The sequence below is a fragment of the Xenopus laevis genome, chromosome 5S, assembly GCF_017654675.1.
Source record: "Xenopus laevis strain J_2021 chromosome 5S, Xenopus_laevis_v10.1, whole genome shotgun sequence".
Taxonomy (NCBI): domain Eukaryota; kingdom Metazoa; phylum Chordata; class Amphibia; order Anura; family Pipidae; genus Xenopus; species Xenopus laevis.
The window spans coordinates 22,413,970-22,486,058 of NC_054380.1; the positions used below are offsets into that span (position 1 = coordinate 22,413,970).

General features: G+C 41.5%; 1 protein-coding gene and 1 long non-coding RNA gene across 2 annotated transcripts; one reads left to right on the forward strand and one right to left on the reverse strand.

Annotated features, from left to right (window-relative positions):
* Positions 1 to 20,811: 20,811 nt before the first annotated feature.
* Positions 20,812 to 32,909, reverse strand: calm2.S (calmodulin 2 (phosphorylase kinase, delta) homeolog S). Its single transcript, NM_001087395.1, is given in 6 exon segments — positions 20,812 to 21,452; positions 21,659 to 21,794; positions 23,221 to 23,327; positions 23,411 to 23,554; positions 25,351 to 25,381; positions 32,811 to 32,909. Coding segments are annotated over 6 exon segments (450 nt in total). The 5' UTR covers positions 32,814 to 32,909; the 3' UTR covers positions 20,812 to 21,423.
* A 388-nt stretch (positions 32,910 to 33,297) lies between these two features.
* LOC108717740 lies at positions 33,298 to 34,239 on the forward strand. The gene is made up of 2 exons (XR_001935893.2): positions 33,298 to 33,639; positions 34,051 to 34,239. It is a non-coding gene; the product is annotated as an uncharacterized LOC108717740 (long non-coding RNA).
* The last annotated feature ends 37,850 nt before the right edge of the window (positions 34,240 to 72,089 follow it).

Consider the following 72,089-nt stretch of genomic DNA (forward strand, 5'->3'; position numbering starts at 1 on the left):
AAATAGATGGAATAAAAGATTATAGTATTTAAAGAAAACAGAATAGGCAAATAGAGGCCTACGTTTTTTTGGTGGGCCCCTGGTGTCCCAGTCCGACACTGAATGTGGCTAAAAATGGCATATTTTATATACTGAACTTATTGCACCAGCCTAAAGTTTCAGCTTGTCAATAGCAGCAATGATCCAGGACTTCAAACTTGTCACAGGGGGTCACCATCTTGGAAAGTGTCTGTGACACTCACATGCTCAGTGGGCTCTGAGCAGCTGTTGAGAAGCTAAGCTTAGGGCTCGTCACTAATTATCCAGCAGAAAATGAGGTTGGTCTGTAATATAAGATGATGCTACAGGGCTGATTATTAAATTCTGGTGCTAATTGCACTGGTTTCTGTGCTGCCATGTAGTAATTATCTGTATTAATTAATAATCAGCCTTATATTGTAACATTTCTATTCTTTGTGTACTGTATATTGTGAGTGGGTCCCTAAGCTCAGTAAGTGACAGCAGCACAGAGCAGGTGCAGTGAATCAGCAGAACAGAAGATGGAGAGCTACTGGGGCATCTTTGGAGACACTGATCTTTACTGCTAAAGGGCTGTGATTGCCTTGGGCTGGTACAGAACCTAAAAACATAATGTACAACATTTCTAGTTACTTCTTTAGTTAAGCATTAGTTCTACTTTAAGTGCAGTCATTTCAATACAGGGGGGGAAGTATTGCAGCTCGCTGCTCGCACGGATACACGTTTAATATTAGAAAGAACATGAGATTATTTGATCAGGAACGCTAAATGTAAAAGTTCTGGTAACATCTGTCTATGAACTTGGTGCTGAGTGACCAACAGATGTTAAATTGCCCCAGTGCAGTTACCAGTAGCAACCAATGAGCAGTTTGACTAATGACTAAAATAAGCATATCAGCTCCCCAAATACCTTATATATTTAGTGTTTAGTGAAGTCACAAGACTTAATATTTTATATCCAGCCACTTTACTCAGAGATTTCAACTCCCCTCGGTTTTTACAAGAGTTACTTGTTTTCCACCCCTTACCCCCCCCCCCCACATTCTTCTGTTATTGTAAGGCATTTCCCAGTATAAATTAGAACTGGACATGAAATTAAGCATTCAGTGATGTCAGCAGGGCTTTGTGCAAGTGATGTGTTACAATTAGTCAAAGAACACATTGACTGGCCTAAAGAGAAATGGCGCAAAAGTTTGTGGACTGTTGAAAGCAAGTTTGTTCTTTTTGGGTCTGACTGTTTGTCAGACACCCCCCAAACACTGAATGAGAGTGGAGCCTGGGTCACAAGAATCATGATATGGGGATGTTTCTCATACTATGGTGTTGGGTCTATTTATTCCATTCCAGGGATCATGGATCAGTTTCAATCCAAATACTTGAATAGATCATGTTGCCTTATGCCAATGAGGAAATGCCCTTGAAATGGGGGTTTCAACAAGACAACGAGTCCAAACACACCAGTAAACCAGCAACATCTTAGTTCTACACCAACAAGATTGATGTTATGGAGTGGCCCAATACCCCAATTAAAAAAAAACTTGGGGGGGGGGGTTAAAACTGTTTGTGAAGCAAAAGCAAGAAATGCAGAAGAATTGTGGAACAGGTTGTTGGAAGTTGGTGGAGTCCATACAACACAGATGTGCAGCACAGAAACACTGATTATACAACTCAATATTAGTTCCCTCATTCAAAGGAAAGCAACAGCTTGAAACATCTTTCACTTGATACAGTCAATGAGTTGGGAAAGATGAATGCAGGGACTGCTGCCTAATATTCCCTTTTCTTCACTTTCTGTAAAGGAATAAAACACATTTGATCCATTTCGCTTCATGTTTTTATTTGGAATAGAATGTTCCCAATGCATTTGCTTGGATGGAAATAAAACCTTTCATAAGGATTTTGAGCTTTAGTTTGTTTTTTTTTTCAACATACTGCTCTTATTTTTAACACAGCTGTAATTAAAATGTGACCCTGAAGTCAGGGGCATAACATTGGTGACCCAGTGCCCCACAAAAATTAATCTGACCCACTCCCCCTTGCCTCCTGCAGCCGCAGGGTCTGCTTCCTTTCTAGTTACGCTGCTGCCTGTACTTGAGGCACAAGTATTAGTCTTGACATATATTGAAAAATACATATTGGAAGTGATGTACCCTAAAGGCATCAGAGCTGGGGACTCCAGACCCTCCCCCCGTCTATTGGGCCCCTCGTGCCCCAATCACGATGAGCTTTAATTCTTCTGCTGCTATGTCTACCCACGCTGCTCCCTGGAGTGGATTTGCCCCAGGCCTTGTGGGATAACTGTAACCAAATACAAGGGAACCCTATTCACTGAAGTACAACAGTAGTTGTAAAAAAGTAAAAACACACACTAATGAATAAATAATTATCAGTGGTTTGGCCTATCTCACTGGCACCCAGTCTTGGTTTATGGGGACTATTTATAACACTGTAATGTATGGAACAATTGATAACTTTCCTGAAAATGCTTCATTTCAATACTGTTCTAATACAGCTTTAACAACCAAAATATCCCTTGGGTAATGACTTACCCCGGCTGAGAGCCGACAATCTCATATTATTTCCTAGGGAAGGGTGGGAGTTGAGACGGGAAGTCATTGTTTATAATCTGGTTGAATTTGTGAAATTGCTATTGAGATTATGGGATTTTGTTGGCATTTCACTGTATCGATGACATTTTCCTCAATTCCCTGTGACTTCAGTGGAAGCTTCTTGAAGCTTCATCAATTGCAAGGGAATGAAATCTGCATTAAACAACTCTTATACAGCTAAATGGCAAAACCCTTGACTGTATCATATGGCATGGTTCTACTGTGCAGTCAGTGTTTCTGTGATGTCTTCCTCCATTATTCTAACGGCATAAAATGGGCCTGTTTGCTGATTAGATGGTATTGATGCTGATTATATGATATGGGTTGCTCATTGGATCATATGGGTTATTGAATATGGGTTGATAATTTGCTGATTAGCTGGTATGATTGCTCATTGGGTCGTATGGTATGCTCATTGGATAATATGTGTTGCCTATTGGATGATATGAATTTCTCATTGGATGATATTGGTTGCCTATTGGATGATATGGATTTCTCATTGTATGATATGGGTTGCTCATTGGATGATATGGTTTGCCTTTTGGATGATATGGATTTCCCATTGGATGATTTGGGTTGCTTATTGAATGATATATATTGCTCATTGGATGATATGGGTTTCTCATTGGATGATATGGGTTGCTCATTGGATGATGTGGGTTGCTGTTGGATGATTTGGATTTCCCATTGGATGATTTGGTTTGCTTATTGGATGATATAGATTGCTTACTGGATGATATGAGTTTCTAATTGAATGATATGAATTGCTCATTGGATGTCATGGGTTCCTAATTGGATTATATGGATTTCTCATTGGATACTATAGGTTGCTCATTGAATAACATGGGTTACATGGCATGCTGGTGTGCTGATTAGATGGCATGGTTGCTCATTAGAGTAAATTGGTTGCTCATTGGGTGATATGGGGTGCTTATTACATTGCATGTGTTGTTGATTTGCTAATTGGATGATATGGGTTGTTACAGTGGGGCAACATACACAATGTAATAGTACAGCCATAAGCGTAAATGACCCAACAGTGACAGTATACCATACAGTTTTGCATACACCCTGTATACATTCAGATTAAGCAGCCTTTGCTGAAGCATCTGGCCCAAAGCTAAACTTGTTCTCACAATGAAATGAATGATTGTGTGCACCAGATGCAACATTATAGCCAGTTCCCTCTGGAGATACATAATGAACTGTCCAGTGAATGTCACAGGTCAGCATATCGCACATGGCTGATGGTGGTATGATACCATTTGAGTACATTTCAAATGATCAAGACCTTCTTCCCCATACTCCCATGTAGCTTGGGTGTATTTTCTATTGGCAGTCACATTAAATCTTGGCTCTGGTGGTCTCAGCACAGGATACCCAGTGGCACAATAGGTTGGGTATTAGTGTAAAATGGAGAACAGGTCCAACACTTTCTGGCTGATAATGTACTTGTGTTCTTTAACTCTACATTCCTGCCTCTTGACTATGATATAGTGGGTTGGATGCATTTTGGCAAATGAAAACAAAAATGATATACCGGTACTTACAGATACAAAACAACTGAATGATAAAATAAAATCCATGAAACACACAAAATTGATTGAATGTAATAAAAGGAGAGATGCCAAATGAGTGAAATATAACACAATGTATAATTGCTATAAATTGCTGTAATCAAAGCCTTTCCCATGAAGTGCCACTAAAGACGACACACTTAATAGCCCATGATGAAGTTAATTGGTTTTTGTTTTTCGTAGGAGGAATTATTGAGCATCAGCATCTTTACTGTTTATTGTTCAGCATTAATCACCTTGTTTAACGGGTTGAGTAGATTTTGCTGATATTCAATGTGCCTCCACTCAGTCTTGAGACGGAGAAATGTTGAATAATATTCACCAAGATATGTTTAGGGGCACAATTTGCTTTTTATTTGCTGGAAACTCAGCTTTTTGATGTAGAAGAGTGCCATTGGGTGATTTACAATAAAGACACCCCCTTCAGTTCTGACTGGTGGCATAATGGCTCGTACTACACATACCGGTTAATATATTATTATAATTATAGAATTATATCATAAACGTATCTCTTAGCACAGGCTATAAGAAAATATAGGGTACAATAAAAGGATAGGTAATTGCATTCAGGCTTCTAGGAGCTAGTTATTATCCCACTGGGTCCAGGGGCAATGGGTCACAAAGTCTCGATCAGGTCTAGTAACCCATAGCAACCAATCAGCAGATAGCATATATTGGTCAACATTCTTATTACCCTCACAGGACATAGAAATAAGAACAAATGCAAAATACTAATAATTATTTATTCACCTTTCCATATCTTCAATTCACTAACCCAAAGCGATAAAATCGAAATGATCAAAGAGTATTTAGAATTCTTACTTGCATTCACGAGGCTCTGAAGGAGGTGGAACGACATTATATTTGCTTGGGTCCGTGTGTAGATCCTGCAAACACAAGTCTGTATTACACTCAAAACAGATCCAACCCTTTCTTGAATGTATCTAATGTATCTGCCAGTACAACCACATCAGGGAGACAATACCTACCCATGTTTTATCTGAAAAGATGTCATGCTAAATAAGGCACCAGAAAGTTTTTTTTTTAGATATTTGGATGCCTTGTTTTATATTGCCAGTAATTAAACATATGATACATAGGGCTCATATCTCTCTTGAAAGAGTAACTCTTTTGTTGGAAGAAACCATAATGGCACCATCAACAATGACCAGACAGGCTTGCCCCATGTGTGAAGGTTACAGCTGTTCTATATAGCTTTTCTATTATTATCTAACAATAAAACCGCAGCACCCAGGGGACACACATAGGGGCTGGGACAGACCACAGCAGCTAACTGGGTATTAAAATGACTCCAGGCAATGCCATCCATCCAACCCACCATAATTGCCACTATTCACCACTCTTGCCCTATTGTTCCCCACTCATTTTGTTTCCCTTGCCCTTATCCTGTGCATTAGTCTATTTACTTCCCTTCCCATTAACCTCTAGTTACTCCCTTGTCTTCTGCTTCCAATTTCTTTTTTGTCTCCCAAATGAAGAGACTTTTACTATGTTTTTCTTCCCCACATCCCATATCTTCTACCACTTCTATTGTCCCCATTATATATGCTCTTCCCTTCGAGTATGAACAGCTTGAGTTTACACCAACTTTTCAGCTTAATTAGCCTCCACCAGGCAAATTCCAGTGAGGATTAATATTATTATTATTATTAATATTTTTAGAGTGCTGTAAAATAAAGGTGTTTATACACAGAACATACAGAGTTACATAAATAGCAACCAGTAACCAATACAAAAGGTGAAGAAGGCCCTGTGCAAAAAAAGCTTACAATCTAAAAGGGGGAGGGATTGAGACACAGGGTGCAGGAGTGAGCAAAGATCAGAAACAAGCAGGTGAGAGATGTGGCATAAGGTATTGCTTTTGGTAGCTAAACAGAATGAGGGTAAGCTTCACTAAATAAGTGTGTTTTAAGAGATCATTTGAAAGCAGAAAGGTTGGGATAAAGTCAGATAAACCATGGAAAAGACTTCCAGAGGAGGGGTGCAGCCCTTGCAAAGTCTTGAATGGGAGCATGTGAGGAGGGAATGAGAGAAGAGTTGAGGAGCAGGTCAGTAGAGGAGTAGGAAGCAGTTGGATGAGTACCTAGTACAGTTCAGAAATGTAGGGTGGGCAAGAGTTATGGACTACTTTGAAAGTCAGGGTCTTTAGTTTGAATTTTATTCTGAAAGGTAGCAGAAGCCAGTGCAGGGATTTGCATAGTGGCATGGAGGAGGAGCGGTTGCTGATGTGTATAAGCCTGGCGGCAGTGTTCATTATGGATTGGAGAGGTGACAGTCTCTGGTGGGGAAGGCCAATTAATAGAGAGACGTGATATGATGAGAGAGTGAATTTTTGCAGCATCTTGGGTGATATGATCGTATTTTGTATATGTTCCTTAGGTGAAAGTGACATGATTTAATAAGTGACTGGATATGAGGAGTAAAGGACAGGGCTGAATTGAGGATAACCCCAAGGCACCGGGCCTGGGGAGATGGGGTGACAGTGGAATTGTTAACTATGGCAGATACTTCTGGGATGTTACGGGTGTTAGTTGGGGGAAAGAGAACCATTTTCGATATAGAGAAGTTTAATTTATGGTAGTGATGTGATATCCAAGTAGAGATAGCAGACAGGCAGGAGGAGACTCGAGTTAAAAAGCTCTGGGTTGAGAACAGGAGAGGACAGATCTGAGTAACGTCAGCATAGAGGTGGGATTGGAAAACATACAAGTTGATTAGTTTGCTCATGGAGGAAGTATGAAGAAGAATAAGGGGGTGCAGGACAAAGCCCTGAAGAACCCCAACAGAAAGAGGTAGGGGAGAAGATGTTATACCATTGTAAGAGACACTGAAGGAACGATTTGTGAGGTAAGAAGAGAACCAGGAAAAGGCAACACAGTGAACAAAATGATCTTTAACTTGTGCCTTATGTGCATTTCTCCTCATCCAGCATCACAGGCAAACAGTCTCAATTTGGTTAATATGATAAAAGAGATAATCAACAGCACTGATTTCCCCACAGCACGCAACTGCCAGTTTCATAACTCAGTAAAATCGCCCAGTGGAGGCACAAGTGTTACAGAGAGATTTGCTGGGGCTCTGCAATATGTGCCTGATATTTGCAGCTCACCCTGGAGGTGACATTAAATACATCTGTCTTTTATTTACTAACTGTACAGAGAAATAGGACACATAAATCCCTCTGCAAGGAAAGGTGACCAAGGGTTCCTCACTAATATAAAAGCAGCTGACAGCCCATCTTTAACCAGAGAAGAAATGCCAATGGTGACATCAATATATAATCAATATCATCAATATATAATGTATGGAGGGAGCAGTAGCACAACATTGCAAACAAATCTTGTACAGATAATTCATCTCTTTATACTGTATATGTATTATATATAACATGTGTATATACAAATATATTTTATGTTTCTCTCTCTCTCTCTCTCTCTCTCTCTCTCTCTCTCTCTCTCTCTCTCTCTCTCTCTATCTCTCTCTCTCTAAAGATCGACTATACAGGATTAGGTTGTCTTTCTTGCAGAAAATCCTGTATATCATAGGCTCCTGGGGCTGGGGTCTCCTGAAAGGGAGGAAACATAAATTACTTTTTTCTTTATCCTCCTGCACAATTCTTATTCCCTCCCTCGTCCTGCACATCTCTAAGTACCTCCCTCCTTCTCTGCATCTCTTAGTCCCTCCCTCCTCCTATGCATCTCTTAGTCCCTCCCTCCTCCTGCACATCTCTTAGTCCCTCCCTCTTTCTGCACATCATTTAGTCCCTCCCTCCTCCTGAGCATCTTAGTTCCTCCCTCCTCCTGTACATCTCTTAGTCCCTCCCTCCTCTCTCGCATCTTAGTCCCACCCTCCTCCTGAACATCTCTTTGTCTCTCCCTCCTTCTCTGCATCTCTTAGTCCCTCCCTCCTCCTATGCATCTCTTAGTCCCTCCCTCCTCCTGGACATCTCTTAGTCCCTCCCTCTTTCTGTGCATCATTTAGTCCCTCCCTACTCCTGTGCATCTCTTACTCCCTCCCTCCTCCTGTGCATCTCTTTTAAGGCCCCCATACATGGGCCGATAAAAGCTGCCGACAGACCAAGTCGGCAACTTATTTGCCCATGCGTAGAGCCCTCCAACGGGCTTTCCCGGTCGATATATGGCTAATAGTTGGCCAGATGCCGATCGGGCAGGGTGACAAATTCATTCGGATCGCAGCAGCATCTTTTCGTTCCCGCAATCCATTCTGATCCGATATGCCCACATTGATTCTAAAGCTATTTGCTGATTGGTTGCAATACCATTTATTATTAGGGATGTAGCGAACGTCGGAAAAAAAGTTCGCGAACATATTCGCGAACTTGCGCAAAAATGCGAGCGGTTCGCGAACGGTTCGCGAACCCCATAGACTTCAATGGGAAGGCGAACTTTAACATCTAGAAAAGACATTTCTGGCCAGAAAAATGATTTTAAAGTTGTTTAAAGGGTGCAACGACCTGGACAGTGGCATGCCAGAGGGGGATCAAGGGCAAAAATGTATCTGAAAAATCTGCCTGTGTGTGCTTGGAAGAGATAGTGTAGGGGGAGAGCTGTTAGTGATTTCAGGGACAGATGATAGTAAGTTTGCTGGCTAGTAATCTGCTTGATACTGCTCTGTATTGGAGGGACAGAAGTCTGCAGGGATTTGAGGGACATTTTAGCTTAGGTAGCTTTGCTGGCTAGTAATCTACTGTTCTCTTTAAACAACTGCCATACGTTGACCTTGTAGGCATTGTTTGCCCAGTTTTTTTGGACGCAGCCACTGAAGCACAGTTGCCATAAAAAATATGCCATATAAATGCTGAAAATAGTAATTTTTCGCCATACGTTGACCTTGTAGACATTGTTTGCCCAGTTTTTTTGGTTGCAGCCACTGAAGCACAGTTGCCAGAAAAAATATGCCATATAAATGCTGAAAATAGTCATTTTTTGCCATACGTTGACCTTGTAGACATTGTTTGCCCAGTTTTTTTGGTCGCAGCCACTGAAGCACAGTTGCCAGAAAAAATATGCCATATAAATGCTGAAAATAGTCATTTTTTGCCATATACGTTGAGTCAACGTATGGCAAAAAATGACTATTTTCAGCATTTATATGGCATATTTTTTCTGGCCTCTGTGCTTCAGTGGCTGCGGCCAAAAAAACTGGGCAAACAATGCCTACAAGGTCAACGTCGTTGACCTTGTAGGCATTGTTTGCCCAGTTTTTTTGGCCGCAGCCACTGAAGCACAGAGGCCAGAAAAAATATGCCATATAAATGCTGAAAATAGTCATTTTTTTGGTCGCAGCCACTGAAGCACAGTTGCCAGAAAAATTATGCCATATAAATGCTGAAAATATGCATTTTTTTGGTTGCAGCCACTGAAGCACAGAGGCCAGAAAAATTATGCCATATAAATGCTGAAAATATAAATTTTTTGGTTGCAGCCACTGAAGCACAGAGGCCAGAAAAATTATGCCATATAAATGCAGAAAATATGCATTTTTTTGGTCGCAGCCACTGAAGCACAGTTGCCAGAAAAATTATGCCATATAAATGCTGAAAATATAAATTTTTTTGGTTGCAGCCACTGAAGCACAGAGGCCAGAAAAATTATGCCATATAAATGCTGAAAATATGCATTTTTTTGGTCGCAGCCACTGAAGCACAGTTGCCAGAAAAATTATGCCATATAAATGCTGAAAATATGCATTTTTTTGGTTGCAGCCACTGAAGCACAGAGGCCAGAAAAATTATGCCATATAAATGCAGAAAATATGCATTTTTTTGGACGCAGCCACTGAAGCACAGTTGCCAGAAAAAATATGCCATATAAATGCTGAAAATAGTCATTTTTTGCCATATACGTTGAGTCAACGTATGGCAAAAAATGACTATTTTCAGCATTTATATGGCATATTTTTTCTGGCCTCTGTGCTTCAGTGGCTGCGGCCAAAAAAACTGGGCAAATAATGCCTACAAGGTCAACGTATACACTACTACAGCGGTGGATACGGATTACGTAAAATATATTATGGCTGCTTGAAAAAAGTCACTCCGGTGTTTTTTCTGGAGACGGTAATATTATGGATATTTAGACAGAATGTGAACAAGGTCACACAGCTAGATGGCGGGTTGAAGAAAACAGTGTGCAAATAATGCCTACAGGGCAAATAATGCCTAAAAGGTCAACTTATACACTACTACAGCGGTAGTAAAATAAAAAAAAGTAAAATAAAAAAAAATGAATATTAAAAAAAAAAAATTAAAGTTGGTGCTGCTGAACTACTAGGAGCAGCAGATTAGCACACCAGTCCCACTCCCCAACACTGCTAGACTAATAGCACTGGGCTCTTATAGTAGTAGTAGTAGTAGTAGTAAAACAACAAAAAAATAAATAAAAGCAGTCCTTACAAGGACTACTGTTATTGCAGCAGTCAGCAGATGAGATCAGAAGCAGGACAGCTGCCCACTGCAGCTACATACAGAGCACTGCAGTAGAAGGTAGATTACTAGCCAGCAAAGCTACCTAAGCTTAAATGTCCCTCAAACCCCTGCAGACTTCTGTCCCTCCAATAACAGAGCAGTATCAAAACGATTACTAGCCAGCAAACTTTCAACTGTCCCTGAAATCACTAACAGGCAGCAGCTCTCTCCCTACACTATCTCTTCAGCACACACAGGCAGAGTGAAAAAACGCTGCAGGGCTTCGGTTTTTATAGGGAAGGGGAGTGGTCCAGGGGAGAGCTTCCTGATTGGCTGCCATGTACCTGCTGGTCTGGGGTGAGAGGGCAAAAAAAAGCGCCAACAATGGCGAACCCAAAATGGCGAACGTCGCGCGACGTTCGCGAACTTCCGGCGAGCGCGAACACCCGATGTTCGCGCGAACAAGTTCGCCGGCGAACAGTTCGCGACATCTCTATTTATTATATGTGCTAATAAATTAGGCCCGTAGGTTTTTAGCTGGATATTTCTCAAACTAAAGGACCAGCCAGTGGAGGTATCTAATAAACATTAATATGTACAATCAAGCCTACAAATACCTTTGAATATAGGAAGTACGGAGGGCCAGGCTCCTTAGAACTTACAATCTGGAAGGGGTGACACTGGGTGTAAAAGTAATGTTTTGCAGACACCTGTCACCCTGTCTGTAGTTCCAATGCTAATGCTGGGGGACGTCTGGTTGTTGGGATCAGCATATGAGCCCTAAGTGAAAAACTCAAAGAACCGTCTGCTTTAGAGTCGTATCCTCCCTAAAACTTAATTCAATGAACTTCCCTATCCTGGGGTAAATACTGCACATTTATGGACAATGAACAGGCTGCAGAGGGAGGACCAGGGACAGTTCTAATCAAACTGAAAACCATGGCATCCCCTTCCATCATCCCTTACCTTTCCATTAGGGAGCATGGGAGTGCCCATAGCAGGAGGTGTAACTGCATCTGAACCACCAATTAGTAATTGTCTTGCTTTGGGTGATCTACTGGCCCTCTAAAAAACAGTCCTGTTAAAATATTCAATGGTGACCATGACCAAGCAATGCTGCTTCACACTCCATAACAGAGCTGTCAATGTGGGAATCAAGCAATATAAAAATTTGATGTCTCTTTGGCCACTATTATTCCGGTAGTTGAAGAGGACAGAGTAAATGAGTCATCTGGCTATTTTCCACAGCTCAAAGAACTATTTTCTCTTTGCACTGCTGTGTTGAATGCTTTATGGACTGCTTAATGACACTGCCCGCTCACGCCCTGGATTGAGATTTGCACGCAACTGACATGGAGATGCAAGTCTGTCTTGCCGAGCATACCAATCCAACAAGTTGCTCTTAGCTCGTGATTTCTTGCCCTGAAAAATCTCTTATCAGGTCCTCCTTTAGCCACTGTTGGCATAATATAGAGCAGCCACCAATATGGTTTGGTCACACGTGGATTTCCAAATAATGCTGGTTACTACAGATGGAGGTAATAGAGGTCACATGGCACACCACAGCAAAACATGTCATAGCCTTTATCTCAAGAGAAATAAGTCTGAAAATTATCTTTGCACATAAATAAGACATGATGGACCCTCTGAGCCAAAAGTCTAGATAAAGTTACCTCCAACTGTACATAGAAGTTAGGACCTAGGTCATTTTAGGAATCCAACATGCAACCATATCAGTAAATGCTCAGCCTGGTTTTAATCAATCCCCTGTGATATCATTACAGTTTCTGATGTACAGTTTTAGATGTACCCCTAAATCATATACTAACTGGGTTCAGGTGATAATGGGTGCATAAAACTGTTTATTAGGGAGCCAGTGCCCCTGAAGAACAATGAAAAAGACTGATTTGGCCCAATAAATGTTCCTTTTATTCTATTATTCTGCTCTATGGATGCTCGCCTGGGCTTTTTTTTTTGCGATTGAGAATTCAAGATGTTGCATAGCATGTGATGGGCCGAGTGGTCCCTTGGGTGGAGCGGAGTCATTATGTTTTCCAAGTCTCCTTTGCACAGAGATGATGTGTGTATCACTGTGGAACAACAATATGACACCAAGACAACTGTATGAAATGTGTGAGAGTATGTGGCCAGACAATTTCAGCAGGATGAAACATGGGTGGCTTGATTAGACCAGAAATCATGTATTTTTGCATCAATCATTTCCTCAAATGTTTCATAAAATGTTGTAATTTGTTACAAAGCTGCCAAAAAATGAATAAGAATTATTATAATAATGGGCTGAGACTACAGAGGTTGCTGAGCTTGTGACTGCTGCCAAAGCCTTGGACATCAGGTTGTCAACTGGATGCAGTCTTAGAAGATGAGTAAAAAGAAAATGGGCTGAGAAGGACCCAACAGCACCCATAGAAATTGTTGGCTGCACCCAAGTGAATATGATACAAGGATCCAAATAATCAACCAAAAGTTTTATTTATTGCCAGAACAAGATTCAATCACTTACAACAGACTACCCGCCATTCAGGAGCTTAGTGATATGGGTAGTTAAAGGACGGATGACAAACTAGCAGCAAGCTGGGGTCCCATATTTGGTGAAAACCACAGGATTTAGACAGGACATTCCCAAATCATGGATCCCTAAGGGGCGGTGCTTGACCATATTTGGGGCATGTTTATTAGTCAGGATGGATTTGGCCACTTTTTTATTATGCTGCAATGGTTTTAGTGAGGGCATTTGTTGTACTGGCAGGTACAATGCAAGACAAGTGTATACATGTAGGGGCACATTTACTAAGCTCGAGTGAACGATTCGAAGTAAAAAAAACTTTGAATTTCGAAGTATTTTTTTGGGTACTTCGACCATCGAATAGGCTACTACGACCTTCGACTACGACTTCGACTCAAACTAAAAATCGTTTGACTATTCGACCATTCGATAGTCGAAGTACTTCGACTACATACTTCGTTAGTTTAAATCTGCCGAGGTACAATGTTAGCCTATGGGGACCTTCCCCATTACTTTTCTAAGGTTTTTTTGATCAAAGGAAAATCCTTCAATCGATGGATTAAAATCCTTCGAATCGTTCGATTCGAAGGATTTCATCGTTCGATCAAGCGATTTTTCCTTCGATCGTTCCATCGTAGGATTTGCGGTAAATTATTAACCCTCGATATTCGACTCTTAGTAAATGTGCCCCATCATATGTGATGTTAATCCAGGGACTGTCCTATTGCTTTATTAGAGTTAGGAAGGGTTTTCTCATCTACTAAGGCATCATGGGGCACCCGCACGGTGTATGTGTTCCTCTGGATCACCTTGAAGCTACGAAGGAGTTATATGAGCCATCGAACCATTGAATAGGGCTTGAGCTAATCATAATTTTTGCCTATTTTAATCATGAAAAATCTACGGTTTTTCTTATTTCTTGAGTTTAACAGTACAAAGAGGGAAAATTGAAGCTCCTCCATGTTTGGTCCTTGCCAGGTAAATTATAGGTAGATTCGCAGAAATCCATTATCTGTACAAGCTAATTATCTCTCTAGCAAGGAACAAACATGGAGGATCTCCAGTTCCCTGAGAGATAGAAAAGTCTTAAATATACTTCTGGGAGGCTGGAAGCTGTAGGTATATTCCCAGAAATCCATTACTCAGGGGGATTATATCTCCCTAGCAAGGACCAAACATGGAGGAGCTTCAGTTCTCTCAAAGATAGACAAGTCTTACATATACTCCCGGAAGGCTGGAAGCTGTAGGTAGATTCCCAGTTTCCCAGAAATCCATTACTCAGGGGTATTATCTGTACTCAAGCTAATTATCTCTCTAGCAAGGACCAAACACAGAGGAGCTTCAGTTCCCCGAGTTATAGACAAGTCTTACATATACTCCCGGGAGGCTGGAAGTTTTCACTCCCCAATGTAAAATATACTGTATTTGTTAGGCTATTAAACTTTACTGTATGTATTTTTCTCCATCCAGAATTAGGAATAGAGTTAGAAAAATAGAGGCCCTGGGGCGAGAAAAGTTGCCTGGGATTCCAAATTCAAGAAATAAAAAACATGCATAAACCATTAATGTTCATCCAGCCTGCTGCCTCCCAGCTGATACTGATCTTTATCTTGAGTGTGCAGAGCTGTAGGTGTGTTTCCAGATGGCCAGGTAGCAAAAAGCTAATATACAGAGTAAATATTTGTCTGACTCTTCCTATATTAGCTCTTGGCAGCCTCCACTTAAATTCAATTGTCTGTCCATATGTTCTCAGACGCCAACCATTTAGTGAATTGAATTGTATCACGGAATATATCACAAGGAATATGGGGCCATTTACTCCGTACGGGGTAATAGTACAGTTTCATTGACGAATGTGAGATGAAGCCGAACCGCCTAATTACCACTAAATAATGTAAATATACAGTGGTGTGAAAAACTATTTGCCCCCTTCCTGATTTCTTATTCTTTTGCATGTTTGTCACACAAAATGTTTCTGATCATCAAACACATTTAACTATTAGTCAAAGATAACACAAGTATACACAAAATGCAGTTTTTAAATGAGGGTTTTTATTATTTAGGGAGAAAAGAAATCCAAACCTGTGTGAAAAAGTAATTGCCCCCTGAACCTAATAACTGGTTGGCCCACCCTTAGCAGCAATAACTGCAATCAAGCGTTTGCGATAACTTGCAACGAGTCTTTTACAGCGCTCTGGAGAAATTTTGGCCCACTCATCTTTGCAGAATTGTTGTAATTCAGCTTTATTTGAGGGTTTTCTAGCATGAACCGCCTTTTTAAGGTCATGCCACAACATCTCAATAGGATTCAGGTCAGGACTTTGACTAGGCCACTCCAAAGTCTTCATTTTGTTTTTCTTCAGCCATTCAGAGGTGGATTTGCTGGTGTGTTTTGGGTCATTGTCCTGCTGCAGCACCCAAGATCGCTTCAGCTTGAGTTGACGAACAGATGGCCGGACATTCTCCTTCAGGATTTTTTGGTAGACAGTAGAATTCATGGTTCCATCTATCACAGCAAGTCTTCCAGGTCCTGAAGCAGCAAAACAACCCCAGACCATCACACTACCACCACCATATTTTACTGTTGGTATGATGTTCTTTTTCTCAAATGCTGTGTTACTTTTACGCCAGATGTAACGGGACGCGCACCTTCCAAAAAGTTCAACTTTTGTCTCGTCGGTCCACAAGGTATTTTCCCAAAAGTCTTGGCAATCATTGAGATGTTTTTTAGCAAAATTGAGACGAGCCTTAATGTTCTTTTTGCTTAAAAGTGGTTTGCGCCTTGGAAATCTGCCATGCAGGCTGTTTTTGCCCAGTCTCTTTCTTATGATGGAGTCGTGAACACTGACCTTAATTGAGGCAAGTGAGGCCTGCAGTTCTTTAGATGTTGTCCTGGGGTCTTTTGTGGCCTCTCGGATGAGTTGTCTCTGCGCTCTTGGGGTCATTTTGGTAGGCCGGCCACTCCTGGGAAGGTTCACCACTGTTCCATGTTTTTGCCATTTGTGGATAATGGCTCTCACTGTGGTTCGCTGGAGTCCCAAAGCTTTAGAAATGGCTTTATAACCTTTGAAATTGAACTCAGGTGTGATAAACCACAGTTAAGTTATTTTTTAACAAGGGGGGCAATCACTTTTTCACACAGGCCCATGTAGATTTGGAGTTTTTTTCTCTCCCTTAATAACGTAAACCTTCATTTAAAAACTGCATTTTGTGTTCAATTATGTTATCTTTGACTAATAGTTAACGGTTTTTGATGAACAGAAACATTTAAGTGTGACAAACATGCAAAAGAATAAGAAATCAGGAAGGGGGCAAATAGTTTTTCACACCACTGTAGCTCATCGCTTGAATATTTGGGAATATTTTATAAATAAATATCTCACCCGAGTATGTTTACTCCTTTTTGTCTCGGAGCACATTCTGAATGCTGCCCACTGCCGACATTGGGGTAAATTTATCAAAGGGTGATGTTTGAGATCGCTAGCGTGAAATACCGTCAAATCTCCATGAATTTCTATGGGACTGTGGAGATCTCTAACTTCATTGTTTGATAAATATACCCTGATTTCTGTTTAAGATGGTAACAAAGGGCGAATACTTTAAATCCCTGCGGCAAGTTGCTCTTCTAACCAGACCGGATAGTCGAGGCTTCTTGCAGCTCACTGGCTGGTGGCAACATTTGCTTTCTCCAAGCTGGGGATGAGTGAAACCCCCATTGTTAGCTCTCAGTTGTCATGCTTATAATATTATCATGGTTATAACAGAACTGACAGCCTGAAGATCACTGTGTCGCTACGGGTGAGGTCACACTGGGAGATTCGGGCGACTAATCGCCTCTTCTTTGGGGCGACTAATGTCCCCAAACTGCTTTCCCCTGCCTTCCGCCCACTAGAATGAAAAATAGCCAGCGGCATGGCACTAGCAGCGCTTCGTTTTTCCGAGTCATCCGAAGTTGCCTCATGAGGAAACTTCGGAAAACGAATCGCTGCGAGTGCCGTGCCGCCGGCTATTTACATTCTAGTAAATTGGGGGAGATTAGTCGCCACGAAGAAGAGGAGCCAGGCGACTAATCTCCCCGAATCTGAGCGTCTGCCCTGACCCTAAAAGGGCACAAGGACTAATTATTTCCCACCACAATGTATTTTAAATTCCCATATGGATGGGAGTTCCGTCCATCAGTTGGGGGGCAACTGGGAGAATGAAAGAACTTGGTCTTGATCACATTTTATTGAGTTCAGGATCTGTTTTTCATGCCAACAAAACCATATAAAGGTCTCTAGCCAGTGTCCTGAGCAGGAGCCCATCCAAGCAAGCAAAGAGGATAGAGCTTCAGTCCAGGCCTTAGAAACTGATCAGTCAACAATAAAGGTTCCTAATGTCCAAGAGAAGTTTCAAGGCATAAATCAAAAATCCCTGTCCATCTGAGGTGAGTATATATGGAGATTTCCTAGGCAATCTCCAATGTACCAGAAGAAGGAGTCCAACTCAAAGCAGAGGAGTGTGAAACCCTCACTGAGCAAGCTTGTCTAAGGCAACATTGTGATGGGCTGGTCTGAAGTTGTTTCCAACTTGAAGGACATCGCACAGGGGAGCACGGAGATGCAAGCAAGTAGTGATAATGACTCTCAGCAGCCTCTTCTGTGCCTGGGATGCAAGTGGCAGTAAAGACCTCCAAGAACATCTTGGTTGTACTTGCATTGAACACTAACAGCAGGAGTAGGGGGCCCAAATGGCATTTTATGATGGAAGAAACAGTTCTGAGAAGTCATAATGCGATTTATATACTGGAGAGAGTTTATATTGGGGTTGCTGAAGGTCACAGTGATTTTAGGCTGATTACTGGGAATCACTGCTGTTCTATGTGGGGTACTCATTTTACACTGGAGATTGTCCATTCACATCACCGTTATATGCTGAGAAGCAAAGTGTCTTTATATGGTGGGGGTCATTATACCATATATGTTGGATACTGTACAGAAGAGATATGCTTCTTACTTGAACGACACATTTGCAGCTTGTGGGACAAATACTTATTTCAGTTGCTTCTAGCAGGGTCATTTGCACAATATATATGTTTGGCTTCCAGCAGTTTCACATACACAGTGTAAATGGTCTCCCCAAAATATGAGATTTGTGCCCTGCAATATATCTGCCCATTTGTCTCTGCCCCAAACATAGATATATATATATATATATATACACATACAAGGTAGATATGTTTCTAGCTATACAATATAGTTAGGCCCATAATTCGGTACATCACCACAATGAATTTTAAATGAAACAACTCAGACGCAGTTGAACTGCAGACTTTCAGTCTTTGTTTCAGTGGGTTGAACAAAAAGATTGCATAAAAATATGAGGAACTAAAGCCTTTTTTTAAAACAATCACTTCATTTCAGGGGCTCAAAAGTAATTGGAACATTGACTCAAAGGCTATTTCATGGTGTGGGCAATTCCTTTGTTATGTCTATCAATGAAGCAGATAAAAAGCCCTGGAGTTGCTTGTATGTGAACATGCGGTCAAAGGAGCTCTCCATGCAGGTGAAACAAGCCATCCTTAAGCTGCAAAAACAGAAAAAACCCGTCGGAGAAATTGCTACAATATTAGGAGTGGCAAAATCTACAGTTTGGTACATCCTGAGAAAGAAAGCACTGGTCAACTCAGCAACGCAAAAAGACCTGGACGTCCACGAAAGACAACAGTGGTGTATGATCTCAGAATCATTTCCATGGTGAAGAGAAACCCCTTCACAAGAGCCAAACAAGTGAACAACACTCTCCAGGAGGTAGAGTATTGATATCCAAGTCTACCACAAAGAGAAGACTGCATGAAAGTAAATACAGAGGGTGCACTGCAAGATGCAAGCCACTCATAAGCATCAAGAATAGAAAGGCTGTGTGGACTTTATTAAAAAACATTTAAAAAAGCCAACACAGTTCTGGAAAAACATTCTTTGGACAGATGAAACCAAGATCAACCTCTACCAGAATGATGGCAAGAAAAAAAGTATGGAGAAACTGTGGAACAACTCATGATCCAAAGCATACCACATAATGTATAAAACATTTGGGAGGCAGTGTGATGCCTTGGGCGTGCATGGCTGCCAGTGGCACTGGGACACTAGTTTTTATCCATCATGTGACACAGGACAGAAGCAGCCAATGAATTCTGAGGTGTTCAGAGACACTGTCTGCTCAAATCCAGCTAAATGCAGTCAAATTCAAATTTCATAATGACCCAAAATATAGAGCCAAAGCAACCCAGGAGTTTATTAAAGCAAAGAAGTGGAATATTCTTGAATGGCCAAGTCAGTCACTTGATCTGAACACAATTGAGCTGCATTTCACTTGAAGACTAAACTTCGGACAGAAAGGCCCACAAAGAGCAACTGAAGCCGCTGCAGTTAAAGGCCTGGCAGAGCATTAAAAGGAGGAAACCCAGAATCTGGTGATGACCATGAGTTCAAGACTTCAAGCCGTCATTGCCAGCAAAGGGTTTTCAACCAAGTATTACAAATGAACATTTTATTTCAGTTTTTTTTTCTTTTTTAATATGTCTAATTACTTTCGAGCCCCTGAAATAAAGTGATTGTGTTTAGTTCCTCAAATTTGTATGCAATCTTTTTGTTCAACCCACTGAAGTAAAGCTGAAAGTCTGCAGTTAAACTGCATCCAAGTTGCTTCATTTGAAAATTCATTGTGGTAATGTACAGAACCAAAATTAGAAAAAAAGTTGTCTTTGTCCAAAGATTTATGGGCCTAACTGTATGTGCAATTGCTTAGAAAAAGAATCACTTACGTATGCAGTGGTCGGCTTTTTTTTTTTTTTTTTAAATCGTGCATAGAATGCGTACTTGCGTCCATAGTCTTAACCCCTGGTTACAGAGTTGGGATAATACCCATTCTTACTACAATTTTTGCTTGAAAGTGCTCCTTCTGCGGGATTCAACCATCCTGGGTCCCAGTTTCCTGACAGCTACATACTTTTTCCCTTGCCACCTAAAGGTGGCAGAAAAATTAGTGGCCAGTGTATGGGCCCCCAACAGGCTTCCCTGATCTTCCAATGTGGCAGATGGAAGACAGGCTTAAAATAGCCGTCAGTTCGAGGACCACATCAGTCCATTGACAGAGTCCTCGATCCCACTGCTTGCATCCCTGGCCTTGTGATCCGATCATTGAGCCAAGTTCTACAATCGGACCAGTAAACTATGGAATGTTCCAATATCGTATCAGAAGTTAAATAATCTACAGAGATCACCCACTCGAGGTGGTCATATCAGTGCAAGGCTGGCTCATTTAACATCCTCAACAAAGGAGCAGATCTACTTATGTTGGCTTGAGGCTTTACATCTCAGCACAGTTCATTGCTTAAGTTTAGACCTCCTCCATGAGCAAGAACACTTTCAGTTGGGTCAATAGCAACAGTCTCACGCCTCTATGTACTCAATGCTCATTGATTTAAAGGGTCCCTGCAAATCCTTTTTCTTGGTATAAATTTATGCTGGAGGGGGGGGGGAGAAAATTCCCCATTCTTTTTTAGTTCTCAGAATGAAACCGTTCTCAGAATGAAACCTGGGGTGGGGAAAAAAAAAAAAAAATGAAACCACACTGCCCAAAATTAAAACAGAGGAAGCCATAATAAATTGTCTTTTTTTATTGGAAAACAAATATACAACTTGGAATGGATTTGAGGCAAATTGTGCCATAAGCAGGTTTAAGGAAGGAAGTGGCTAAACAAAAACAAATGGGGAAAAAAAAAAAAAAAAAAAGTACACTTTTTTTTTACTGGCAGAGAAACTCTGTATTGTGGTGATGTTTTGCAAAGCTCTCACCAGTGAATGTGAATGTTCCGTACACAGGTTTGGAAATGGATGGAGGGGGGGAGGGGAGGCGCTGGGAAGGGGTGAAGAAAAAAAAAAAAAAAATAATAAATTGTGTACGAGACAAGTACCTGGATATACCAGTTTTGCATTAGTGCACCATAAGTTCCATATTGTTAATGATCTGTAGTTTTAGAGTTGTTTACTCCACATTCCAACAAGCAGACTAGATACTCGATTTAAAAAAACAAAAATAAACCAAATAAGGAGGGGAAAAAATGACAAGATGGGAAACATGGATGAAATTCTAAATTACTAAACATGCATTTTTTTTGACAGTAAGGGAACATTTTACAGATAAGTTACAAACAAAGAAAGGCAGATAAACATCTTTGTACAAGAGATTTAAACACATTCTGTACACTCTTCACTTTGCTGTCATCATTTGTACAAACTCTGAAAGACAAAAAGAAATGGCATTATGAGACAAGGCACCTCAAGAGTAGCCCCCTCTCCCCACAACTCAAGTCACCACTTTCCTGTAAGTGCCGGACACTTCTACATTTAATGGGCAGCAATAGTGGCCGAAACACTCGCTAAAGCCATTTTACCAATTGTCCTATCAAAGCTTGGAAAGCTACAGCTTAAACAGATAAAATTACCTTCATAGTTTACTTGGCCATCTCCATCAATATCTGCTTCCCTTATCATTTCATCAACTTCTTCATCTGTTAACTTCTCCCCAAGGTTTGTCATCACATGACGTAATTCAGCAGCACTGATATAGCCATTGCCATCCTAGATCAGAAGAGATCACACACAATAAGGCAATAAGCAATAGAATTCGGATTATCAGACCATTATAGTGGAACACACAGCCCGCAGGCCACCAGAATGGGTTCTGTATAGATTTGTCCCTAATTGCCCACGTGCAATAGTAAACAATTCCTGCCCACAAACAGAAGAGCTAGCAATGCCAGAAACTTTCAAATATCATGTCTTATTGGAGCAGGGCTTAAAGTGGACCTGTCAACCAGACACAAAAATCTGTTTAATTTTCAAAGAAAACATGAAATCCAATTTCTATTTTTTATTAAAGCATTCATAGCTGCAGTAAGCTCATTTAAACAGCTCAGCTGTCAATCAAATATTGTCTGCCCCTCCTCTATGCCTTAGGCATAGAGGCGGGGCAGACAATTACTTTCACTTTCCATTCAGCACTTCCTAGATGTCACTGCTCTCCCCACATTCCCCTGTTCTCTTCACCATTTAATTGTGTAGTCAGTGCATGAGGATGGACATCAGGTCCCCCATTCTGGTGCACAAACAAGATTCTGAGATGATGCAAGGCTAGTCTTAATAACAGTGTCCACAAAATGGCTGATGCCTGCTTGCTATAATTATGATTACCAGACTGAAGGAAAGACTATTCAAATAATATATATTGTGTAATTATAGTTCATTTTACTTGACTAATGTGATAAAAATAAGATTCTGAATATTTTTTTTGGGTGATGGGTCCCCTTTAAGTGAAAAGAGCAGTTCCTTGAATTGATGCAAGGAGTCAGGAAACAAAACTGTATCTCCATCTGTGTGCAGTCACATATCTAACCGAATCCATGTCAGCGAAATGGCTCTAGATTGGGGTGTCCTAGCATGTGCTGCATGGCCCATTGTAAAGTCAACTATCCTAGTCTGTGGCTCCTGAGCTGGAACTAGTTTGGCTATTTTAGAAGTTAGGGACATGTAGCAGTAATTAATGGATAACTGGTAGCTATAAGCCAGCAGTACTCACTGGATATAGCAAAGAGAAAAGGGGGTTATGTTGTGGTGGCACAAAAACAGATGAGCAACCAAATATCTGGCCCACATCTTATTGTAGAACTATGAATTTTGTGTGCGTGTAAAACTGAATTGTGCACTCACTCTGAAGGAACTACCAAAACCATAGACCAGTGATCCCCAACAAGTGGCAACATGTTACCCCATGGATTTTAGTCCCAGTGGCCTCAAAGCAGGTGCTAATTTTTGTATTCCAGGCAAATTTTAGTTGCATAAAAGCCAGATGTACTAACAAACAGACTGCCAGTCCACATAGAGGCTGACAAATAGCCAATCACAATCCTATTTATGCTCCCAAACTCTGTTTACATTTAAATGCTGCAGGGGACCCCTGCCATAGACTGACAAGCTTTCTACAAGTAGAAATAGATTAGTAGATTACCTTGTCAAAAACACGGAATGCTTCTCTGATTTCTTCTTCGCTGTCTGTGTCTTTCATTTTTCTAGCCATCATAGTCAGAAATTCAGGAAAGTCAATTGTTCCATTGCCTGCAGAGGAAACAACAGCTTCATCATCTGGAGAAAGATTCAGAAGGAATAAAGAAAAGAGAGAAGAAAGGCAGCCCATTTACCATCAGCATCTACTTCATTGATCATGTCCTGCAATTCTGCTTCTGTTGGGTTTTGTCCAAGCGACCGCATAACAGTGCCAAGTTCCTTTGTGGTGATGGTACCATCCCCATCCTTGTCGAATAATGAGAATGCTTCTTTGAACTCTAAAAGGACAAGTTTTAGAATATCAAGCTGTGCAGAGAAGATTAATGTACACCAGAGTTATCATTTATTGTTTTAAGACTTCTTACCCCCACCCCTAAGCTTCTGCAGGTATTAGCGGTTCAGCTTGCAGTCTTTCCTAAGTTACCATTGCCTCCCTGCAGGCTGTTCACAGGCTTATCTCCCACAGCTGGCAGGTGAGGCCTACAAGGTCAAGAGAGTTGAATATTGCGGGTGCAACCAGCACCCACAAATGGGACTGCCCATTGTACGGAAAACTGCATTTGTTCCCTGTTCCAATCACAATTGTGCCGTAACATCTGAAGGTATACGGACCCTCAATTAAATTACTGCAATATCTGGACTACGAGATATACAAATATCACAAATCTAATGATTCCACTCAAATATCTAAACCAAAAGCTGAACACGAGAAGGGCAACAACCAAGATGCATTTGAAACCAGTGCTATTCCCATATCCAAAAGTTTAGAACATCCAGTTCCAGCACAGTCAAATAATGCCAAAAGTTGTGTGCCATTTATCATAATCGAGCTGATTGATCAAAGAGATCCTTGGCCGACTCCTATGGAAGCAGTGAGCGTGAACACATGGGAGCTTGAACACATTCCTACTATATGCAGCGTTACAGAGCCAAGCAAATGTGCCTCATTCACATGGCTAAAATAATCATTTTATAGAGATAGAAAGAAATATTCACAGGACTAGTTAGGCCACAAAGAAAATTGCATTCCTTTTCCAATTAAAACCCAAAGCTAATCATGTTATACATACTAGGCATGCATTAAAGCTACTCTGCAACCACACTGGTCTATCTGGTTTAGATACAAGATAGTGAGGCCATTTGATATTGGTCATGTAGAGAGGCAAATAAGCTGCTTTGGCATATCAATGTCTAAATCAGGAGTTCAAACTCCTTTTCCCCTTTTCTACCATAAAAACAGCAACAAGAGGGTTATTGTGCAGGTCTGACATGACCAAACAAATAGGCAGCAGACATGGGAGTTTAAGAAGGGGTCACCATATTTGCTAAAAGTGGCAATTTAAGCAGCACTGGTCTGTCTTTAAATTAGGGGTTTTAATAGGAATATTTTAATTAAAATAAGGAAACATACAAGCTAAAACAATATATTTTCTATAAACCAACATTCACTGGCCCTTAATGGTAAGAGTCCTAGGCAGGGAGGAAAGAAAAGCCTTTGAGTTTTTGTACGGTAAACTTAAAGGGCATGTAAAGGTAAAAAAAATAAAATCCCATTTTTACTTTCTTTAATGAAAAAGAAACCCATCTCCAATATACTTTAATTAAAAAATGTGTAATGTTTTTATAAGAAACTTGACTGTTTGCAGTGAAATTCTCCTTTCATTTACTGCTGTGGATAGGAATTGTCAGATGGTCCCTAACTGCTGAGCAGGGAAACAATCATACTTATGAACAGCAGGGGGAGCCCCCACCCTACTTCCCAGCCATGCAGAACTCAAGCAGTTTTGTTTATGAAGATCCCTAAGCAGCCCAGACCACACTGAGCATGTGCACAGTCTTAGTCTTGCAAAGATGTTTAACAAAGTTACAAGATGGTGACCCCCTGTAGCCAACTTTGAAAGCATAAATTATTTGTTTGATTAGGCTTGTGGTGCAGTAAGTTCATGTTTATATTTAGTATACAAAATACAGCACTTCTAGCCTTATTCTATTTTAGACTTTACATGCCCTTTAACAACCCACGGAGTGACTGATTGCTCAAGTACTTGGCTTCAATTAAAGCGTCAAACCTTACCTGCAATCTGCTCTTCTGTCAGTTGGTCAGCCTAAAAGGGAAAAGAAAAAACAAAAATCAGGTAAGTGATCAAAAACAAATTTCTTTACATACACAGTTTTAGTGAACATTTATCAGGACTAAGCATTTCATTTACAGGACTTGGTGACAAAACTTTTTTCACCCGAGTCTATGGGCATCATTTTCACGTCAAACATGTCGCTTCTCACTAGTGGTTAACACAAAAAAACCCCACAACATAAAATTTTTCTCTGCAGAGAAAGTCCATATCCAACATGGATCCTTTGTAGACTAAAAACTGGACATGTAATAATGCAAGAAATAAAAGTATGAAACAGTTGGACCCTGTAGTCCCAGGCAAACAATCAGAACATAACTGGGGCCTACAGAGAATGGTCAAGAGACCTGCATGATGGGAGTCCTTGCCCAATAAAATTTTCTAAGCAGCCAAATTTTAATACACAGGCTATTCTGCTGCCTACTCAACCTGCTTTTATCAGTCTGTGTGTCAACAGCTTAAATTCTCAATATCATCGTGTTGCTCTTTGCAACCCATGCCTTACAAGACTGATGCCACAGACTGGACAATAGAAGTCTTCTAATACATGACATGATAGACCTGTGAAGACATTGCATGTTACCCAAGCTGCCAATGGAGGATAAGAAGAATAAAGATTCTTGCTCGAATGCCAGGGTTTCAGGTGATGTGCCACTTGATGCATTAGATTAGACAAATACACTTTAAGAGAATATCACCAAGAGCCATTTAGCTTTTGGAAAAGTAAATGAAGTGAGCACATGTTGTATGCAACTGCCACCAAGAACTGCAGGTCAGCTTTCCCAGTGATGTGGGCGCACTGTAGGAGGAACTACCCATATCTATTTATTACTGCAAATGCCAAGACTTAAGGAAAAGTGGTTCATACTCCAGCAAAAGGGAAGGAAGTCTTAGTATTTGCACATAAAACCAGAAGCTTTGCCACGTGTCTGGAGTAATCAATATTTGTCTGGGACTATCTCCAAGAAATTCCTCTCAGATTCTGAAAATAAGTTTTTCAAAAAGGTGTATAGACCATAGACTCAGATAACATTTACTGAATCAAACTCAAAACAGGATCCAAGTGCAGTAAAATATAAGCACGCAAACCCAATGTAACACACTGCCAAGCATGAAACTATTTGAATGAGACACTTGTAAGTGACCAAATGGTGAAGAAACTTGGCTCAAGACTTTCAGAGAAGGTTTTAAAGCAGAAGCAGGGCCAGCAGATCATGAAAAGACTGATAGACCTGCCCATAGACCGTTTTTTTGCACTATATTATGCCAGCATAGCCCATCACGGCCTTTACGTGGAGTCCTAAGCAATCACTAGAAATGGCTAGCGGCCAAAGTTTTTCTAGGCGGCAAAAATGTCTTAAAACACAAGTAATGGCTCATCTGGTAGCTACACAGGACACAGCTCGTCATTTCTCAAACACTAACACTCAATTACTATTTTTATCCATCTTCTGAAATTCAAGGGGTCTATTGAGTCACTCTGCTCCAAGGCCTTGCTTATTTAAAGCAGCAAGAAAACTGGTCAATGACTGGTGCCTTTGTAGCAACATAATTTTCCAACAATTTATCCAAAAGTTCGACTTTGAATGGACTAATCTCTAATATGCCTACAAGATTACATTTAATTCTTTATGTTAAGAATCAAGCAGGTTGCTTCATTGCTGTATTAATACATTTGAGTGGATGTATGGTGATGGAGCCATCTGCAACTGCCATGGAAATTTGAGATTGACATCTCCTGGAGGCAAGTAATATAGCACAAGACTGCTATAGTACCAGCCTATACTGCTGTGCTGTAGGGTCAGACTAAAAGTTTAGAACTGCTTTCTGTGACTACCGGTATTTTGGGCACAAAAATGGCATCAGTCTTGATGATGTTTCTAAAATGCTCCCATGATAGTATATATAAATCTGTAGGAAAAGCATCAGCTGACTGAGGGAAAAGTTCAATGAAAAGATGCAGAATCCAACCAGAAGTGTTATTTAATACTAAATAAAACCTCTGTCATTTCCTGCACAGAAAGCAAGCGAAGGAGGATCTGCTTATTTCATGCACTCCATTAAACGGCTTCGTTTCAGACATGTGATCCTATGATCCTGGTTAAGGGCCATTAAATGGGTTATCCGACTAGAAGATTCCAGTTCCAGTGCAACATACAGGAAGACGCTACACTAGATCCGCTTATGTTTCCAACAGAATTTGATTTCTCAGTTAGCATCCTCAGAATAGAATACAGGCAAAACGTGAAATATATAACCAGTACTCCATTTAGAAAGCTGAAGAAATTTGAAGGTAAACTGTAAATAGTGAAACACTAGGCTGCTGCTGAAAAGCACACAAAACCATAAATTAGAATGGAACTTATGTCATACTAAAAGTTTAAGAGAAGCTACCCCATCCCCTTAAGCTCCTAGTCTCCCACAGAAGACTTAAATTTCAGTGCCTTCATCACTGTAACATTACCAATAGCAGTTGTTAACCAGTCCTAGAACAGCTCAGTTGATAGTCAGTATTGCACGGGGCCCTCCTACAAAGGCAAGAATTGCATACAGAAAGAAAGAACACACACCTAGAATCTGGTGGACATAGAAGAGAGAAAATAAAGAGCAAAGAATGGGGATATCACAATAAAGGAGAAAGCAGAAGGGGAGAAGAAAGTATGAGGAGCAAAAAGAGAAGGCAGAGAGGGATTGAGAGAAAATGAACAAGAGAAATAAAAAGTGAATAATTTGGTGCAGGATTAAGAGAACTTGAGAAGTATAAAAAAAAAAAACACCCCAAGAGTTAAAAAGAACAAAAGAATAGAAGATGATGTATGTGGGGCACAGAAAGGTAGAGAGTGAGTGAATGGTGGTCAGGAGGGAAGATACTTGGAATACTGAAGGACAAGGCAAGCTGTACTTATCGAGTACGCCAATTTGTTAGCTAAACCCTAATGTTGATTATGGGCAGCCCCAAGGGAACACGTGATGCCAGTCTTGTACCCATAGGAGTAAACTTTGGCTGTTTTCCAGTAAAGAGGAGCACTGGCTCAGGGTTCAAGGTGGGGTACCTAACAAGCGGTCACCCCCTGTGCCAGTCGAAAAGCACCTCCATTAGAAAGGTTTCCCTTTATATATAAAGCTGGCCATGGCACAGGGCAATAAAACTTGCAGCTTATAGGGCTGCTTCAACAGCCTACCTGGCAAATATCTGAACAGGTCTGAAAATCCCTTCAGGCAAGGACCACATTGCAACACTGGTATGGTCCACCCATGATGGAATTGCATCTTTCTACATTAGGATCAGATTGTTGGCTCCTAGGCCAACGACTAGATCAATCTGATTTGGTTGCACAAGTGGCTCCATTCATGTATGGCCACCTTTAACTAGAAAATATATCTGGGGCATGGCTCAATCCTCTTAGCGGGATCTGCAATATTGCCTTGTTCTGCACAATACCCCAGGGAACAGCAAGCAATCTTTTAGGGTCAGGAGCTCAGGTTAACCTCCCTGTTAGGAAATCCACTAAAGAGGAGCCCAAAGAGATTAAATCTGCCCATAGAAATAGGCTACGAACGACAATACAAGGAAGGACTACTAAAAAAAAAAAACACCACATTATTCCTAATTCAGATTAAGCAACAAGGTTACATGTGGAGCAGCCAAACAGCATTCTTCTATCCTCATGGCCAATGGTCAGAATAATCCAACCTGCCACGTGTGGGGGGAGGAGCAATTCCTCACAAACCGCTGGACACACCCACAAGGTGTTCTGACCAATAAAATTCAAACTTCAGACAGACTGCAAATGTTCTGTCTGACCTATAGTTGCGCTACAATTAAGGGGTTGCTCACCTTCAAATTAACTTCTAATATGATGTAGAGAGTGATATTCTGAGAAAAAAGGCAAAATTGTTTTCATTTTTTATTTGAGGGTTTTGAGCTACTTAGTTTTTTAATCAGCAGCTCTCCAGTTTGCAATTTCAGCAAACTGGTTGCTAGGGTCCAAATTACCCTATCAACTATGCTCGGATATGAATAAGACTGGAATATTAATAGGAGAGGCCTAAATAGAAAGATTAATAATACGTAGCAATAAGAAAACATTTGCAGCCTTACAGAGCAATTGTTTTTAGATAGGGTCAGTTACCCCCCCCCCCCCCCATTTGAAAAGCTGGAGTCAGAAGAAGGCAAATAAAACAAAAAAAAAAAAAATATAAAAATAAATAATGAAGGCAATTTAAAAGTTGCTTAAAATTGGCCATTCTATTAAAATTTAATGTAAAGGTGAACAACACCTTTAAAGCTTGACAACATGGAGCAAAGAGGGTCAACTTCGGAGGGGTTCTTGTTGGGTCTAACATGCTCCTCTTAGACTAGCCCTGCTTAAACCCAAGCTAGACATATGTTAGGTTATCAATATAGCACATGGTGCTCCTAAAAAAGCCTTGACCTTAGCTGTTCATGCTTTTAAAAACTTCAGTTTTTTCTTTCAAGGGGGTGAACCACCGCTACCTTCAAATTGAGCCCCCCCCTTAACCCTAAGATGAAGGTCACTAGCCAATACCAGAGTCCACCTCATAGTACAGTCTGCCCCTGCTAATATAACTGCACATCAGAACATACACATAATGAGAGAATTCCACCCATTCTAACTGAGCACATTCAAAGTAATGCCATGTAGATTATTGGGGTCTAATGCAATTCTGGGTTCATAATCCGCATCTCTAGTCAAGACAAAAGATCAAAAGACAGATAAACAATTCATGGTGCACCAGCAGCCGAGGCAGCAAAGTGGCTCATCTTCACTTCCCGCCACCCTGGCTACTGGGCCCGCGTACAGCATCCAGCCAACCCACCAGTTTATTAGTTGGATACCAAAAAGTATTGGCCAGTTAATAAGCCAAGTTTTAATTCTGCAGATGTTCCATGATCCAGTCACAAAAACACCTTAGTTACACACACTAATCAAATATAATTAAAAAATAAAAATCTGCATATCTGCATTAAGAAACCGAATTAATGCCAGATACAAAAGCAAAAATTATTCTAAACCCTAAAGAGACAGAACTTTCTCTTCAGCTGCCATGTACTGTATGTGCAACCATCAAAGGTTACTTCAGGTGAATGAAGAGCATCCCAAGCCAGAACTTGAACCAGTTCTCACAACCTTAAGTATTCATGCCAATGGCCAAAACCAGAACTGACCCAACTTTGTCAATATACTTGGAGAATGCAGCAGATTTCTAACTGGCCACTTTGGAGACCACTGCTCATATGGGCAGATGTTCACGGCCAACCGGAGCTTTTGGCTACCAGTACATTCCAGTGTTTCAGGCCCATGTCAGATTTAGACAAACTGGGATTGTTGGCAAAGAACCTACTTGGTGTTGTGGACTGTACAGTAAACCGGGCACATTAACTAATGAAAAGTTGGAGCACCAAGCTTTGCCTTCATGTGCTACAATGATCTGAGAGATATGCATCATACAAAAGCTTAGCATGACACAAAGGGCTCTCGAGTTGGACATTTCCTACCGGAAAATGCAGCATAATGCAATGGGACCCACCCTGAAAGCAGGAGGAGACAAACTGCTGCCACCAATAATGGGTGGGGGGACCCAACACACACTTCCTACATTCACTTGTCAGCGCTTCGTGGCCTCTCCCAGTTTAATTATTACCAGAGGCGAGGCTACAGGGGAGCAGGGCGTAGGTGCTCTCCAACAGATAACACTGCTCCTGTTGTCACTCATTACTCTTAATTATAGCCATGCAATCACACGGAAAAAAAAAAAAAAAACCATGAAGGATCAATGAGGCAGAGTCACATGGGATCAGTAGACTGCAATTTCCATTCAGGGGAGGTGCTGCTGAACTGCAACCCCCATGGCTAACGTACCAGTGAACTTATTAAGGCGGCAGGGAGTTGCCTTTCAGCACTAACTGGAAGAGTCATGGCGAAAAGCCCTAAAATAAAAGGGACACCAGTCAGTTGTCAGTTGCTTAACAGCGAGAGTCTCAAGCACGGCAGAGGGAAGGAGAATCGACAGCCACGTCCCTCACCCCAGGCAATTATTTGTGAAGTGCAGGCGGGACCGACCTAGTTTCCCCAACATGGTTATGTTCCTTATCCACGCAACAAGCTTGTCGGGGGTGTGGGAAGCTGAACCCTGCAGCAATGCAGCCTTCGCACCACCAATACGACGTCGGAACACACTTTGGCATTGCCAGCAGTTCATTAGCAAGCGGTATCTGCCATGTACCATGTACAGAGTCATACAGGGATTCCCCAAAGGGTTCCTGCCTCTTACTTACATATAACTCACATATTTGGCCACATAAAAGCAACCAGTACGTACATGTTCTATAGACACACTGTCCGCTATGGTAAAGACATCAGCATTTGGCCAATAACTGGGGGATTCCGACATTTCCCTATACGTGAAATTACACAACTGTTATCGTGCCCCTATCTATTCTAGCACATTTCTGAGAGAGGAGGGGCATCGGCATCCCGACGAGCCCTTGTGAAGAAGGGAAATCAAACAGGGCAAACCTGCACCTGTCATTATTGTAACCGCCAACCTGCGGCTAACTGCCAGTCTGCTCAAAGGGCTCAAGCCTTACTCTTAACTACAGAACTACTATGGCTAGTCATCCCCCAGATTCTATAAGATATGTGGCACCCCCTCCCCCCAAGTGTCCAACAAAGAATTGCGGGTGCTGACAGCAGAAGGAGGACCCCAGAGCGCTGACATGAAGGATGGAAAGATCCCACTAAAGACAAGGAGGCAATTACATGGAACTATGGCCAAATACAACTGTCCTAGAGATCCCAGCATCGTCCAATCACATTTCCACTAGAGCGAAAACGTCTCGGTCCAGCGACAAGTTGCATCCATGGTAAAAGGGAGCGGGCACCCAGAACTACAGAATTTGGGGGGGGGTTACATAAGTCAAGAAAAAACAGGTCCAGCTTAACTACAACTCCCATCATGTCCTGGCAGGCGGCTGGGAGGCGCAGGTTACAAATAAGAGATGATGTACGTTCCCTATTTGTGAAGTGCAACGAGACAGCTGCCCCTATTGTAAAAACCAGCCCCCCCCCCCATTACAGAGAAATGCGCCGCTACAGAACACTTCATATAACATAGTAAATTAGGTTAAAAAAAGACACACGTCCATCAAGATCAGCTGTATGCTATATAATCATAGGAAAAGCCTAGAGGAAGCCTAATAAAGCCGCCCTGTCAGCCCTGAGGGCAGCGCATTTAGCCGCAAATCGGCGCGCACTTCCCATTCATTGAGGAGCAAAGTGCGCAGCAGCCCCGCGGAGCAAGAAAGGCGCGCAGCTGTCAAAAGGCTCCGTCCGACCGTCTCCGCAGCTGTTAGCGAGCTAAGCCGCCCTTTACTCACCATTTCGGAATAGTTGCCTTAGTTTAATCGAGAAGCTCCGACCAGACGCGCACAGTCTCTCCCAGCGCAACCTAAACCCTCACAGGCTCGGCTCGGACTAATTTCTAACCGCCGCCGCCGCTCTTCATAAACGCCTCCCTCCACCCGGTATTCCTCCGCTGGACGAGGTGGCCACGCCCCCGTAAAGTGAGCAATGGCGCGGCGGTTGCGCTCGGCTCTTTCTACGCCCCCTTTCTGCCGGTTTGATGGGTACTAGCACGCGCAGGAGCCGCGGTATGGGTTAAAGGGATTCGAGGTGACCGGAGCTCACGTAGAATGGTTATTTCAAGCTCGTAACGGTGCTTTCCGTGGTTGTGCGTTCTGTAGAGGGGAACTACTTTATCTCAGCGGATGGCTAAATGGGCTGGAATTGGAGGTAGTGCTGTTAAAGCAAGCGGCGTGGTGATTGGCTGCTCCGTACCTGCAATGCGTCACTCGGGCATGCACAGTGTGGTTCGCAGCGCCCCATGCGCACTAGTCGCGGAGGAGAAGCGCAGCGGAGGAGGGCGGGGCTACTGTCAGAGAGACTGAAATAGTGACGTTAACTCTGTGCGGACTGGGCAGTGAATAGACGCTGCGGTTCCGTAGGAGACTGTATGGAGGGCAGAGGTTTCTGGGAGGTGTAGCTAGCATGGATGCTTTTTGCGTGGAGCGATTAGTGATGACTCCGCGTGGCTGCTGCATGCTGGGTAGGACTGCGGTGCAGGGCTGGGGTCCAAGGTTCAATTCCAGCTGTCAGCATGGAGTTAGTGTTTACATGGCTTCCCTCCAGGCACCCGAAAACAAACAGGTCAATGGTTTCTCATTACTGTGGCCCTAGGGGCCTTTGGGGCAGAGAGTGAGGTATAATCTCTGTAATCCCTGGCGCTGTAGCCCTGCCAATCAATCGTATGCCTGGTGGGGCTTTCTGGGAAGTATCTGCCAATGCTGAGAGATTCTGCATGTTACTAGTCATGTGGGCCATTACTACTAGCTTACTACCTCTCAGCTACTTCTGCATGTTACTAGTCATATGAGCCATTACTACTAATTTACTACTTCTCAGACAATTCTGCATGTTACTAGTCATATGAGCCATTACTACTAACTTACTACCTCTCAGCCAATTCTGCATGTTACTAGCGATACAGTGGATACTGAGCCATTACTAGCAATAGCAATTTCTACTTCTCAGCTGACTGTCGTGATTTCTCATTTCTAGGGGAAGAAATTAAGGCACTACTGTTGCTGATTTACTACTTTGGTTTCTGGACATCCCAAGGCACATGGGGCTGTGGATTAAGAAAATTGATGCCAGACTTATAATAAACATGCTTCGGGTGGGGCTGTTAATGCACTTAACTTATGTTTGTGTAATAAATGCAAGATAATGTTTCTTGTCTGAATTTCAGGGAGCTCTGCATTTTGTGTTCTACCTTGGGAAACTAATAGAACATGCAGTGTGCATCATATGCCTATGGACACAATGGATAAAATGAGGCACAGACCATAGTTAGCTGGCTGTTGCAGTGGAATAATAGCGAGAGATAATCTGGAGAGATGGTGCCTATAGTAACAGTGGGATAATAGTCTCTGGGAAGGGAGTGTGACTGTGGGATAGCAGGTATAGTAGAGAGAGAGATGGTGCCTATAGTAACAGTGGATAATAGTCTCTGGGAAGGGAGTGTGACTGTGGGATAGCAGGTATAGTAGGGAGAGATGGTGCCTATAGTAACAGTGAGATAATAGTCTCTGGGAAGGGAGTGTGACTGTGGGATAGCAGGTATAGTAGAGAGAGATGGTGCCTATAGTAACAGTGGATAATAGTCTCTGGGAAGGGAGTGTGACTGTGGGATAGCAGGTATAGTAGGGAGAGATGGTGCCTATAGTAACAGTGGGATAATAGTCTCTGTGAAGTGAGTGTGACTGGGATAGCAGGTATAGCAGGGAGAGATGGTGCTAGTAGTGTGAAATTGCAACAAAAGGTTTACAAGGTGACAGTACTACTTTATATCTGTGTTTCCAAGCATGCAGCCTCTCTGATGTTGTTGAAGTTCTACTCCCAGCACATGCTGCACCTAGAGCTCCTTTGGCCCTAAGTATAATGCCGAGTATCATAGAATAACAGTGGATTTATTTATGTACTATCAATTTTTAAAATTAGGATTATTTGGATAAAATGGAGTCTATGGGAGACGGCCTTTCTGTAATTCGGAGCTTTCTGTATAACAAGTTACACTTCATACCTTAAGCTGTCTAGAAAATAATGTAAACACATAAACCCAATAGGCTGGATTCCTGGATAACGAGTTTCCAGATAACGGATCCCATATCTACAGTATATAGTCCCTGCTTATATTTGTAACAGCGATGTTGGGCATATCTGTTTATCTGATATATCTACCAGTCAGATGCTTCCTGATTATAATATTTTTAAGTTAAGCAACATATACATTTGTAAAAACTTCCTCTACATGAAAAGGTGAGATGCTTCTAGTAGAAATTTCCTCACCTTTTGGTGCAACAGCTAATGGAAACTTCTTGCTAATATGCTCCTTGTAGAATAGATTGCACAAGCCGTGCATTAACTGCATTGTCTTCTCTCTTCCAAGTCACATTTAACACAAGAGTAGCATCCCCTGACATTTGCTGCAGATGTAGATAATGCACCGCAGACCTGCAGGAATGAGATCACCAAGGTATAATTGATGTTTTACTGACTTCCGTACACAATGTATTTTTAGTTGTTTCGCTTTGCCGTTTGCAGTTATGAGTTAGGAACATTGACACCTAAGCTCAAAATAAGTCTCTTATGACTTCCCCAAGCTCAGAGAACCTTCTTCATAATGGAAATGGAAATGAGCTGTAATGCTGATTCAAAAGTCAAGTTACGTTTCTAAACGGTCAATAAAATGAACTGAATGTTCTATAGAAATAGTGGCCCTTTTCTGGCTGCTCATGGAGGCTGCAATGATTATGAAACCCTTATCCTCCAACACTGTCATACTATTACTGAATGTGGTTATCCGGAAATCCACCATCCAGAAAGCTCAGAATTACAGTAAAGCCATCTCCCATAGACTCCATTTTATCCAAATAATCCAAATTTTATTGTAATAATAAAACAGTAGCTTGTACTTGATCCCAACTAAGATATAATTAATCCTTATTGGAGGCAAAATATGACTATTAAGTTTATTTAATGTTTACATGATTTCTTTTTCGTAAACTTAAGGTATGGAGATAAAAAATGACGGAATGATCCGTTATCTGAAAACCCCCAGGTCCTAAGCATTCTGCACAACAGGTCCCATACCTATCAAAGCTCTGCTGTAAGTCTGAAGGCATACAGTCTGAAGGCTCCGGCTGTTGTCCTCCTGTGTAATTTACAGGCTGAAAGAAGCAGTTCTGCTCAAATCCCCTGCTCCATTGATTTGAATTCGATCAGCCCGTGTGCGCTCACACACAGTGGAGCTGAAGCTGAGGTCAGCCCGGATATGACTCCTTTCACATATTTGGGCTGACCATAGCTGGAGCCTTCAACCTATGTGCCCATGGCTTAATGCTGGTCTTACATTAAAATATCTGCCACCATTAAACTAGCGGATCGTTCCCTGACAGGGTTGGACCAGCAGCGTAACAACTCCGGCCCGGGCCCCCCTGCAAAAAATCTATGGAGGGGCCTGGCGCTGACTGAAGGGAGCAGCTTCTGACCGCTCTCCTCTCACGAAAAATCATTGAAGGGGCCGGGCAGGAAGGGAGCAGCCTCTGCCAACTCAAATCCCTCCCCCGGCGAAAAATCGTTAAAGGGGCCGGAGGGAAGGGAGCAGCTTCCTCCTGCTCAAAACCCTTCCCCGGCATAAATTGCTGAAGGGACCGGGCGTGAAGGGAGTAGCTTCTGCCGGCTCTACGCACTGGCGAAAAATCATTAATGGGGCCGGGCCCAACTACAGGGAGCAGCTTCCCTGGCTCTCACCTCCCGTCTACTAACAACTCCTGATCCCCCCTCACAAAATCTTTAAAGGGGCCCGGCGCCGACTGTAGGGAGTAGCTTCCCAGCTCTCCCCTCCCACCCGTTTAAGTGTATTCGCGCCTGACCGCAAGCTATAGAGAAAGCTGACCCCAAGGTCCGGGTTCCCCTGCGGGGTCTGCTTCCTCTATAGTTACGCCACTTGGTTGGACTGTGCTGGCAGGACACCTGGGAAAAGCCTGATGGATCTGTGGGCACCCGCTGACCCAGACCCAATTCCCCAGCTACAATATTGTTGCTCCCCCAATTGCAATAAAGTTAGTTTTGGGTAGTGTGAGGGGCTGGCAGTAGGTAGATGAGTGGGCGAGTGGGTGGCGGTGGCTCCTGAGTTAGTGACCCTGGTCGGCATTGTGTATCCCAGTCGGATGCTGTCCACTATGCCTACATTGAGGTTGGTGATATCAGGTTGATCCGGTTGTTTGGCCCTCTGGCCAATGACAGAAATGCATGACAAGGGCCGTTTCACCAAATCGATGCACTCTTCCCCCGATGATATTTTTAAACTTCCCAACATCTGGCCTATTTTCAGCAAGATATTGGTTAGGCAGACTCCGTTGGAGGGCCCTGTGCATGGGCAGATTAATTGCCGTCTGTCTGAAGGGGCCAAATTAGCTTTTTAAATGTACCCATGTATGTCCACCTTTAGTACCTGTATGTTGACATAATATATTTGATGGCAAAGCTAAGGGGAATATTAGGCTTGGATTTTCAGGCCTGTGAGCTGATTGGTTTATACAGTATGAGATCGACCCATGGGCCCAATAGTCAACTGACTTCAGGGGACAACTGGAAGAATAAAAGCACTACTCGCACATTCCCTTTATGGCACAGGACTTTGGAAAATGAAATCATCAAATTTCTAAAAAAAAACGAATTAACTTCCTGAAACTAGAATCAAATCAATGCAGATTGTACAGTTTAATCTGGTTTCTTCATCGTGCCCAAAGCAACTGCTAATGACACATGCAGGGAAACAATCCCGTTCTTATCATTTGCCTTGGAATTGTTACTCTGGAAACAACGGGACTCAATAATCTGAGCAAGAAAACAAACTGTTTTGTTTCAAATCACACACTTAAAGGAGACATTTTGTGTAAAAATTAAGAATATACCAGTGTGTTATACTCATTTAGATATAGAAGAATTGTGCTTAACAAAAGTAGTGTTTTAGGCTGATTTATTGAATATTTCTGCAAAAACCCTGATAATCCCTTCCTTCTCTTCCACTTCCTGCTCCCTGAATTCCCAGGCTGTGCAGAGGAGCCAGTGGCTCTCAGTTCACTGCATTGTAGGACAGGAACCAATCAGCAGCTAGCAGGACCTGATAGGGAACTGAAGCCTGTTTGTGCTTGTGTGACTGCATACATTAATAATAATAATTTTTAGCACCATGTAAAAGCAACACCATACATTACTTATAATTGCCTACAAAATTAAGGTTTTTCATTTATTCTATATGTCTCCTTTAAGACCAACTTTTGTGCCCGATGACCTTCTGAACACTTTGTTTCTGAAGTCTTCTACATGATCCAATAGTTTGGACAAGTGTATTGGCCTGGTTATGATGGGAAGAGCTTTGGAGGTCAAATGGAATGACTTCTGATCTATTTCAGTCACTCCTGTTATATAGTGTAAATGTGATGGGGACATTGGTGTGTATAGGGGCCATTAGTCAAGTAGGATGCACTTTGGGTTTTATTTCTACTGTGATCAGATTGAGCATGTTTATGACTGTCTACAACAGGGGAAGTGTGGTGTTACATTGCCCACCAGCAATGTAACTTTCTCACCTCACCTGTAAGATGCTATGAGAAGATATAGATTTGCACCAATAAATCAGGTTAAGGGGTGGTTCACCTTTAAGTTAACTTAAATTATGTTATAGAATGACCAGTTCTAAGCAAATTTTCAGTTTTTCTTTTTTACAGTTTTTGAATTATTTGCCACCTTCTGACTCTTTCTAGCTTTCAAGTGGGGGTCACTGACCCCATCTGAAAAACAAATGCTCTGATAGTTATCGCTGCATTTTATCACTACTACTTCTATGCAGACCTCTCCTATTCATATTCCAGTCTCTTATTCAAATCAGTGCATGGTTGCTAGGCGAATTTGGACATGAGCAACCAGATGGCTGGCACTGCAAACTGGAGAGAGCTGCTGAATTAAAAGCTAAATAACTCAAAAACCACAAATAATAAAAAATGAAAACCAATGGCAAATTGCCTCAGAATGTTACTATCTACATTATACTAAAAGTTAATTTGAAGGTGAACAACCCCTTGAAGCAGGTTTGCATTTGGTGCTGTGACCAGGGCCTAATTTAGATAGCGGGCATCCCTAGGCTTGCTGCTGTTCGTCGCCTCTGTCCCCTCCCTTTTATTCACGCAAATCATCATCATCGGGACCAGAGCAATAGGGACTGGCGCACTGGAAATTGAAGCGACTATCATATCTCCTGTGAATTCTAAGTGTGGATCTGTTTGGGTGTAATGCAACCCCTTAAAATCCGGCCCGGGCCTTGGTGTCCTTTCCACAAATCCGGGCCTGGCTGAGACAGTTTATACTACAACTTGTCTTGGATCAGTGCTTGTATCAAGCAGATCTCTGCACTTGGAGCCTAACTACCAGATGATGTGGCCCTAAGACTTTGTGGGCCCCATAAGAACAAACAATACTATAGAAGGTAACTAGATTGGATGAACATATGTACAGTATGTGCCACGTAGGGACACACAAGCGCACACCCCACACTCACACACACTCTATTCTTTTCATAATTTCACCCTACATCTGAGCACTAGAATATCTCAGATCCTTATAAATAAATGATGGGAGCAATAGAGTACATGTATCCCCAGGTTATTAGGTGAATGGAATATGTTAGCACTTCAACCTCACCGTTCATCTGCTCCCATCATTAGTATCTGAAGCCCTAGAGGTTGCGGAGTTGAGTTACAGATAAAAAAAAAAAGCTGCATAAATAATTTGTTTGGAAGAGTCATATTAGTGCAAAAGACACCTTTCCCTATTTAGGAAAATGACTCCCACTTTGCTATCAATTACCCTTCTCCCCCTATTCCTGCAGAGCTCAGGCGCCAATCAATAGACACAAATACATTGTGCATAGAATAGACAATCCTGCCCTGGACAACTCACAAAATAATGTTATTTATGGACACGTGTTCAGAATCTAAGTGGGGTTTTAGGGTGTAGCATCAGCCCCCATACTTTATTTGCCCCTTGACTTGCTGAGGCCTGAAGGGCTATTGTAAGGGGTATTAAATACTTTATGAATAGAGAGCAGGTGCAACGCTGTCAAGGGGATCAGTTAACAAATGTGACCCCTGGTTAAAGTCACAGGACATGTCTTTTTTACTCCATGTCTACTAGACCTAAACCACCTGAAGGTTTGTAATGGCTGGTCTAAGGTTTCCCAGCGATACACAGGGTGCTGCAGCAGCTTGAGTCCTATTGGTTATTATGGTCAGCCTAATAGGGCTTCTTTACTAAAGCTGTCCATACATTGATACATGAGCTGATTTGATGGGGTCACCGAAAAAGCAGATGGGTATGTTGTATGGTGGGCCAAAGCAGCTTGATCTTATCATTTGGCCCCAGGATTGCTTATTTAGGGGTTCTATGGAGGTCCATTGGGGGGAGGACTGCATCAACAAACCAAGAAGTACTCCGTTTAGATGTCAGTTACGTGAAGGAAATCGGGAGACTCTGCAGTTCACTCCCTCTGCATGTTTTATTAATCTGTTCTCCTTCCGATAAATCGCAAAGTAGTTTGGCAGAGCGAAAATTGGAACTGGGAAACCCACGGACTGACTGATTACACGCTAATTTAAAGCATACATATGTGAGTGCAATTTGTATTTTATGAAATATTTATTAAAGAAGTTTTTACACAATATTAGCACATCTTTTTAGAGCCAAGTGATGTCCTGCAACTGGGGAGCAACTACATATTTATGCTTGTGAATCATTTAAACGTTTGTGAGTATTCACTCTCTACACATATGAAGTGATCACGCTTTCTAAAAGAAACGGTTAAAGGGCAAGCGAACCCTGCGGTGAAGGGAACAGAGCACACCCCGTTAATCGCACGAAAAAGGTGTAATTTAACACAAAAAATACTACACTATATATATTTTCTATATTATTTTTTTTGTCCATCCCTGAGCTTTTAGAGCTGGTTTACCCACAACTTAAAGACTATCAGATGCCTGATATAATTTCAGCTACACGGACAGGCCAACTGGCAGGCGCCATAAATGGGCCAATAAACTGCAGACAACCGCGGCAAAGGCAAAATCTGGCCCGTATGATCATCACGGTAACACAAGGTTCAAAAATGTATGTAGAAGTGCAATCAATGGAAAGCTATACTGAAATTCCACCTACTTGTATTCATCCATTTTAGTGCTGGGCACAATTTTGGTACTTCTGTATACTTTATACAAAATGCCGGGCATTCTGGTGCAAGGGAGCCCTCTACTTGAACATACTTGACTTCCTATTGCAACTATAGGTGTGGCACCCATACACAATGGAAGGACTTGTAAGCACACACCTATGTCACACCCATGTGCCATACAAAAGACAGGAACAGCCCACACATTCTGCCATTGGCACTTTAGCTTTTACTATTAGTAGTTTATGTGAAAAATCAATCTTCTGGAAGGATTACATGCATTTAATGTGCCCCCTCTTGCACAGTACACCCATCTATAGTATATTTACTAAGTGATGCAAATTTTTGCACCTCTGGTGTCTGGCATAACATTTAACTGCTGATTATAGGTAGTGCAATTACTCGCTATATAAATAAAGGATGGCAATTTTAATTCTGTATTCCCTGTATGCAAACTCCGAAGATGATTTCTATTCTAGTCAACTAATCTGTAGCATGAACTGAATACCTGTGGCTCATTGTTAATTTAATCCCCCTTGTGGCAATCCACCAAGGGCTGAGCATACACACACCCATAACCCACAGGGTGCTTTCCTTATTGTCAGGGTGGGGACTAAGGGCATTTTCATACTTACCAACTGCTCTAGAAGTTCTAGAAGCTTACTACAAAGGGTAGTGATTATGATCCCTTTTTTCCCATGTTGGGGTCTTGCTACTAGCAGCAGGACCCCCCTCTGGCCTGACTTGTTACAGTAGTTGATGCAGAAAGAACCAGTATGGATACCTCGCAGGACTGACAGTTTGGCTCCCTGAATCCTCCTTGTTTGTCAGTGTCCTGCAGAGCTGCCTGTGCTCTACCTTCTCGTCAGCAGTGATATATGCCTGCGATCTGTCTCCTGAGAGATGGTATGCGGAGCTACAGGACCCCAGAGAAATCTCTCTGCACAGGCATCTCCAACTTTCAAGAGATTGTCAGCTCTCTTATCCAATTAAATGTGACAGAAGGATTTAACCAAGTGTGCTCCAGTGGGGCCGGCAAAATTCCCCTGGCCACTGAGGTGTTAACCTTGGTTCTGCATGAGCAAGTAACGGAGCATGTTTTGTCAACAACGTGTGCTGAGTGGATGAAATAATAATAAAAAATCATGTATAATTAATTAAAAATTAATAATAATAATTTATAATAAAAAAATGCACAATGGCATAAAATCTGATAAATTGGTTAAATGTCTGAAATTATATTCATAGCAGTGGGAACATCTCCCAATGGGATTTTCAAGTTTTGAAGGGCCACTAACACTACTATAGTGCCATATTTTTATAGTCAGTACATAAACTTGCTCCTATGCCCAGGCCAATAGGCCTCGCTTTCTGACTGCTGCCTTTGTTAAAAGGGGTTGTTCCTGTTTGAATGAACTACAGGTATGGGATCTGTTATCTGGAAACCACTTATCCAGAAAGCTCCAAATTATGGAAAGGCTGCCTCCCATAGACTCCATTATAATTAAATAATCCAAGTAATAATCCAAATTTTTAAAAATGATTTCCTTTTCTCTGTAATAATAAAACAGTAGCTTGTGCTGGATCCCAACTAAGATATATTTAATCCTATTTAATCCTTATTGGAAGCAAAACCAGCCTTTTGGGTTTATTTAATGTTTTAATCATTTTCGAGTAGACTTAAGGTTTAAAGATCCAAATTACAGAAAGAACCGTTATCCAGGAAAACCCCAGGTCCCGAACATTCTGAATAACAGGTCCTGTATGTTGTAGAGAGTGATATTCTGAGACAATTTGCAACTGGTTTTCATTTTTTATTATTTGTGGTTTTTGAGTTATTTAGCTTTTTATTCAGAAGCTCTCCATTTTACAATTCCAGCCATCTGGTTGCTAGGGTACAAATTACCCTAGCAACCATGCACCGATTTGAATTAGAGACTGGAATATGAACAAGAGAGACCTGAAAAGTAGCAATAACAATACATTTGTAACCTTACAGAGCATTCTTTTTTTTAGATGGGGTCAGTGACCCCCCATTAGAAAGCTGGAAAGAACCAGAAGAAAAAAAAAGAAAAAATTAATAAATGAAAACCAGTTGAAAAGTTACTTAAAGGGATCCTGTCATCGGAAAACATGTTTTTTTCCAAAACACATCAGTTAATAGTGCTACTCCAGCAGAATGCTGCACTGAAATCCATTTCTCAAAAGAGCAAACAGATTTTTTTATAACCAATTTTGAAATCTGACATGGGGCTAGACATTTTGTCAATTTCCCAGCTGCCCCCAGTCATGTGACTTGTGCCTGCACTTTAGGAGAGAAATGCTTTCTGGCTTTCCTTCTCAATATAACTGAATGGGTTATTACTATTGAGTGTTGTTCTTAGATCTACCAGGCAGCTGTTATCTTGTGTTAGGGAGCTGTTATCTGGTTACCTTCCCATTGTTCTTTTGTTTGGCTGCTGGGGGGAAAAGGGAGGGGGGGGTGATATCACTCCAACCTGCAGTAAAGAGTGAATGAAGTTTATCAGAGCACAAGTCAGATGACTTGGGGCATCTGGGAAATTGACAATATGTCTAGCCCCATGTCAGATTTCAAAATTGAATATAAAAAAATCTGTATGCTCTTTTGAGAAATGGATTTCAGTGCAGAATTCTGCTGGAGCAGCACTATTAACTGATGTGTTTTGAAAGAAATTTTTTTTCCCATGACAGTATCCCTTTAAATTTGGCCATTCTGTAACATACTAAAAGTTAACTTTAAGGTGAACCAACCGTTTAAGGGTTTAGAAGAAAGACAAACAACTTCTGAGCAGTCAGTTTAAGAACAATGGGGAGCATGATACTGCAAATTAAGCCAGTAACGCCTTCATCTAAAGGAAAACAATGTCTAAAAGGGCAGAGACACACGTGAAGATTCGGGGAGATTAGTCGCCTGGTGACAAAACCTCATAAGGAAATTTCGGACGACTTCGAAAAACGAAGCGATCCAAGTGCCATCCCGCAGGTGATTTAGGTTCTAGCCACTCATAGAAATAACAAAGTGCTTGGGGGACAGGTTGCTGGATACAATTACATACAGTTTGTGTAATGGACTGACATACCACTTGAGACAATAGGGTCATTATTGTAATGCACAGGATTGAAAAGCACTTCACCTTTAAGTTTACTCTTAGTAGGTTATAGAACTGCTGATTCTTAGCAACTTTTCAATTGGTTTTCATTATTTATTTCTTACAGTTTTTTAATTAATTAAAAAAAAAAAATCTTCGGATTCTTTCCACCTTTTCAAAGGGGGGTCACTACCAGGGGTGAACCCCACGGGGGGGCCTCTAGATGCTTGTGCCGATGCAAAGGCACACCGAAAATTGGGTCCTGATGTGGGGGGCACTGCACTGGCTGCACCCGGACTGACCCTCATAAGTTACATTACTGGTCACTGACCCCAGCAATCAAAAATGATTGCTCTGCGAAGCTATAAATATATTGTTATTGTTACTTTGTATTACTTATCTTTCTTTCCAAACCCTTTCATATCCCATATTCCAGTCTCTCATTCAAACCACTGCCTTGGTTGCTAGGGTAATTTGGACCCTGCCAACCAGATACCTGCTGAAATTCCAAGCTGGAAAATTGCTGAACAAAAAAGATAATTCATTCAAAAACCACAGAAAATAAAAAGTGAAGATCAATTGCAAACTTTCTCAGGATGTCAATGTCTACATCATAGTAAGGCAAGCAACTCATTTAAGGGTGCATGGAATTGCACAAACAGGGTGGGACTGGGCTGGCGGGACACTTAGGACACAAAGCACTTGTGCCGGGAGCAATAGCCACGCTTTGCACCCTGTGCTGGAGGTAAAATCAGCAGAAGGTGCAGAGTGCATCCCTTTTAACCCGAGAGGCAGTTGAATTTACAAGCTCTTGGTACTCCCAGGCATGTGCATCTGAATAACTTGCAACCTGCAAGGGGTTCTATGGGAAGCTTAAATGCAACCTACTACCTGCCCTCTCTGAATGCAGTGCTGCCCACAAAGGTGAAAGAGGAACTGAGGGCAAGGCAGTGCTTGTAGAACTGACATACTGGGGCTCACAAGTGGAGGACAAGGACTCACTGCTTGTAGGACTGACATACTGAGGCTCACAAGTGGAGGACAAGGACTCACTGCTTGTAGGACTGACATACTGAGGCTCAGAAATGGAGGACAAGGACTCACTGCTTGTAGGACTGACATACTGAGGCTCACAAGTGGAGGACAAGGACTCACTGCTTGTAGGCCTGACATACTGGAGCTCACTAGTGGAGGACAAGGACTCACTGCTTGTAGAACTCACATACTGGGGCTCACCAGTGGAGGACAAGGATTCACTGCTTGTAGGCCTGACACACTGGGGCTCACAAGTGGAGGACAAGGATTCACTGCTTGTAGGACTGACATACTGGGGCTCACATGTGGAGGACAAGGACTCACTGCTTATAGAACTCACATACTGGGGCTCATAAGTGGAGGACAAGGACTCACTGCTTGTAGGACTGACATACTGAGGCTCACAAGTGGAGGACAAGGACCCACTGCTTGTAGAACTCACATCCTGGGGCTCACAAGTGGAGGACAAGGACTCACTGCTTGTAGGACTGACATACTGGGGCTCACAAGTGGAGGACAAGGACCCACTGCTTGTAGAACTCACATCCTGGGGCTCACAAGTGGAGGACAAGGACTCGCTGCTTGTAGGCCTGACATACTGGGGCTCACAAGTGGAGGACAAGGATTCACTGCTTGTAGGACTGACATACTGGGGCTCACAAATGGAGGACAAGGACTCACTGCTTGTAGAACTCACATACTGGGGCTCATAAGTGGAGGACAAGACTCACTGCTTGTAGGACTGACATACTGAGGCTCACAACTGGAGGACAAGGACCCACTGCTTGTAGAACTCACATCCTGGGGCTCACAAGTGGAGGACAAGGACTCGCTGCTTGTAGGCCTGACATACTGGGGCTCACAAGTGGAGGACAAGGATTCACTGCTTGTAGGCCTGACACACTGGGGCTCACAAGTGGAGGACAAGGATTCACTGCTTGTAGGACTGACATACTGGGGCTCACATGTGGAGGACAAGGACTCACTGCTTATAGAACTCACATACTGGGGCTCATAAGTGGAGGACAAGGACTCACTGCTTGTAGGACTGACATACTGAGGCTCACAAGTGGAGGACAAGGACCCACTGCTTGTAGAACTCACATCCTGGGGCTCACAAGTGGAGGACAAGGACTCACTGCTTGTAGGACTGACATACTGGGGCTCACAAGTGGAGGACAAGGACCCACTGCTTGTAGAACTCACATCCTGGGGCTCACAAGTGGAGGACAAGGACTCGCTGCTTGTAGGCCTGACATACTGGGGCTCACAAGTGGAGGACAAGGATTCACTGCTTGTAGGACTGACATACTGGGGCTCACAAATGGAGGACAAGGACTCACTGCTTGTAGAACTCACATACTGGGGCTCATAAGTGGAGGACAAGACTCACTGCTTGTAGGACTGACATACTGAGGCTCACAAGTGGAGGACAAGGACCCACTGCTTGTAGAACTCACATCCTGGGGCTCACAAGTGGAGGACAAGGACTCACTGCTTGTAGGACTGACATACTGGGGCTCACAAGTGGAGGACAAGGATTCACTGCTTGTAGGACTGACATACTGGGGCTCACATGTGGAGTACAAGGACTCACTGCTTGTAGAACTCACATACTGGGGCTCATAAGTGGAGGACAAGGACTCACTGCTTGTAGGACTGACATACTGAGGCTCACAAGTGGAGGACAAGGACCCACTGCTTGTAGAACTCACATCCTGGGGCTCACAAGTGGAGGACAAGGACTCGCTGCTTGTAGGCCTGACATACTGGGGCTCACAAGTGGAAGACAAGAATGACTGCTTGTAGGACTCACATCCTGGGGCTCACAAGTGGAGGACGAGGACTCACTGCTTGTAGGACATTGCTATAGGCAACTTACACAGAGTTTGTTGGACTAATGTGGGAGGCAATGTAGACATTTCTTGTGGATCCAACCAGAAAAACCTGAACCAACACCAAACTGCTTCGAGGATAGACAAACTGCAACAAGTGCCACAAGCCATGTGTTATCCCAGCAGTATGCATTGCCCTCCTGCACTTTGTACCCCATAAAGATAACGCAGGAGGTCAGGTAGCTACAGGCAATTTCATTGTTGGTGTGAGTCAGTTCTACTGATAGCATTGATACTCTTCCAGTTGAGCAGATATAGGCGAGTAGTGAGACTCATAGCATAGTATCCCCGGTAAGAATTGCCACAATGACCAGCAGCATCTAATGGAACTCATATAACGGAGCTTTGACCTCCAAAATTAATACCACAGCGACCCCTGCATAAACATGAACAGTGACACCCAGTAAATCATTATTTTTTGACACCCAGAATTTAATGGCCTATTGACTTTCAGGTCTAGCATTTAATGACAGTGACCCCCAGATTATAATGGCACTGTAATCACCAGCTCATAATAAATAAAATAGCCCAGCAACTCCCAGCAAACCCTGGCATGTATTAAAGGGGCTGGTTCTTTTTCGCATGTTATAGAATGGTGAATTCTTAGCAACTTTTCATTTTGTCATTATTATAGTTTGTTTTTTTTTAAATATTTCTTCTTCTTCTGACTCTTTCAAATGGGAGTCACTGACCTCATCTAAAAAATAAATGCTGTGTAAGGCTACAAATATATTGTTATTGCTACTTTTTATTGCTCATCTTGCTATTCAGGCCTCTCCTATATATATTACGTTTTCTTATACAGATCAAAGCATGGTTGCTAGGGTAATTTGTACCCTAGCAACCAGATAGCTGAAATTTCAAACTGGAGGGCTGCTGAATAAAGAGCTAAATAACCCAAAAACCACAAATAATAAAACATTTTCTCAAATAAAATATTGTCTCAGAATATCACTCTCTACATCATACTTACAGTTAATTTAAAGACGAACAACCCTTTAAAGATATGTCCTCCTAACATCCAATCAGGTGTGCCTTCTGAACCCTATTTCTTGTGTTTGCAGTGTATCTCAGGCTGGTTCCAAGCAAAGGCTAAACCATCTCTCCCTCTGCCTTACTTAAAGCTTTCAATGGCCCACAGCTTCCTCTGCAACAAAATGAAACTCCATAAATCAAACCTTCAAGGACTACGGTAAAAATTGTGGCCTGCACAATGTTTGTACAGCTTTACAAGCTTACAAATGACCCTCTATTCATGTACATTTATAGGCTGCAGGGAAAGAAATTAATTTCACAGGTGTCCTTGTGCGGGAAAATACGTAATTGATACATTACACTAAAGAAAAAAGGGACTTCCCACTTTGTGGCACATTGATCTTTAACCATAGCAGTAGCAATATGTCGGAAATTCTATTGAGGTTCAGCAAGAATCAAATGCATACCTGCCAACTGTACTGTTTTTCACAGGACAGTCCTGATTTTAACAGCTCAACCCGCAGTCCCGGATTGTTACTGAAATGTCCCGACATTCTCTTTCATCTCCTGTAAAAAACATTTTTCTAACTTAATTAGAAAAGGATGCAATGTTTCTGACTTAATTGGCTTTTGGCAGAGAGCCCAGAATACGTGGCAGGTGCACTTAGATACTTTTGTAACAATTTAAGATAAGCAAAGAAAGAATTGTAACAATTTAAGGTTAGCAGTTCTTTTGGGAGAACTGTGACTTGCAGTTTACAGGGTAATTCAACTTTATTAGCAAAATTGTAATATCACATAAAAACAACAGAAATATGTTCAAACTTTCCTAACCTGCCAAATTTTGTAAAATGAACATAATAATTAGGGGATGTGGCCACAAAAATGGGCGTGGTCACACTATTTTCGCCGCACAGAATCTTTTTGTCCCTCTCTCAATTTACAAAATGTTGGGAGGTATGAATGTTGCATATTTCAGAAAATACACAAAGGGGTCGTTTCCCTTAGCATTTAGTATGATGTAGACATTGATATCATGCAACAATTTGCAATTAGTCTTCATTTTTTTGTTGTTTTTTTTCGTTATTTAGCTTTGTGTTCAGCAGCTTTCCAGTTGGGTATGTCAGCAGCTGGTCGCTAGGTTCTTATTTACTCTAGCAACCAGGCAGTGTTTTGAAAAACAGACTGGAGTATGAATTGGTGAGGGGCAACTTCGGAAATCGAAGTGCCGCGAGTGTATTAGCGCAGGCGATTTTTCATTCAAGCATACGGAAGGCAGAAGGAAGGCAGTTCGGGGAGATTGTCGCCATGCAGAAGAGGCGATTAGTCGCCAGGTGACTGAATCTCCCCGAATCTGCTCGTCTGCCCCAACCCGAAACTGTCAATGCAGAATCTGCAGCTTTATCTAATGGACTTTGCTTCGCTTACCCGGCACTTTAGAAGTGAAGGTAAACATGGAACCTGACAGCAGATAAAAAGAGCTTGGATTATCTAATCTCCATGTTCGGCCCCATTTACAGCCTCATAAACTGTGCAAACTTGGACTTTCCTTTACAACCAGGCTATTTTAATTTGCAGTGCCCAGCCATTGTTACCTGCTCTAGTCTAATAGGAGCCCTAATGCCAGGGAAAAGAGAATAAGGTGGCCATGCACACACCAACGGGAATGATATTCTATCCATGATATTTGCAGTTTATTCTGCTGAAAGCTGAGGCACTAAGGTGCTGTAAAGGCCCAGTATAGTTAAAATCAGACTAATTTCTGTTTCTGTCACTTCTAATGCATGCGGAATGTGTTCATTTGGGAAGAGTAAAGTCAACTCCTTCAAGTTAAACTCATTCAGGGACCTTCCCCAGAAAAACTTGTTCTCCCTTCCTTTGTAATGACTTGCACAAACATATACGCACACATACACATATATTAACATGCATAGAGTAAACATTCTGTGTATAAACATTCACTTACATACACATAAGGGCAGAGACACACGTGGAGATTCTTCACCTCTTCTTTGGGCGACTAATCTCCCCGAACTGGTACTCGGAGCGATTCATTTTCCGAACTCGCCCGAAGTTCCTTGTGAGCCCTGGATGCGTTGTCAGTCCAAGAAGACATCCAGCCCTTTCTAAAAGTCATTAAAGGGACTGTTCACCAATATGGTTGTTAATTTTTCACCTTATGTCTTTCTAAAGCAGCTCTGGTAAGGGGGTCAGCGACTCTGTAAATGATCTAAATTGATTCAGTTGAGCAGAATCCCTGAGTTACATTAAAGGCTGTTAAGGTGGTCATAGAGGCACCAATAATATCGTACGCAACAAAGTTTCGTATGAAATTCAGTGCATCTATTGCGGAAGACGAGTCAACCGATATCGGCAGAAGACTTGGATATCGGCAGTTCATTGATTGGGCTGGCTGGAAAATTTTGAAGGCACCCGAACATCAGTCATTGTTAGTGCTGAATCGTCAGATACAGGTACAATTCTATTGTTTCTATATGTATATCTGACAATTCAGCTCTAACAATAAGTATTGGAACTAACGATCTTTTGGTCGCAGGAAAGATCGTTATTGTAATGTCTATTTCCACCTTTAGTTGCTAATATTTCCCCATGCTCTAAAGGCGAAGAATGGCCGCTAACTCTAGTGTCCGCTAACATATTTGTAAAGAACTGATCCTGCATCTGTACTTATTTCACAAAATTAACATTTGTACTTTTAACTAGACTCTCTTTGTATTGGATCCCCCCACCCATGTGCTGTGTCTATATGGGCTATAGGCAGAACATTCTTTCTATTCATCCTAAATATCCTCCCATAAGTAATTAGTCGTCCCTCTGTCCTTATCAGCACGTTGCAGTTGTACAACGCAGTGCCCTTTCTCCGCTGCCGTCTCCAAAACTGTATGGTCTAATCAAAGATTTATAGAAAGGCTAAATTATATTCTTTTCCCATTATCTGCAGCACTCTTTATGTTACCAGCCTGCGCCGCATCATTGCACATCATTAGTGAGTCTATTACCAGCCAGCACTTCTGAGTCCTTTCCCATTACCCAAACTCAAAGCTTATTTCCACTGACTTATTTCTTGCGCCCGGTGCATAACCCACCCATTTATTTGCCAGCCTACCTGCCAATTGAGATTGTCGCTAAGGGGGCAAGGGTTGCTGGTCTCATTTAAAGAGCATCCACCTTTCCCATGCATTTATAATCTATCACAGATCTGCTCGGGAAAAGCAGATTTTGCAATTAGTACAAGGATGCTTCTAGCACCAAGGCAATGGAAATACTGCAGAGTGATGCTGTCAGAATTTTTGAGTTTGATAGTGAGATTTAACAGTTGATGAGCCATCAAAAAAAGTTACAGATACATTAAAGCGGATGTAAGACCATGAAATAGATTGAAATTCTAATTTTAAAGGGATACTGTCATGGGAAACCATTTTTTTTAGATGCATCAGTTAATAGTGCTGCTCCATCAGATGTCTGCACTGAAATCCATTTTTCAAAAGAGCAGATTTTTTTATATTTAATTTTGAAATCTGACATGGGGCTAGACATATTGTCAGTTTCTCAGGTTCCCTCAGTCATGTGATTTGTGCTCTGGTAAACTTTAGTCACTCTTTACTGCTGCACTGCAAGTTGGAATGGTATCGCCCCTCTACATTCTGCTCCCTCCAAAGCAGCCAACAATGGGAAGCAGCAGAATAATGGGAAGGTAACCAGATAACAGCTCACTGGTAGATATAAGAACTCAATAGTAAAAATCCATGTCCCACTGCGACTACTTCAGTTACACTAAGTAGGAGAAACAATAGCCTGCCAGAAAGCAGTTCCATAGAGCAGCACTGGCTTTTTATGAAAGCACATGACCAGGCAAAACGACCTGAGATGCACCTACACACCAATAGTACAACTAAAAAAATACACTTGTTGGGTTAGGAAATAAATATTACATGGTAGGGTGAATATGGGCATCTAGCTGTTGTTGACCTACATGTTCCAGAAACCCACCAGGGGATCTTGGGTTTGCAGCTGAATAGCAACTGGAGGCTCAATGGTTGAGCTACATTAATTTATAAAGTCATTTTAATTCCTTATTTTGGAGCCCAGACTATCTGCGAGGCCTTTCGGACCCCCTCTTTTTTAACTTTGGTCATATTTTTCATAGGGTAAAAAGGCGATTCTCCAAGGACTGCTCTGATGGATACTTCTCTTAGGTCTGAAAGTATTGTTGGAGAATTAAGTGGAGAAATATGATTTACTTCTGAATCTATGGGGCTCATTTACTAAGGGCAAGTGGTGCACTAGGTAGAAAAATGGGAGAAGCCAAAGCTGAAGCCTCTCTGGTGCATTAATGGCCCTTATCAGGCTCCATGTGTTCTGGGCCACAATAGCTACAACACATGCTTAGACTGGAATGCTCTGGGCAAACGCTAATGTACCTCTAGCAACATAACTCAGGCATGTGCTTCAAGGGGTTTACACAGAGCCTCTTAGTAATAATATGGTCTTAATCAAAGGATACAGGATCTGCGGCAAGTCAGCATGCTGCACCACTAGTTCTATGGATAATTAAGACATTGATTAATTCCATTAACCCATTTAATGGACACTTCATAGGAGGTTTGGTTCCATTCATTTTCACAGTGGGCTTCAGGAATGTTAAAGCTTTCCTTCCCCGATCCGAGGGAAATACACAACCACACAGTGCTGACCTTGCGAGCTCTATGTCTATGTTTAGCTTTACTGACTGCCTTTATTTCTCACCACCCACATACATTTCTCTGTACTAACTACATAAGTAGGCGGAAGTCATTTCTGCATTTGGCCCATATTCTCCCAGAGTAAAGGCTTATTCTTAATATCACAGAAATATCCTATCCAATTATATTGCAATTGACCTGAACGTCAGGAAGGGGATAGGATGGAGCGAGTGCAGTGATTTTATTAAAGTGCATTTGCTCCCCTTTTTGAGGGAATCTCTCTGAAATAAATAATGCTAATGTGATCATAACAGGGTTATTTATAATGTGGTTTGGAAATGATCTTCCTACAAATAAACTGGAGAGTGCTCCATTACTCAATGGATATGATCATGCTGGGGCTCATTACTAACACTGGACGGATATAACCAAGTGCAATGACCCAACGTGACCAATCAGGGTTGTCTCTGCAGTAAACCCTTTAAAGCTAATTGGTTGCTAAGGTTTACTGTACAAATTTGTGTGATTTTCATTAATAAGCCTCATTATTACCCAAATCCTATTTATGCTGTTCACTCATTTGCCACTTCAGATTACCTGGCTACAGTTTATGAGCACATGAAGTTTGTAACTGGTGGTAGAAGAAGAGTTATAGAAAACAGGAGACCCCACCTATACGTGTAAATTATATAATATACTCATGAAAATCCTTTAAAATTAAATACTCAGCAGCCATGAATATACTGGAAAATCCTGAATATGCGTGAATATCCTGGAAAATATATCCTTATAAACATGTCATCGGTTATAATAATAGCCTAAAAAAAGTACCCCCTGTTGTAAAATATGACGATATTAGAAGTCACTGCACAGTCCTATGACTTTGGCCTCCTGCCTTCATACGGTCATGGAACTCCTCGATGCGGTGGCTTCAAATATCCTTATATTTTACAAAAGGGGGTACAATATTCCCTATGTAAATCAGATATGTCCATCCTCCAACCCCCAAGTTGCATCCAAAAACTTAAAGGGATCTTGTCATTGGAAAACATGTTTTTTTCAAAACGCATCAGTTAATAGTGCTACTACAGCAGAATTCTGCACTGAAATCCATTTCTCAAAAGAGCAAACAGATTTTTTTATATTCAATTTTGAAATCTGACATGGGGCTAGATATTTTGTCAATTTCCCAGCTGCCCCTGGTCATGTGACTTGTGCCTGCACTTTAGGAGAGAAATGCTTTCTGGCAGGCTGCTGTTTTTCCTTCTCAATGTAACTGAATGTGTCTCAGTGGGACATGGGTTTTTACTATTGAGTGTTGCTCTTAGATCTACCAGGCAGCTGTTATCTTGTGTTAGGGAGCTGCTATCTGGTTACCTGACCATTGTTCTTTTGTTTGGCTACTGGGGGGGAAGGAGGGGGTGATATCACTCCAACTTGCAGCACAGCAGTAAAGAGTGATTGAAGTTTATCAGAGCACAAGTCACATGACTTGGGGCAGCTGGGAAATTGACAAAATGTCTAGCCCCATGTCAGATTTCAAAATTGAATATAAAAAAATCTCTTTGCTCTTTTGAGAAATGGATTTCAGTGCAAAATTCTGCTGGAGCAGCACTATTAACTGATTCCTTTTGAAAATTTTTTTTTTCCCATGACAGTATCCCTTTAAGGTTGCAGGCTGGACGTCTGTGATGTGTATAATGGCAACATCTAACAATTATTGCAAATAATGAGTTTGTCTCCCAAACATTCCCCCTTTGATACTGCAGGTCGAAGGGAAGAATCCTCACTGTACCAACCTAAAACTGTCCTTGGGGCTGGGTATGATGATGTGTGGACATAGGATAATTAGGAAATGATTAACACAATGGGCACAATATCTGACTGACTTGCTTATGATATCCATGACTGGCAGATGGGCCCCTTCTATTTTCCTAACTCTGCTCCTGCCCACGGCTACTCCTGTGATGTCTGGAATGTTCCTATCCAGTGGCCATTGTTTTGACCATCACAATCAATATTCTACTGCAGAGGACATCTGCCGCTGAGAACTGCTACCTGGTCATAACTAATGCAGTCACAAGATTAGCTTACTCTTACTTAGAACTAGTGCTTTGCACTCGCAATTATTCTGGGTTGAGTGGGGGGGGGTGGGCACGATTTAAATGCCTGTATTACTTACTTTCAAGTCTGCATTCAATAGCCATATATCTGTCAACCTCATCCCACCCATCCACTCCAACCTGCAGCACCACAAGCACCAGCAGCCATGGCATCCAATGCAGTTTGCACAATTTACATACTTAGATGGGCTCCTACTCTGAGATCAATGGCACATAGGGTGTATTGTCATCCATGGAAATTGCACTTCCCCACAGGCGACAGTATCCCAAAATACCTTTGTAGGCATATTTCTTCAAAATGCAATTTGTAAAACATAGACTGGGATATTTTCGAGCATTACATAGGGATTTTACACAAAGGTATTTATGTGTTTTTTTGTCCCCAGTTGATATAGATATGGGACCTGTTATCTAGAATGCCCAGGACCTAAGGTTTTCTAGATAAGGGGCCTTTAATTTGAGTCTCCATCTATTAAGTCTACTAAAAAATAATTGAAACATGAATTAAACCCAATAGGATTGTTTTGCCTCCAATAAGGATTAATTATATCTTAGTTGGGATCAAGCACAAGCTACTGTTTTATTATTACACAGAAAAAGGAAATCATTTTTAAAAATGTGAATTACAATATGCATTAAAATGGAGTCTATGGGAGATGGCCTTCCTGTAATACACATATTTAAGTGAAAATGTTGGCAGTGCAAACTCTCTAACAGTCCATGTGCAACTGGGTAACCCCGATCCCTTTTCTCTTACTAGTATTCGTGTTATTTATTCTGCCTGTTCATTACTGTCAACTACTCGTCTGTGGGAACATAAGCCAGTAGTTTCTCTTCCCATATTGACCATTTTCACATACAGTAGGAATATACTCATTCTATTTATTATGAACTAGCTCTAGAAAGACAGACAGATAGATAGACAGACAGACAGACAGACAGACAGAGATAGATAGATAGATAGATACAGATAGACAGATGATAGATAGATAGATAGATAGATAGATAGATAGATAGATACTGTAGATAGATGATGGATGGATGGATAGATAGATGGAGTAGAAAATAAATAGATAGATGATGGATAGATACCATAGATAGATACCGTAGATATATACTGTTGATAGATGATGGACGGATGGATGGACGGATGGATGGATGGATGGATAGATGGATAGATGATAAATAGATAGATAGATAGATAATGGATGGATAGATGATAGATAGATAGATATACTCGAGTATAAGCCGAGTTTTTCAGCCCCCAAAATGTGCTGAAAAACTCTACCTCGGCTTATACTTGGGTCAAGCGCAAAAACGGTCGATAGATGATAGATAGATAGATAGATAGATAGATGGATAGATAGATAGATAGATAGTATCACTCACAGGGTAACACACAGAAAGCCAAGCGTTATTAGCAAGCCTTGAACACCAGATAGATAGATAGATAGTAGGGATGCACCAAATCCAGGATTCGGTTCGGGATTCGGCCAGGCGGCCTTTTTCAGCAGTATTCGGATTCGGCCGAATCCTTCTGCCAGGCCAAACCGAATACGACCCCTAATTTGCATTTGCATATGCAAATTAGGGGCAGGAGGGTAATCACATGACTTTTTGTCAGAAAACAAGTAAAATATTTTTCCCCTTCCCACCCCTAATTTGGATATGTTCGGATTCGGTTCGGTATTCGGCCGAATCTTTCACAAAGGATTCGGGGGTTCAGCCGAATCCAAAATAGTGGATTCGGTGCATCCCTAATAGATAGATAGATAGATAGATAGATAGACAGACAGACAGACAGATGATAGATAGATAGATAGACAGATGATAGGTAGATAGATAGATAGATAGACAGACAGACAGACAGATAGATAGACGGATGGACAGACAGATAGAAAGATAGATAGACAGATGGATAGATAGATAGATAGATAGATACAGTAGATCAATATATAGGGAGAGAAAGAGAGTGTAGCGGAGAGATTATGAGTAAGTGCATTTTAGCCTAGAAATCTCTTCTGTTCATGTCTGTGTGTCACTCTCCATTCTGCTGCATGTGAGGCTTTGTTTTTGGCCCCATTACTTTCATACTGTACATAGTGGCAGTCTGGCAGGATGTGCTGGATCTAATCTTTCTGCCGTTATTATAAGAATAATCCCAGGAATTTCTGGTGCTAATGAAGTAGCTGACAGCCGTCCCAGCCAAGTATCACTGCTCAGTAATTGCACAAGCCTACACATAAAATCAGTATGGAAACCTCTGCCAAATATGAAGTAAGCAAACGGGCCACAAAGGCACTCATTGTCCACAGAGAAAATATAAAAAAAAAATTGTAAAAGAAACAAAGATAAAAAAGACACTTGGTGCCACCTGAGAAACCAACATTTCTAATGCAAACATTTGCTAATAATGATATCCATGCGGTGTTTTTCTTTGTTCTCATTGAATAATTACATGAACCTCAATAACCACAATTGTGCCAAATCATTCAACCCAGTTATCTGCTGTCAGCTAAAAACTAACAGTGTTCCCCAAACTGTGTGGCTGACCCCTCTTGGGGGGAGCAAAACTGTGCGTTAAGGAATAACGTGAATTGTGAATTTTGTGAATCAGCCCCAATGTGTAGCCTGCTTAATAAAACCATAACTCTAGGCGTAATGATTATTGATAATTACTGATGACTATGAATAATGTCTTATTGTAGGCAGGCTTCCCTATCACTGACTAAGAAATGAAGAAACATTTTGGAAGGTGCTGGACTGGCCAATGCTGTGTCAAACATGTCCCATAAATTAACATAAGTTATCCCATAAAAGCATGAATCCTTCTCATGTAAAGGAGGCCATACACAATAAGATCCGTTTGTTTGGTGAGGTTGCGAACGGATCTTTCCCTGATATGCCCAACAAAGGATATCGGGTTAATCCGATCGTTCGGGCCTAGGGCCAAACAATTGGATTATAACAAAGAAAATCGTTGCCGACGGGACGAGAACCATATCAACTAGCCGATGCGGTCCTCGATCACATAGGAAAATCAAACCTCCCTAATAGATTTTGGCCAGAGATTTCAGGGGAGAACTGTTGGAAGCGCCCATACACAGGCAGATAAACTGCCGAATCGATATTGGCAGCTTTAATCTGCCCGTGTATGGCTTTAACAATGGCTTCATAAATTGGGACAATTAAGGGTTATTGTGGATAACAGACTGTGCATCTCTAAGCTGTGCCAGTCAGTTTAGACTGAATTTGATAAAATAATCTCTTGCATAAAAAAACATAATTTTCCTCGGTATAGGTCCCTGGTAAGGCACCACCTTGAGTATGGAATTCTCTTTTAGACCCATACCTGAGGAAGACTATCAATGTTCTTGAGATAATGCAGACATGCAAGTAATAGAAGAATTATAGTATGAGGATGTGTGGGATCACACGAAACACGTTAGGAGTGATGTTTGGGAAAATAAAGATTGCTTTTTAACATTTTATCGCTTCCTGCTGATCCGTTGAAGGCTCGCTGATTTGGAAGCATGCAGTTATGAGGAAAGACTATCATGACTGGGGTTGTTTCCTCTGGAGAAATGTCACTTGCACAAGATTGCTATTTACAAACACATCAGAAAACATGTTTGGTCAGATAATGGGGGATCTATTTCACATAGAAAAGAACAAGAGAGCACTCCTTTAAAGGAGAAGGAAAGTGGTTTCACACTTGGGGCTGCCAAATGTTAGGCACCCCCAAGTGGATTTATTTACTTACCTGAAACCCCGGGTCACTGTTCCTATCAGCAGAAAACTGCGATTCGGAGCGATCCTCTTCCTGCTTCAAATTTCCCGGGGCAGACGCATGCACAGTTGAACGAAATAGCTGGATTTTTAGTTAAAGTTTGGCTTTTCACTCTAATGCGCATGCGCAGCCACGAAAAGCAAGAAGAAGCAGAAAGAAGATCTCTCTGTGGTGCTCACTTGAATAACCCAGGGCCGTTGCAGTTTTCTGCTGATAGGAGCACCGGCCCAGGGTTTCAGGTAATTAAATACAATCAATAGGGGGTGCCTAACATTTGGCATCCCCACATGTGAAACGACTTTCCTTCTCTTTTAAGACTGGAGGAACAGAATTTTCAACTGAAGCAATGTAAATGCTTGAAATAATGAGGCCATGAGACTGGGGAATGCCCTGCCGGGTGATGTTGCAATGGCAAATTCCTTGGATTCTTCTTGGACAGGTGATGTATCCAGGGCGGCAGTTAGTTCTGTGCCTGGAAGTGAATTCACTCTACATATAATTGAGTGTACATGAATGTTGATCAGTCAGTATTTATATATCGGCATGTCTCTGTATATATACAGATATGTAATTACAGGGAGAGATGCACAGTAGACAAATGTTTTGTTTTGGTTTCTTTTTAATGTGGGTCAGTGATGACAGGGAACACAAGGAAAGGTTGAAATTGATTACAACTGTCTTTTTTGAATACGACAACACTACATGATATATCATTGTTTCTATAACCACGTCCATAATGTTATTTAAAGCAAGACTTCTGAGCAACATGGCAGGATTACAGAAGAGGAACAAAAACATTTAAGTGATAAGATATAACCTTCCTTATTTGCCCTCAACAAAAGAGGACGTGTTTTATACTTCATGGTTTGGACAGGAAATATCAAGTTATGTTTTTCTACCTGAGGGTGTATATTCTCCTGTTTCCTAGCAACCTCAGCTCCATACTTATCAATGGAGCTAATGGAGCGAGAGGGGAGAGATGGCGCCCTCTTGCAGAAACCTTGGTATTGAAGAATACGTAACAGGTTTCAATTGCTCACATTCCATTTACATGAACAGTTTAGTTATGTAACCATAGGACTGAGGCTCAGGATGAATATATATTTATATGTATAGGATCTGAACCCATTATCCAGAAAGCTCTGAATTCCAGGATGGACATCTCCCATAGACTCCATTTTAATCAAATAATTCAAAATTTTCAGAATTATTTCCTTTTTTTCCTGTAATAATAAACCATTACCTTGTACTAAAATATAAATAATCATTTTTGGTGGCAAAACAATACTATTGGGTTTATTTATTGTTTAGCTGATTTTTTAGTAGACTTAAAGGGATACTGTCATGGGAAAACATGTTTTTGTCAAAATGCATCAGTTAATAGTGCTGCTCGAGCAGACTTCTCCACTGAAATCCAATTCTCAAAAGAGCAAACAGATTTTTTTATATTCAATTTTGAAATCTGACATGGGGCTAGACATATTGTCAATTTCCCAGCTGCCCCCAGTCATGTGACTTGTGCCTGCATATTAGGATGGAACTACTTTCTGGCAGGCTGTTATTTCTCCTACTTAATGTAACTGAATCAATCTCAGTGTGACTTGGCTTTTACTATTTTTACTATTGAGTGTTGTTCTTAGATCTACCAGGCAGCTGTTATCTTGTGTTAGGGAGCTGCTATCTAGTTACCTACCCATTGTTCACAAGTATGCCTCAACTTCATTTGAGCAAGACAGCAACACAATCAATGAAATTCCTGAGCAGTGGGTATATGAAATGATAAGTCATGGACCAACATGGTGACTTGATGCCAAATATTGATTCCAAAACCAGCATAGGTTTACTTCACCACTCCAAATATAGTAAGTTGGGTGTTGAAGAAATGTACCCTAGAGTTTGAATACGATAGGTATCTTAGACTGAAAGCTCCAGCGGGCAAGGACTGGTATAAATGATGTATAATCTCTGTAAAGCCCTGTATAGCATGGTGGTTATGTCTAAGTGAAGGATAATAATTTACAGTTATATTTCCCTTCCTGCTGTGCAGGTTTTAAGTCAAGAACCACAGGTTCCATCAAGAATATTTTTTTCTTTTTCTTAAAAGGCACCTTTTCCTCTTTGAAATCCCCAATACTGTAAGCATGAAACATTATATTAAGCTTATTTGTCTGACTAATTTTACAGCAAAAAAGATTTTGCAGCCTCTCTGGGGTCATCCGAGACATGAGTCATATCTGACCTGTTTTGCCTAAAACTTGAGATTAGTCAAAGATCTGTGATCTCAAACAAGCAGATCCACTCATATATAACCAGTTTTACATAGAAAGGGACCTAACTTATGGTAACTGAAAATCCAGTTTCTAAGGATCTACCTATAAAAACTATGCCTCAAAAGCTCTTAACAGAATTATTCATCTAGTGGTGGCTTTTTACTGATTGGATCCAAAAATGCTCATCAAAATGTTGTTATGGTTTATTGCACCCAGGAAGCTGTATTTATTTGTATATTATTCTGGGCTCACAATCTAGGGGCTTAAGGCATAAGGTGTAGGGATGGGCATTGACATTGTGTATTGCACATAGCAGGTGGCAGTGGTTTATCGTGTATAATGAAGGAATGGTAGGCTTAATGGGAATACGCTTCTCTAAAGGTGACCATACACGGGCCAATAAAAGATGCCAACAGACCGAGTCAGCAGCTTATCAGCCCGTGTATGGGGCCCTCCGACGGGCTTCCCCGATCAATATCTGACGAAAGTCGTCCAGATGTCGATCAGACGGGACTAAAAACCCTGTTGGATCACGGACCGCATCTGTTCGTTGATGCTGCCCCGTGATCTGTTTACCCATTGTTATTATCCGAACGTTGGGCACTAGGGCCCACGAACGGATCAGCCCGATATTGCCCACCTCAAGGTGGGCATATCGGGGAGATTTATTTTTAAATAAATGAATTCACTTGTTTTTGCTAGTAAATGAATATGCAATGATTCTCACGTATGGACAACAGGCACTATGGTCATAAAGGAAGATTCACCTTTGTAGCACTTTTGTTGCACTTTATGAGGACTAATGTGTTTTGTATATGCACAATGGACTTCAGTGTGCTAAAGAAAGTTTTACTTTTTTCAGCACTAATTGGACTAATGTGATTCTAATTAATGATGTCACTAGCAGGAGGAGAGTCCTATGTGAGCTATATATTATATGGTGTAATGTGTTTATTTGTATTTTTGCACTTGAAAAAGGATCCATGCAGTCCGAAACATGTTTTGTTAAATAAAAGATTTGCAACTGAGACCTCTTCCTCATCCTACCCTTCATTGACTGAGTTTGGGAGAGATTCTGGTGGTACATGGGAGAGAATTCCAGAGGTGCAGCTCTCTAGTGACACTTTTAATGTGAGTAGGTGAAGAGTGAGAAGTTTAGGATTAGGTCATAAGAAGAGAATAATGAGTCCTGGCAAGGTTCAGAAGCCATTATAGCGACTGGCAGATAATGTAGACCAGGGGTCCCCTAGCTTTTTACCCATGAGCCGCATTCTAATGTAAAAAGAGTTGGGGAGCAACACAAGCAGGGAAAAAAAGTCCCTTGTGTTGCCAAATACATGTTGTGATTGGTTATTTGGTAGCCCATATGTGGACTGGCAGCCTACAGGAGGTTCTGTTTGGCAGTATATCTTGGATTTATGCAACCAAAACTTGCCTCGAAGCCTGGAGTACGAGTTATATTAGCCTGGCACTTGCATTTATACTCTTAATTTATTCAGCAAAGCTACACGAATATTATTTGTCCCTTAAAGGGATACTGTCGTGGGAAAATTTTTTTTTTTCAAAATGAATCAGTTAATAGTGCTGCTCCAGCAGAATTCTGCACTGAAATCCATTTCTCAAAAGAGCAAACAGATTTTTTTATATTCAATTTTGAAATCTGACACGGGGCTAGACATTTTGTCAATTTCCCAGCTGCCCCATGTCATGTGACTTGTGCCTGCACTTCAGGAGAGTAATGCTTTTTGGCAGGCTGCTGTTTCTCCTTCTCAATGTAACTGAAGGAGTCTCAGTGGGACATGGGTTTTTACGATTGAGTGTTGTTCTTAGATCTACCAGGCAGCTGTTATCTTGTGTTAGGGAGCTGTTATCTGGTTACCTTCCCATTGTTCTTTTGTTTGGCTGCTGGGGGGGGAAAAGGGAGGGGGTGATATCACTCCAACTTGCAGTACAGCAGTAAAGAGTGATTGAAGTTTATCAGAGCACAAGTCACATGACATGGGGCAGCTGGGAAATTGACAAAATGTCTAGCCCCATGTCAGATTTCAAAATTGAATATAAAAAAATCTGTTTGCTCTTTTGAGAAATGGATTTCAGTGCAGAATTCTGCTGGAGCAGCACTATTAACTGATTCATTTTGAAAAAAATTTTTTTCCCATGACAGTATCCCTTTAACTAACTGATTTTTATTTTTCTGCATTAAGGACAGAGCCATAGCAAATTACCAGGATATATTCTTAGAAAAGCGCACAGAAAGCGTGTGATCTTACGTGTTAGAATTTAGCAATTTCTGAAGCCTTTCATCAGCTCATGTCTATCTGTGAATAATCCTGTGTAATGCCTTCAGCTGTAAAAATAAATTTCCAAAGCACAAAAGTTGTCAAACGCAGTTTATTATCGCGTCTTACTGGAAACATACAGCTGTTGTGATCCCTTGTTTTCTCAGTGAACTTTTGTGTAACCAATGGACACGGTTGTGATGATCTTGTAGGAAATTGGTCAATGTTTACAGTTTTGCATCTTATTTTATCCCATTAGAACACTAGGATGTTCTTAGTTCTACACCAGCACTGGAGCATTTACAGATCCACTAAGAGAATTGTGTTCACAAAATATGGGTGAAACAATATTTGTTGATCTAACTAATACCTTTTATATTATCTTTGAAGAAACCAGGCGGTATACCGTATACATTGCTTATAACCAATCATAATTATTGAGTGAGGGCACTGGTATTAGCAGAGTTATAACTCAGATCTGTAGATCTACATCATTGCAGTTTCCGTGTGTATTTGCTAATATGGCATATGACAGTGGCCCTTCAAGTACTATTCTGTGGTCTGGCTAAAAATGTAGGTTTTCTTGGAATACCACTCCTTACTAGAGTATGGAGACTTTGAAAGTAGTGCTTGGAAGCACGAACTATGGTGGACTGAGCAGAACTGCTAGAAAGCTGAAAGACATTTTTGGTGGTCACAGGGGAAGATACTGTATGTAAATGGCTATAGTTCCGATATTCCATTATCCAATATACAGTATATAGTTCCCATAAAATACTGGAAAGTATCAATTGTACTGCACTGGGGGCACAGTAATGATATATAAAGTTTCTAGAGGGCATATTTATGTCTACAAATGCAGTTGAGATCCCTGTAATTTCCCACGGTCAGTTGCACATAAAACCAGTTGAACCAGTTCGGGGTAGGATTGGGCCAGTGGGATATCGGGAGAAAAACGGGATATCGGGCCAGATTGACTCCCTACAGGCAGCAGCTTCTGGCCTCCTTCTCTCCTTTCTGACCTCACCCGCCGATCGTAATTAATAAAGCGTAAGAAGGGACGGGCAAGAAGGTACGTGGTGGTGGGGCTTTAAGGAGGACAGAGGGGGATTTGCTGGGATGGGGGGGCCTGTGGGGATTTGTTGTTGGGGGCCTGTGGGGGGCCCTGATTTAGCAACCCAGTGCTCTGGCATGCCTTCCAATCTGAATTGAGCACCACTGCAACTACTGACATAGTGAAACCCTGGAACTAGGGTGCCCTCTGGACCAGGCAGTAGCTCCAAGGTTCCCTTATTGTCCTGCATCATTTTCAGCAGTTGAGTTGCAGTTGCCCTAATTTTGGCCATTTTCGACACAACTGCACCAAGCGCATTGCCCCTTAGTTTAGTAGTCAAATATATTCCTTTAAATTTTCACAATTTTTTCCATTGCTCAGTCTAGGAAAATTGAGTTTGGAATATGATTTTCTTAAATCGTGGTAAACACTTAAATACAGATTTTATTACATTTAGTTTTTAATAGAAGAAAGTTTCAATCCATAAAACCTGTAAGGGCTTACCCTGGTAACTAGGGGACTAGGGGCCGGCGGGGATGCCCAAAGCCCTAGTCCTTTCCTTCTTGTTGCCGCTCCTCCTATGGGGCACACGGTGCGCACTTCCTGGTTTTATGTGCCAGAACGCCATGATGCATTTTGGCGTGAAATTTGAATATTTAAAGGGGCCCTGGGCTAAAAATCATTGCCCGTTATTAGGTCTAATTTGATTAGTTCCTGGGTGTGATTTCGTCTGTGATTCTCTGGTTTTTGATCGCTGCCTCTCTGACTTTTCTGAACTCTGCCAATACCGACCTTTGCCTGCCTGACTATTCTTGTTCTCTGCCAATCCCGACCCTTGCCTGCCTAGCTTTTCTTGAACTTTGCCTGTACTGACCCCGGCCTGTCTGATCTTGCTTGAACTCCACCAGTACCGAGGCCAAATTCGGCTGCTACAGGCAGAAGACTGAACCGTGACCGGGAGCCTAGCACTAGTTTTATATTCAGGGTGCCGATCGTGACAAAACCTGTGCCATATCTCATTCATTTTGGGCATGTTACCAGCTGACAGTTGGCCAAACCTTTAATCCATAATGATGCAAGTGCAGCTTTAAGAAATACAAAGAGTTTCCATGGAGAAAAGTTCAAACAGGAGAAACTCCAGAACACAACTTTGTGATCACTGAATGGAAACGACTTGCACCCTTATTTACATGCAATCATTGTAACACCTTCCTGCAAACAAGGGGGTGGCGCACGGATATCACATATTGAAATTTACTGAACATCCTCCCATGTTATTATAGCACCAGGAACAGGATTACAATATTAGGTGGGGCACATGAAAAAAAATTCTTGAATACTTGGATTAGTTTGCATAGTTTACATTGTGGCATAAACAGTCCTACTATTATTACCTTAATAATGCTCCTGGATTTAGTAGCAATTGTAGAATCTCTTTCCAGCTTGCAAATAGGGGTCAATGACCCCTGACAACCTACAACTATTACTCAGTGAGCTTTATAATTGTATTATTATTGTTATGTTTTATAACTTGTCTTTCTATTCAGTTCCTCTCCTATTTATATCCAGTTTCTCATTTAAACGACTGCCTAATTGCTTAGATAAACAAGATCCCTAGCATCCAGATAGCTGTTAACATTGCAAAGTGGAGAACTGCTGAATAAAATGCCAAATAACTAAATATAATAAAAAAAGAAAACCAGTTGCAAATTGTCTCAGAATATCAATGTCTTCATCATACTAAAAGTTAATTTAAAGGCGAACAACCCCTTCAGTGTCTATATCCAAAGGTTTAAATTATATATATTTGTATAGATACAAAATTATTTAAGGATATTTCCTACTTAAAGTAGAACCAAACCCTAAAAATGAACATTGTTTGAAAATGTTGTATTTTATAGTATATAAGTAACTTACTGTATCAGCAGTGAGGCTTAGCAGCCCTGTAACACTAATGATCCAAGCCTGCAAACTTGTCTACTGGAGGTCGCCATCATGGATCATGTTAGGCCATCTTTTGTGTGTCCATGGCACTGTACATGTGCAGTGTGTTCTGGTCTGCTGTTGTGAAGCTAAGCTTAGGGCATTGTTTCAAATCATCAATCAGAGATGGATTGATGGATGGAGGGATAGATAGATAGATAGATAGATAGATGAAATACATAGATAAATCATGGATAGATAGATAGATAGATAGATAGATAGATAGATAGATACTGTAGATAGATGATGGATGGATGGATAGATAGATGGAGTAGAAAATAAATAGATAGATGATGGATAGATACCATAGATAGATACCGTAGATATATACTGTTGATAGATGATGGACAGATGGATGGACGGATGGATGGATAGATGGATAGATAGATGATAAATAGATAGATAGATAGATAGATAATGGATTGATAGATGATAGATAGATAGATATACTCGAGTATAAGCCGAGTTTTTCAGCCCCCAAAATATGCTGAAAAACTCTACCTCGGCTTATACTTGGGTCAAGCGCAAAAACGGTCGCCGGCGTCCAAGAATAGTCGCCGTCGTCCAAGAATAGTCGCCGGCGTCCAAGAATAGTCTCCAAGAATATTCGCCGGCATCCAAAAACGAGACGCCGGCACCTCCGATGGGAGCAGAAACCCTCAATTTTTTAATTGAAACTTACCAGAAGCTGCTGCATTTCTCAACCTCGGCTTATACTCGAGTCAATAAGCTTTCCCAGTTTTTGAAGGTAAAATTAGGTACCTCGGCTTATACTCGGGACGGCTTATACTCGAGTATATACGGTAGATAGAATAGATGATGGATAGATAGATTAATGATAGAGGAGTTCAATAGATACTTCTGTATTAAGCTTTAGTTCTCCGTTAAAAATATCTGTAAAACAGTTTTAATTCAATTCAGTGCAGAAGAAAGAAGGCAACACACATTTTTCATGGAGGAATTGAGAAAAATGAGTAGAACAATGGATGTTTATTTAGGACTGGGGGTTGCGTTTAGCACTTGGCCCACTGGCCGATATCTCTATGTTTTTAGAGGAATCTTTTGTGCTGTACATTATTGTTATGAATATCTGGATCTCTGAAATGATCCATTGTGTCAGCATTTCTCTGCCTCAGTCATCAAGAACCTTCACAAGAGAAACAAAAGCAGAGGCTGCTGTCATCCTGTTTCTAACTTTGCTCCCGGTTATTTTTGTTACTGATAAAGCTCGGCCGCATGATGAAGATACAATAGTGTCTTATTCCTCATCCCAGTGACAAGGCATGGGATGCGCTCTGTAAATCTTGTGGGGGAATTTGTGTTTTTCTAAGGTTTTCTTCCTTTTTAATTATGTGCTTCCTCTCTGATCGGTGCCAGTGGGATCACTACGCACTAACAACCCAGTGCAGCAAGCTGACAGTTGCATGAGTGTTCAGGGTGAGGTTCATCTTTCATTTATTTTCTCTTAACAGACAGTAAATCTTTAGGGCAGCATTCCTTGCCTGTATTTCTTCACTAATATAATATTTCTGTTTGGAGAAGGGAAGTACGACCCAAATATAATGAAAACTTCATGCATGGATTGGCATCGTCCCTGGAAGCGTTTGCCTTGGTCCTTGCTAAAATAGAAGACATTTGAGAAGCGACTGTGTAGGATACAAAAGGGCTTAATTATGAAAGGGCATTAAAACTGTCACAATTCACCACAATGGGGGTCTGTACTGCCATAGGGCAGGTAGTAAGGACAGGGCTGGCATGTGCCCCCTATTGCTGCATCTTGCGCCAGATAAAAGGGTGCAGATCACAGTATTGTTGGGCACAGGACAGTCCTGTTCTTAACACCTGGCCTATGGCCAGAACATGTTGGAAAGTGTTAGTGCACAAAAATGTTTACATGAACAAGGTGGTATACTGCCCTTTTAATAAAAGTTAAGGCAGTGGAAGCAAACATATTAAAAGACAAAGCTTTGTGCAGACACAGGGTAGCTATAACCAAGCTATGGTGGCTAACCAGTTAGTCAGAAGATAAATAATAAAAAAAAAATATTTTTCTAGCAAGACACAAAATTGCCACCCATAGCAACCAATGAGGGCAGCAGACTGGATAAAGCTAATTGCTGATTGGTTGCTTGTCCCATGGCGTGCTTCATATAGATTGTATCTATTTTTTTTTTCAGGAATTCCTGCCTACACATGTATTTGCTCCTAAATCAAATATACATTTTGGCTAAAATTTTCAGTGTGGGGATTGTTCCACTTTCAGCACCTTATTTATCAACATCAGAATTTTTCGGAGTATCTAAATAAAAAAACTCAGACCAAACTAAAATCCACGATGTGACCTTATTTAGTAATAAAAAAATCACAATTTAATCGGATTGGGGACAAACTCTATAAAATCCAGCGAAAATCTCAGTTTTTTTTCCAAATCGCTCAATTTCTTCAGGTTTTTTTTCCGAACAGCCAGAATTTTTGGGATTTTTGCCCGAAAAGTCTGAAATAGTCAGATTTTTGGATTTATTCCAGGGCAGACCACAGAAAATTTCAAATAGGATAGGGACCTCTCCCGTTGACTTATATACAACCTCTGCAGGTCTGAGATCGTGGATTTTTGGATTCTGACTTTTTCAATCCTTGGGGTATAATTAATCTTGAAAAATTTGAGTTTTCTTTTTCCACTAGAAATTCAGATTTTATAGTTAAAAAACCCGAAGTTTTGGAGTTTTTGGCATTCAAAGTTTAATAAATAACCCCCTCAGTGTGCAGAATGTGATTCTTTTGGTTCATGTCTGCTGCACCTATAGAGGCAACCCACTCTGGAAACCGCCATGTTCAGGGTGGTGGTAGCTCTAGGGCCGCTTGGTTTAAGTAGGTGTCCTTGTGCCCAGCTTAACTGAAGAGGCAAGTTGGTCACGGTGGCTCTGGCCACAACTACATGGAAGTGCAATGAGTCTTTATGGACACAATGATACCTTTCAGTAAGCACAGCATTTACATCCATGTTAGAGCAACTGCACTTGTACCTGCTTGGGTAAATGACCCGTTAAATGTGTAGTTCTGTCTTGAGGCCTTCTCGTTTTTTTATCTAATTGTACATCTTTTCCATTTACATGATGCTTGACAAATAAACTATAAGGATATGGGCCATTTTCTGGGCCCACTGTTTTTGCACTGAGAAACAGACGAGCAATATCATATTAATATACAAATCAATATATACAAGATTATGATGAATGAACTTGTTTTGGACTTGAAGGAGAAAGAGTAACTGGAGTGATTATACAACAATTGTTCCTCTGAGAGCTCTGGCCAGTTCAACTAGTTGGAGTTATGACTACTAGTGAACAAATTCACCAGGCATGGATTTGCGAAAAATCCGCCTAGACAAAAGAAATTGTCGCTTATTAAAATTGGGGTGCACATTAAAATTGTCCCACCTCAAAATTATTTGGACGCCCATTGACATTAATGCATTTGGACAAAATAGTCACGAGTATAAAAATTGTCACTCAAGTCATAGTAACAATAGTAAGTAAGGTTGAAAAAAGACACACGTCCATCAAGTTCAACCTCTTTTTTTTTTATTATTTTTTCTGCCTAACTGCCAGTTGATCCAGAGGAAGGGTAAAAAACCCATCTGAAGCCTCACCAATTTGCCTCAGAGGGGGAAAAAATTCCTTCCTGACTCCAAAATGGCAATTGGACTAATCCCTGGATCAACTTGGACTATGAGCTATCTTTCATAACCCTGTATTCCCTCACTTGCTAAAAAGCCATCCAACCCCTTCTTAAATCTATCTAATGTATCAGCCTGTACCACTGAGGGAGAGAATTCCACATCTTCACAGCTCTCACTGTAAAAAACCCCTTCCCAATATTTAGGTGGAACCTCTTTTCTTCTAATCGGAATGGGTGACCTCATGTCAGCTGGAAAGACCTACTGGTAAATAAAGCATTAGAGAGATTATTATATGTCAAAAATTGACCGCGTCAAAATAATTTTGATGCCCATTGTCTTCAATGTAGAAATTCAAAAATAAGCACCTGCTTTGAGGCCACTGGGAGCAACTTTCAAGGTGTTGGGTAACATGTTGCTCATGAGCCACTGGTTGGGGATCACTGCTATATGGAAACATAACTGGCCCTAGTGAATCATGATGCTTAAAGCCTTGGGTTCACCCAATGTGACCATGCTTGACTGTAACTAAGAGATCTGTGGTTCCACTTTAGACCATTTTATTTCCTATTTTAAGGGCTTGTTGCAAAATTTACGTCGTAAATCATTATTATGTTGACTGGGAACACTTGGTCTTGGATAATGGGGAGGTAAAGCAAGGAATGGCAGGGAGATTAATCAAAGGGCAGCCTTGTAACTGGGTTTAAAGATGACAGATGAGAGAAAATGATGATGCTTAAAGGAAAATTAAAGAATAACTGGGCTTCTGTACTGGCCCAAGGCAACCACAAACCTTTAGCAGGGAAGATCTGTATGTCCAAAGATGCCGCAGTAGCTCACTATAGAATAACTGTTATTCTACCACTCCCCCCTTGTTGGGAAGACTGCCCTCCATAAAGGTGTTCTGGATACTTTGGCATATTGTGCACTAACCCTCTGTATCTGGCTCAGCATTGCACGGGACCCCAATATACTGTATGTAGAGTGTGCACTGGGATAACACTGGGTATAACCATAGAATATAATCACTACTTTTAGTTTCTAATGCCATTACAGCCTGTGTACTAGGGGGGAAATAAACGACAGTGTATGCAATAACTTGAGATGTTAGTATCACGTTCCCTCGGTGGCTGCAGCTCAAATATGCCACATAAATCTTCTGATGAAGAATGAGGGTTTGAATGTTCTGCTTACCGTGGATTTTGTAATTAAAAGTGGCAGCTTTGCCGCAGCCTAATGAATCACAGTTCACCTAACCTAGTGAAGCGGAATTTGATCCCCCATCACCCTTGATTTAGAGCCAAAAGGCATGGTCTGCGCAGTGCTGATGCCTGATTTCTGACTTGGCAATATTTTTGTCTCCTCCCTTGCACTCTTACTTCTAATGAGTTGATTTTCATTTCTGAAGCTGTTCAGCAGGATCCATGGGTGGGCGTTAATTATTACATCTTGTGACTATTCCTGCAGTGTCTATACCAGTGATCCCCAACCAGTGGTTTGTGACATGTTGCTCACCAACCCATTGGATATTGCTCTCAGGGCCAGTCCACAAATAGCCAATCACAACCCTTATTTTGCACTCCAGGAATGTTTTGGATGCTCGCGTTGCTCCCCAACTCTTTTTATATGTGAATGTGTAAAGAAGGTTGGGGATCCCTGGTCTATATTGTTGGCATGTAACCTTCAATCCATCCATCATGATCACAGATGAGTGGATATGCATCTGGTATAGTGACATGACTTGCTACACTCGCTACACCTGTTATTATTACCTTCTATACTCATGTTATATAGCTTTTCAGTTTTGGCATATGCAAACTAAACCGTAACACCAGGGTTGGCACCATTAAACCTATCTCCTTAATGCACAGGAACGTTCTTGGAATAACTCCGCCAGCTGTCACACTCACTGATGTCATGA